Below are 72,089 nucleotides of genomic sequence, written 5' to 3'. Positions count from 1 at the left end.
TAAGCGATTTTCAGTAAAAAAAACGAGTGAAACGCATAATTGGTAAAAATTATTATTGTTCATAAGTGTACTTTAGAGCAAGAATTTGATGTTACTATAGAAAGGAAAAATATTCAGCATGTCATAAAATATAAGAAAAAGGAATAAAATTTAATTTTCGAGCCTAGGGGTAAAATCATAATTTTGTGAAACTTTAGGGGCAAAAATGTAATTTTGCCAAAATATGATTTTTGGACTGGATTGAATAATATGAGTGTTAAATATGTTAAATGTGTTATTATAAGTCAAGAAAGACAAGGAATTGACTTTGATTAGTGAAAAAGAAAAAAATAAGAAAAAGTGAGAAATTTCTCAATTGAACATTCGAAATAAAAAGGGATACGAATGAAGTGACAGAAATGATCACATGTGTGGCATGGACTGTGTGTAGGCCACTATGTGAAAGAGAAAGTGATGGTCACGTGTGTAGTACTCCGTGCAGGCTACTACGTGTACCAAAAAGATAGGTCCCATGTGTAGTACTATGTGCAGGCTATTATGCGTACTGGATAGCTTCGATCACGTGTGTAGTTCTATGTGCAGGCTACTATGTGTATCAGATAGTGATGGTTACATGTGTAGTACTCTGTGCAGGCTACTATGTGAACCGGTATCATTAATTATAAGGTGGTTGCTACGTGCTGATCCCACCGGATATCATTGATTACAAAGGGTGGTTGTTGTGTGCTGAATCCATCATGTATCTGTTATTATTCCGAAGTGTTCATCGGAAAAATTGACTAAGTGAAATTATATGAGATCATGTAACGATTAAGTGTGATTGAATGATGAATATATGTGTGGAATTGAATTGAAGAATGATTGAAAGTGAAAAAGTGAAATTATGATAAAGTAAAATTTGAAACAGAACAGATTTGGACAGTGATAGTGATTTTAGTTTGAAAAATCACCAAAAATGGTGGAAATTTAATTATAGTATGAATGAGATATTAAATGAAATCTTAATGAGTCTATTTTTACATAAAAGGAACAGAGCAAGCAAAAGAGTTATATATTTTGAGATATTTGAATTTTAGTGAGGCAGGGTCGGATTGATTTCGGAATCCCCTGTTCTGAATTTGAAATATAACTAAAAATTGTACAAAAATAATTATGAGTTGTAATTTATATTCTTAGAATCCTTAATAAGTCTATTTTCAAAGGAAACAAATGGAAATATCATCCGAATTCTTTACATTAAGATAATTCATTTTTAGTGAAGAGAGGTTAGAGATGTTGAGCAGTGAAATAGGGGTGAATTTAGTGAATAAACTGTACTAATTGGACAAGAAAAAAATTCTGAAAATTTTATGGTAAGAAGATATGTGAGTCTAGTTTCGGGGAAAATTAACAGAACTTAATTTGGAGCTCTGTAACTCTAGATAAAAATAATTTAGTGACTGTAACTCGACTAGACAGCTTTGAATTTAAATATAAGTGAATAGTGAAATTATGTATAATGCTATTTAAGCATGTTATATACATAAAGGATGTGGGATGGAGATGAGGAGGAGGACAATAAAATATCTGAATGAATTGTGTATAAATGGTCATATGCCCGATTATATTCGGTAAATGTTAAATTGAATGGTAAATACGTATTGGTACTTAAGGAACTATTGCAGTATTGAAAAGCAATTAATCAAATGTTTAAGAAATTTAGTCATGATATATATATGTGTGATAATTTTGATATATGGATGATTATATCATTGTGGTTGCATTAATTAATTCGGTTTATGTGATGGAAATGTCAAGAACATTTGTCTTTGATATGTGATGATTATGTAATGTCATGAGAATTTGTTTATTTGTGTGGTTTAAAATGTATCTTTATTTTGTTATATAACTTATTTTATAATCTATTTGAAAAATGATAAAAATTAATTCGGTTACTATATGAGGTGAATTATGATTTGTGAAGCATGTCTATATTCGGCAATAATAGATAAAATATATTTATGTCATGAGTGAATGGTTAAACACTTTGATAGCTGTATGGGAGATGAATGGATGATGTATATATGTGACAATTAGCTTACGAGATAGTGAGCAATTGATATATTACAATAGTTAAAAAGGAAAAGTTGACGATATGAGAATATGTAATGATACGGATCAATTCAGGTACTCAGGATGAATTCAACAAGTAAGTGAAAATTTTTAAATTCATACGACGAGGAAGTGAAAGATTGTGAGTATATTTAGCCACGTAAACTCTAATTAACGACTCAAGAATAACAATTTGAAAGTTTTAATTTAGATGAAATTTTACAACTCGGTTTACTACGGTTAAAAGTGTATATGTTCTAGTAATACCTCGTACCCTATTCCGGCATTGAATACGGGTAAGGGGTGTTACACTCAATCACATATACAACCAGAATTGTTCACATTTTCATTTCAAATAAACTAATACCTTATATTCAACTCATAAGTATAACTTACCCAATAATCAATGGCATAAAATCATCACAATATTACTCGATGAAATTTCATAAAAGTACTCCATATACAGGTGAAAGTAATAGTGTCTGGTCACCCAATAGGCTTGAACCTACACGAATCAATTGCCTGGCCACTACCTATTACTGTATTCTCCAATCCACAACATATGCAGGAGTTGGGAACCTAAACTTGTATTCTCCAGTTCGCAACATATGTAGGAGCTGGGAACCTAAACCTGTATTCTCTAGTCTGTAACATATGTAGGAGTTGGGAACCTGAATCTGTATTCTCCAGTTTCTAATGTATACAGGATTTGGGAACCTAAATCTGTATCCTTTAGTCCGCAACATATGCAAGAGTTGAGAACCTAGGCAAGAACTCATAACCTCATATACGAGACTTTTACTAGTTTCACCGAGATTTAATCTCAAATCATACCATTTCGCAACAATTCATTTCAATTAGATTCAATTCTCAATTTGTGTACTAATTTATATACAATTCAAACTTTCAATAAAACATGAATACATATTTAAACATATTTCAACAACAATTTATACTTATTTATACTGTATGAGCTTACCTTGATCAATTAATAAATATACAAATCATTATGCAAAATAATTCTCTATCATGGTACAATACATCAGTATAAATAGGTGAGATATTGGTTTATAACCATAATTGTAATCTCAAATAAAAACATATCAAACTTAAGTTAATATACATCATATACACATCATTCAATCATATCACAACTTCAATCTGTCAATATTACTCATTTATTCACATTTGTCATTTAAATTTCTTATTTTACAATTTAGCCCGATAGATGTCGTATTAATAAAAACTACACTTGTATATATATAATTAATAGGTATAGACAAAAATTTCAATCATAATAATAGAATACAACAGGTTCTATATGAACTTACCTGACGAAACGATAGCGCTTTAGATACTAGTGACTACTCGACAGTTTTTCTTTTTTCGCCTAAGACAACAACTTGATCTAAATAAAATTTAAGATTCAACATATCAATACCAATCATATAGTACTACTCAAATTCATGCTTATAATCTTTAAAATTCATTTTATATAATTTTCCTAAACTTTTACATTTTATTCAATTTAGTCTCTAAAATTGAAAGAAACATAATTTTCACAATTGAGCTTCTTTTTCCATTCTAATTTCAATTATGTCCTTCTACATCCCTCAAAAATCCAATTTTATAGAAATTTAATGTCACTTTTGACATATTCACAATTTAGTCCCTAAATACAAAATTAACAAAATTTACTTTATAAAATAGTTTTTAAACATTTCATAACTTCCAAATCTACTATTTTCTATCAAGAATATCTAAGATTCATCAATGACAAGTTTTAAAATCTTTAACAATTTTGAAATCGGAGATACGGGGTTAACTGGACCTAGTTGCAACAATCTCAAAAACATAAAAATTATAAGAAATGAGTTAAAATCGACTTACCAAATTTGAAGAACAAGCTTGGCCGAAAGCTTGGTTTATTCATCCATGGAGAATCGATGGTGAAGGGGAAAAATAAATATGATAATGTCTCTTTCTCTTTTTTATGTTTTATAATGTTTTATAATATTTACTTAACTATTTAATTTAATTTAACAATAAAATAACATATAATTTAACAAATAATAAGCATTGACCGTCCACATTCGCAAGGTGGTAAATTTTCACTTTAGACCTTAAACAAACATTAATTATATATTTTAGCTAATAAAAATCAATAGCGATTAACTTTTACATATTTTACAAGTTAGTCCTTTTTCCTTAATTAACTATCCAAATATTCAAATTTCCGAACTGATACCTCATTTTTCAAAATTTAATAAAAATATTTACTCGGTTTATAGAAACAAGGTCTTGATACCTCATTTTTCAAAATTCCTTGACTTTAGGGACAACCTACTTATGCTTAACTAATTATCTAGTTAAATAAAATTATCAAATAAAAATTCACTACATCATAGTACTTGACTCATAAGTATTAAATAATAATATTTACAAACTCACTCATCGAAATTGTAATTTCGAAATCGCTGTTTCTGACACCACTAAAAACAGACTATTACAAGTGCTTAAAATAAAAGTGATGGAATGATGAGACTAACCCTTTCTTACCTCCCTTAAGCTTTCACCAACCTTAAATTTTTAACTCTAGATCATGAAACCCTAGGCTTAAGAAAAATGAAGATGTGATGGGAACCAAGTAAAAAAATGATTTATTCAAGTCAAATTTGCAAGAATTTGAAGAAAAGAGATGTAAAAATGAAAGGAATAAACTTTTCCTCTTCAACAATGATGGTCGACAAGCATGGGAAAGAATTTTTCTCATCTTTCCTCTTTGACATTTTAAAAACGGGGTTGGTCAAAAGTTAAGAAAAAGGGTGGCTCCTAAAAGTCTCTTGTTTTAAAGTTTTATCCAATGACTTAAAACACTTCCCATCCTCACACATAATAAATTCTAATTTCCTAATTAAAAACCTAATGAAATGTTATCTTCATAATGATTCTGACATGCACTTTACCACTAGTTCCTCTAATTACTAAAATTGCACTCTTTATTCATTTATCACAATATTACTTCTAGTAATTAAATCCTCCAATATCATACATTCATTGCAAACACTAATTAAGTCCAAATTTATTATTTGGAAATTCCTATACACATCTTGGAACAATACCACATAATAACATAGAAAATTTTGGAACGTTACATATCGTCTCAAATCATTATTATATATATATGATGAAAAATAAAAAATATGAGTTTATAAATGAATTTGCGTAAAAAGTAAAAAGTACCTGAAACATCTCAATGTTTTATAATTTCTAAAATTTAAAATTCAATTTCTACCATCTTTAACGTTCAAAATTGTATGGAAATGTAATACTAGTTTTTATTAGAAAAATAACAAAAGAATATGTTGAGTCATGTTAATTAATTACTTTGGAATGCATATAGGTTGATGGTTTTCAAATGTTGTTTTTATTTTAGATTTTAAGTAATTTCTTTAAAAATCTATTACAAAAAATTAAGTAAAACGGGTTTTTAAATTATTGAAAAGAAAAAAAATCCATATAACTAGAAGATATCGACAATACACACTAATGTAGAAATCAAATTAACTAAGATCAAATTCATTAAGTTAAAGTCATATCATCATGTCCCAAACGATGAGAATCAAATTTCATTGTGAATCTTTACAGAAAAAGCTTGAGCTCAATGCCTATAGGACTCAAGTTCAGGTGAAAAATATTCACATAAACTTTGACACGCTATAGGAAATTAAGCTTTTAGCGGCGTTTGGACCGAAAATGCCGCAAAGATTATACATTAGTGGCGCTAACCGAAAAACACCTCAAAAGGTAAGGCATTAGCGGCGTTTTTGAATAAAACCCGCAAATATGTATTGAAATTTTATGAAACAACGTTGTTTTGTTAGCCCTAAAACTCCAAATTCTTTTTCCCAAATCAATTCCCCCTCTCCCCGAAATCCTTAAGTTTTTTTTCCCAAACCCCTTTCTTTTTTTCCCAATTTTTTTCCCACAATCAATTCCCCTTCTGCCCAAAATCTCTAAGTTTCTTTCCCAGACCCCTTTCTTTTTTCCCCAATTTCTTTTCCCCAAATTAATTCCCCCTCTGCGAAATCCCTAATTTTTTCCGAAATCCCTTTCTTTTTTTTTTCGAATTTCTTTTCCCCAAATTAGTTCACCCTCCCCGATATATGTGCAAAATTGATATTTTGTTGAAGAAGATAAAGATTGGTGATTGCTTTTGGTACTGAGATATATATCATCTCATTTGTACCTTGTTCTCTATTTGAGGTAATTGCTAATTCTTGTTTGTTTCTTTTTTTTTCTGGCGTTCAGGATTTTCATCAACTTACTTCTCTTCTGTAATCAATATGTTTTTCTAGATCGGCGAGGTTTTCAAGGTTTTCATTGCTTTCTCCAACCTGCATTGCTTCCATTCCTAGCTGGTAACCAATTATTCTCTCCCTCATGCACACCTTTTTTATTTGATTAATTTCGCTTTATGTTTTGATTTTTCATTTTTTGTTTGTTAATTGGTGCTGTGCTTGGTTGCTGGTAAACAAGAAGGAAATAAAGAAAAATAAACGAATGGTTCTATTTAAGTTATTTTGTTGTTTTATTAATTTTGTTTTAGTTGAACTTTGTGACCGATGTTAGCTTTTTATCTCTACATTGGAAAGAATGTGAACTCTATTGTTGCATTTGTTGGCCATTGATGATTAAAACAAAGTTTTGTTTCAATAGGTTTTGCTGCATAAATGGCAGGCAGAAATTTTATTAGGAAATTTTATTAGAAAATAATTAAAATATTTTGTTTGTTATTTTGTTTGTTAAGGCAGAGAGTTTTGTTTATGAAATTTTGTTGTTTGTTCTCGGCTTGAATTAATCGAAGTAATGATTTTGAGATTTTGGGTGATATATTGATGGTCACCATTGATTGTTTTATATATTTCAAAACTTAGAGATTGACTTAACAAGAAACATGATGATGATGAGTATTAGTGAAGAAGGTAATAACAATAAACACAATCTAAAGATAAGTAAAAAATATAAGTTAGTATTCGTGAGAAAACAATCTAAAATTGTTTTCAGCCATTAGTTCAATATAAGAGGAACAGAGTAGATGACTTCTCTATCTAATTACAAAAAAAAAGACAAAGTGCATGGGTTCTATCATAAAGCTATTTTGACAAATTTTATTATATATTTTAGGTGAAAGTCTTTCGGCTATTAACAATTTGACTACTCTCGAGATCATAAATCTTTCTAATAACAACATAACAAGTATAATATCATTTCTTATAACAATTGATATTATATGACAATGATTTAGAATGGCAAATTCCTATAATAGTTGGGAACTTTTCAAGCTTTCATTTGCTTTTATTTTCATAAGAATTCTTATTCAGGTTCCTTACATGTTTAAATCTTAAATATATTTTCACCAATAAAAAAATAGTTTCAAAACTAGTCATCTCGTTACAGGCCATCTACTATCAAGATGTTTGATAACATTTCTAAATTGCAATTATTAAGCTTGACACATAATCAAATTTCACTAGAATTTCAAATAGCTTATTCAAGTGTAAAGAGTAGATGTATTTATCATTGCATGACAACTCTTTGGAGGGAATTATGCCTATAGAAATTGGAAACTTGACTATGCCCCAATCTTTGTATTTTGGTTACAACAAGCTCATTATCATGTGAGTTCTTACTAGTTTCTTTACTATTCAACGCCTCGGTCCCTTTTCACCTAGACTATATCTGGGGTTTAGCGACATTTTTGGGTTCCTAGTAGTCTATATGTGCATATTTTACAGTTGTATTCATTGAAGAATTGTTCATATTTTAGAGCCGTGAATTGAGCATGAAATCATTGTTTGTAGGTTAAAATTTTGTTATTATTTCTGTATAAGTTGTGAATTTAGTTCTTATATGTTCATAGCTAATTGGATTTTTTTTATCTTAAAATTTTTTATTATATGTGAAATTGAATTAGGTCAGATTTCTTTTCAAGTTCTTTCAACACTGTTTTATAAGGTTGAAAGTTGAAATGATGCTTAAGAAATCTAATCAACTATTTTACAATATTAATTAGTTTATTGAATGCATGTGAATTTGGTCATTTTCATGTAGTTTTAATCTCATTTTTTTCTTTGTTTATATTGAAACAAGAGTAAGATATTTGTAGTTCTTAGTTTATACTGAAACTTGTAAGGAAGTCGATTACTGAAACACAGGTAGACAGTTCTTGCAGTAGTTTTTTTTTTGGTGCTGTTAGTTTCTTTATGACTAGGGGTGAGCAAAACTCGATTCGACTCGAAAAAATCGGAAAAAAAATTGAATTTCGAGTTAAACGAATCGAGTTATTCGAATCAACTCGAATTTTTTTTCGAATTTCGAGTTCAAATCGAGTTCGAATCGAGTTGAGTTTTCAAATTCGAATAACTCGAATAATTCGAATAATTTGAATATCAAACTATAATATTTTACATTTTTACCCCAAACTCCTAAACCTTTTTACTTTTCCCTCAAAACTTTTACTCCTTCCCACTTTCCCCCCAAAACTTTTACTCCCCTCCCAACCCCCCCCCAATCTACCCAAAATCCATTTCCCACCAAAATTTTACTCTCCCATTTATTTTTTCCTCCAATTTTTTTTTAATATTTTTCCTCCAAAATTTTACTTCTCCTATTTACTTTCCCTCAAACTTTTATTCTCCAAAACTTTTTATTTTCCTCCTAAACTTTTACTTCTCACCCTTTACCCTCAAATAAAAAATCAAAATTATCCAAAACAATTCACTAAACATAAATAGTAATAATTTTATTTATATCTACAATTTATATTATTAAATTAAATTTCACATTTTATATTATTTATATTATTTATATTATTGAATTGTTTAGTCATATTGGATATTTATATTAAAATTGAATTATTAATTATGCCATAAAATATTCGTGTTAAAATTTTATATTGGTATCAATTTCACATTTTATTTTTAAAATAACTTTTATTAAAAAAATCATATTTTTACATTTAATATATTTTTTAATTCCAAAATACATAGTGACAAGAATCTGAAGATAATTGAAACAACTAAGCAAGCAAAGAAGCTAACCAATATATAAAAAATTAATAAATAAATTATGAGGTGATGAAAGTTAATAAAAATTTTGATTAAGGTGGGTGACAGTGGTTACAAGGACCCAAAAATATTTTTTAAAATTTAACTCGAACAAATATATTCGATTCGAATTTCATCTCACTCGACTCGATTCGAGAAAACTTCAAATAAAGTTAGGATGATAAAATGAGATTCGAAAACTCGATTAACTCAAAAATTTTCGATTCGATTCTATTCGATCGAATGCTCACCCCTATTTATGACTACTTACTTTCTTTTCGTTTTTTACTAGCGACTATGTTACCTTCGCCTCTCTGTCTCTTTAATTTTTTATGCTTTCAACTTGTTCTACCCTCTTAATTAATATCGCTACCAGTAGTAGAATATTAGTATAGTTGACAATATTATTGTATGTACATAAATAGCTTCTCCTTGACCAAGATTTCCTGTTGGACACTTCCATCCAAAGTTAGGCATCACTTGGTTTGGTTAGTTATTAACCACTCCTACATTTTCCTTTTAACTTACCAAAATGTATATATTATTTTCCCCATCTCAATCCAAGCATTCCCAAATTCTAGTTTTTCTCTCTACTAACTAAATACATGTTTTATATTTAAATAATTTTATGAATAATTAATTAATTTCTGATTAAATAAATAAATAATCATATTTCATAATAATTTTATGATATATAAAATTAATTAATTAAACAATCATATATCATATATCACATTTCATAATAATCATATAGTTTTTAACTTTTAAAAAATTAACGAAACTGTTCCCCACGATTAATTTTTGGTTTAATTATTTTTCACAGACCCTTTTCCAATGAAAAGCTATTGAAAAGATAAGTACATAATGATGGGTGACTTATCACTTAATGAAAAATGAGTTCATTTAGTCAATCTATACTTTTTTTAATAATTGAATTTTATATTTTTTCAATTTGGTACTTAATTTTTTTTCTAATTTGATATTTAAATTTATCAAACATTATACAAATTACATCAATATACTATAAGGTTTATTTTTTATAAGATGATAAAAATAATCAATGTATGATCCACATGTGGAAGATGACATGAAATTTCTTTTTTGTATTTTAAATGTTCAATTACTTTTTATTTATTTTATTTTAATTTTTTTAATTTAACATAATAAATTTATTTTATGAATAATTAATTAATTTACACTACTCTATTCAGTTAACCATATCATGTTAGTTACATGAACAGTAACTGCATGTATTTTTTTCAGAGTTGAATTTAAGTTTTATTTATTAATATCATGTATTGGCAATGATGAAAACGAAGCAAAAGTTGAGGCCAATTTTTAAAGCCATAAACATAAGAAATGGTTGCAATATTTAATCCATTTTTTAAAAATTTAAAACTAAATAAATAAAACAGACAACAAGTTTTTAACTTCAAAAGAAATTATTATCAATATATTGATTGATGGAAGCTCAAATAGTGTTGTTATGATAAAATAATAGTTTGTGCAAGATTTTACATAACTTGGTTCCATTTATACCATCTCCAAACCAGATTTAAAAAATTTAGTAAATGAATAAAAGGAAAAATAAGAATAAAAGTTAATGATTATCATAACTTACATAAACATTTAAAGAATATAAAAAAAATGTAATTTCTAACATTTAGAGAATATAAAAAATGTTGTCACTAATATATATTTTTTAAATAATTAGATACTTGATATTATATTATTTATTTTAGTACAATGACATGATTTAAACCTATTTAGAACACTTAAGTAACCATAATTTATTGTCAACTTTAGACTTCAAGAACTACGAAATGGATAAGAGTTGAATGGATTTGTCAAGGGTAAGCAACGACTATCGAAATAGAGTACAAACTTTTCTAAATTTTGCATTTCAAAATGCAAGCCAAGAGAATATGATTCTTTGCCCATGTAAGAAGTATGGCAACATTAATTGACATTTTCGTGAAGTTGTCTACGAACATCTAATTGTTGATGGCTTTATTCGAGGGTATAAAAATGGATTTTCCATAGAGAGTGTACACCTAGTAGAACCTCTTAAACGATTAATCTGGTTTATCCTCATAATGCTTACCATCAGTCTATTAGAGAATATGACATAGAAGGTATGTTGCAGGATGTATTTAATATGCACAGTCATGGTTTGCAATCGTTTCCACCTGAAATTATTGCATCCAATTATTGTGATATTGATGGAAATGCTTTTACCAAAACAGGAAGAAGTGCACCTGATGAAGAGCCAAATGGAGAAGCGGTGAAGTTCTATAAGTTACTTAATGAAATGAATGAAGAACTTTATGAGGGATTGAAATTTTCAAAACTATCCTTCTGCATTCGTCTTTTTCACTTAAAATGTTTGGGAGGGTGGACCAAAAACTCTTTTATGCAGCTGTTAGAGTTTTTGAGAGATATGTTTCTGTTTGCAAAAATCCTTCATTCATGCAAAGATATGAAGAAACTGATAAAGGATTTAGGCATTGGGTATGACAAATTTCATATTTGCCCAAATGACTGTATATTGTGTTGGGGTGATTGGAAAAACCAACAGTCTTTTTATGTTTGCGGTATATCTCATTGGATGAATAGGAATGCAGAAGATGTGAATGAGGATGAAGGTGAGGCATAATCAAGAAAGAAGGCAGTAAAGATTTTGCGATATTTTCCACTAATACCAAGACTTCAAAGGCTTTTCATGTCGTCAAAAATAACCGAGTCTATGAGGTGGCATCATGATCAACGAATCGGTGATGAATTATTAAGGCATCCTGCGGATTCTTTAGCTTGGAAATCATTTGACAGTAAATTTCAAAGTTTTGCAAGTGATCCTCGGAATGTGAGGCTTGGGCTAGCATATAATGAATTTAATCATTTTAAAATCATGAGTACTTCGTACAGTACTTAGCCTGTAGTACTTGTCCCTTACAATTTGCCTCCATGGATTTGTATGAAGCAATATTCTTTTATCTTAGGTATGATTATTGTAACGCCTCAAAGTTTGTATATTTGTTTACGTGTATTTATGACATAACTGTGTATCTGTTTTAGTGGTTAAGTGTTTTGGTGTGTGTGTGAGGTCTTAAGTTCAAGCCCTGCCTTGGGAAAATTTTTGTATTTTTTTGAACAAAGCCTTATCACTAGTCAGTAGGCTTATAATTAAATGTTGGTAAAATATGTCAGAATGGGCATGCTGGTCTGGTGGTTAAGTGGAGAGCAAACGAGCAGGAGGTCTGAAGTTCGAACTCTTATTTGTGCAAATGGGATTTATTTTACTGCTTGTGCCGTGTGGGTGTTTTGGTTTAGCCGAAATGTTAAAGTGTTTGAGTGGAATTTAAATTTGGTAGTTGAGAGGAAGTGGTGGACGATTTTGGGAGCTGTTGGAGTGATTTGGGGAGAAAAATCAGGGATGGAGGAGTTTCAAATTATCCCAATTGGGTAGTGAAAGTTTGATGGAGAAAATTTAGGGATGAATTAAGGGATTTTGGGGTTATCAGGGTTCTTATCGAATAATTTTGTTCATATCTTTTTTCCCTTTTATTTTCCCTAAAAATAAAATTTTTGGTTTTCTCTTCTCCTCTTCTCCATTTTGCTGCCGTTTTCCTTGTCCATTATTTTTCCTTACTGCCAAAATTACTCTGCACTCTCATTCTATTTCTCCTCAACTTCTTTCTACTTGGTCTCGTATCATTCCACGATTAACTGCGATCGGTAAGTACTCATCTTTGTGACGTTTGTTTCTCTCCAAAAACTCTACCGATTTTTCCATCAGGATTTTCATCTCTCTTTTGTCGAAATCTACCCTTCTCTTCCTATTTTTTTCTTTCGATTTTGCTTCCATCTCGACTGCATTCGCACTTTTGTTCCCTATTTTGGTGTTTCGTGGACAACTTCAGTACGTGATTTTATGTGATTTGTAGTTGAGAATGTTAAGTTTCTGACTAGGAGTTATTCTGATGTTTGGGTAGAATTATGTCACTAGGATCGAAACTCTTCTGGTACTACTACATAAGCAAATCAATTTGAAGCGTTGGGGGTAAGTTTCAATCGGTCAATAGTTGAGTAACCCGTTCAGGTTGGTTTTAATTCATCGGTTAAGTGATTAACTGAGTGGTATTTTGGTCAATTATAGGTTCGGGATTGCTTGGAGTTACTTTTGTGTAAAAAATGTTACAGGTGTGTAACCTCAACACCATAAATGGAAATCAATGAAAAGCCATAAAGTGAGGCTATCGATGCCACACCGGTGTGCGATCGACGAGGCTAGCTATGTGCGATACATGAGCCGAATCGAATTGGGCCATGTGGGTCACACAAGCGTGTGGGCCTACACGGGTGAATCATACAAGGGTGTGGGATTTTTGGGCCAGGCCATGTGAGCTACCCGATCAAGGCCAATTTGGGCCATGTTGGCCATACAAGCGAACATCATGGGCTTGTAGGCCCATTTTTACTGTTGAATTGTTAAGATTGCACGGGTATCCCAAGACAACTATTGACCTATTATAGGGTCGGTAAGCTTACCTAGACCCCTAATTGACTGAAATGACTGTATGACTTATATGATTAAGCATGATGATGTCCCAATAATTTGATACTGTATGCTGGTTTACATACATGATATTATGTATAGCATGTCATATTTGTATATTGAATTGCATTGGGTTGGGGGTTGGTATTGTTCGGAGGAAGTAAACTGAAAGGCCTTGGGCCTAATTTACTGACAGCTCAGCTTCAAACCACTGTTTAGTGCCACATTCAATACTTTTTAGAGTGTAGTGATGGGTGGGTTGATTATATCCTCACATGGAGTGTAGGGTTGGACGGAGATGGTGTGTAGAGGCTGTCTGGGTAGGATTTTGTGACAGTATTTCTATTACTGTACTAATTATTGTTATGTAATGGCCCAATGCCCTAATGCATAACTGCTTTTGTACTAAATTGGGCTAAGGCCCTAACTGAAACTGAATCTTGTACTGAAAGGGCTTAAGCCCAAACTGTGACTGCATTTTGTCTGCTTGCTTTATATGGGGATTACACACTAAGTTTTCGTAAACTCACCCTTTTGATTTATTTGTATAGGTAATCCCTAGGCTTGGGCGGATCGGTGCGACGGAGGACTCACTGGTGGCCACACAACTTTATTTGTCTCTGTTTCGTATTTAATTATGATTTTAAATTTTATTTGGGAATTTTATTGTAAATATGGGCTCTAAGAATTTTTCTTAAATTTTGGATTTTCAATTTATAACTACTAGTTTTAAGAAAACTTGAGTTTTCAAAAGAACCAAACGTTTTAAAAAAATACCCACGATTACGCAATCTGCTTAAAAGCTTCCGCATAGATTATACGTTTTGAAAGATTTCAAATAATTAATTAAGACGATATTAGAATTTATAAGTAATAATGAAAAGATTCTAAACAGAAAATGTTTTAAGCTAAGTTACGGTTTCCTAACACAAGTTACGATTTTCAAACTCACTACCTTTGACATCACTAGATTCGGTCATAACGTCCAAGTCAGGTTTAGGGTGTTACATTTAGTGGTATCAGAGCTAGTTACAAAACTCGGCTATGGATGTGGGTTTTTAAGACGTGATTTCTGAGAACTGATTCCTAAATGTTTTTACTGAAAGTGTGATACATCGAGTTTCCAGCACCGATCCAGTAAGTTTTCTAAAACTATGAATTGTTTAAACAGAAACTGAAACTGTTTTTGATAGTACATCCTGAAACTGCTATAGGTGGTATATACTGAGACTACTATAGATATATTGTACTGCAAACACTTAAAATAGTGTAGACTGGGACTGTAGTAAAACTGATAGATATTGATTGACACTGAGATGTACGAAATAAACCTTACACTTCTGATATTGTTTTCATAAAAAAGTTGTTAATAAACACTGGAACTGTAAACTGATGCATAAAACTGTTAATTCAGACAAAACGCAATTAGGCAATGAGCACCAGAGGTACTCGTGGACGGGGTACAAGAAGCCATGGTAAAGGCCGTAGAGGTGCTCGAGCTAGGTCTTCGTCATTTGGCAGTCTACCTAATTTGGATACTATTGAGACACCAGCTTCACCTGTGACTGAGACTGGGTCTCGTGATCGAGCGGCTGGGGACGACGCACTATCCCAGGCCATGTTGAGGATTTTAGAGAGGGTCGCTGGGCCCAGTACTAGAGTTGGAGGCCGCGGGTTGGTTACGGAACAACTTCGGTCTAACGGAGCTGAGCTTTTCAGGGGTATTGCTGGAGTTGCCCTTAATGTGGCTAAGTACTGGATAGAGGCCACAGAGAGGATTATGAACGATTTGGACTGCACTCCCGAACAGAAATTAAAGGGTGTTGTATCGCTGCTACGTGATGAGGCATGTCAGTGGTGGGTCACTACTAAGGAGGGCACTCAGCCCGATCAACTGACCTGGGAGTTCTTTAAGACCGCTTTTTAGGGGAAGTATGTGGGGGCTAGGTATGTGGATGCTAGTAGGAGGGAGTTCCTAAATCTGACTTAGGGAGATAAATCGGTGGCCAAGTATGAGGCCAAAATTTTGAGATTGAGCCGCTATGCACGGGGTATGGTGGCGACTGAGTACGAGCGATGTATTCGCTTCGAGGATGGCCTTAGGGATAATCTAAGTGTTTTGATAACTCTACAGAGGGAGTGAGACTTTGCTACATCAGTTGATAAGGCAAAGATCACCGAGGAAGTGAAGTGCGCAGAGAGCCAGAACCGAGAGAGAGGTAGGAGCAAGAAAGATTTAGAGCCCTCGAGTTCTGTTTAGAGGCCTAAGAAAAAAGCCAGAGTTGATGGGCCGAACTGAGTTGGGGCTCTATTGCTGCTACTAGACAGCTGCCGTATATTAACTATGTTAGACGCCATCAGGGCGAGTGTTGGAAAAGAACTGGGGCTTGTTTGAGGTGCGGTTCATTAGAGCATCGTATTAGAAAGTGTCCGCGGAGGTCCAGTCAGATGCAAGCTTCAGGTACTGGTACTATACCACCATTGAGAGTAGTTCAACAGCCACTGAGAGGTCATGGTCAGGCTAGAGGTGGTAATGAGTTGGGCCGTGATTAGAGAGCACCAGGTAGAGGTGCTAGTTATACTGAGGCGAGGCAGCCGGCTCTAGTTTATATTGTACGTCGCCGAGAGGATGGAGATGCTCCGGACTTTATCATGGGTACGTTCTTTATTTATAATGAACCTTATACTGCACTGATAGATATAGGATCCACTTACTCCTATATAGCTTGTATTGTGTCCGAGAACTTGGGTATCTTGGTTGAGAGCACTGTTAGTAAGGTGACTATACTGAGTCTGCTGGGACAATCAGTAAAGGTAAATAACTCGTTTAGAGGTGTTTCTTTAGAGGTTTAAGGGGTTATTTTTCTGGCTGATCTGATGAAACTGCCTTTTGGAGAGTTTGATCTGATACTGGGAATGAACTGGTTGGTTAAACACCGAGTGAGCTTGGATTGTGCCACAAAAAGGGTTGTACTAAGAACTGAGGAGGATAGCGAGGTAGTCATAATTGGGGAACGTCAAAATTACTTGTCGAATGTGATTTCTCCATTGAGGGGCAGAAAAGTTAGTTCGTAAAGGATGTGAGGCGTAACTGGCCTACATCAGTGTTTCAGATTCTAGGGATTCTACAGTTAAGGATATCAGGATGGTTAAGGGCTTTCTAGATGTTTTTTCGGAAGAGCTACCTAGGTTATCTTCGAATCGTGTAGTAGAGTTTGAGATTGAGCTTCTTTCTGGTACAGCTCTGGTGTCTATCGTTCCCTATAGAATGGCACCGAAAAAGCTTATTGAGATTAAGGCTCAGATTCAAGAGTTACTGGATCGTGGGTTCATCTGCCCTAGTGTGTTTCTGTTGGGAGCACCAATTCTGTTCGTGAAAAAGAATGATGGAGCCATGTGTATGTGTATTGACTATCGACAATTAAACAAGTGGACAATCAAGAATAAGTATCCCTTACCAAGGATAGACAATCCGTTTGACCAGTTCCAAGCGGCTTTGCTTTTCTCCAAGATTGACCTCCGATCAAGATATCAGTAGTTGAAAGTTAATGAGGCTAACGTGCATAAGACGACATTTAAGAGTCGCTATGGTCATTACGAGTTCCTAGTGATGCCATTTAGACTGACAAATGCACCGATGACTTTCATGAATCTGATGAACCGAGTGTTCCAGCCCTATCTGGATCGGTTCGTGGTGGTATTTATTGATGACATTCTGGTGTACTCGAAGACTGAGGATGAGCACGATGAACACCTCAGAGTTGTTCTACAGATCTTACGAGAGAAACAACTATACATCAAGTTCAGTAAATGTGAATTCTGGTTACAGGAAGTAACGTTTCTAGGCCATGTAGTTTCTGATAAGGGGATTAGGGTCGATCCTCGAAAGATTGAGGCGGTGTTAGCCTAAGACTGTATCTGAAATTCGCAGTTTTCTGGGACTGGTAGGGTATTATCGACGATTTATAGAGGGTTTTTCACTGATTGTAGCACCCTTGACTAAGCTACTACGTAAGGGTGTGGCATTTAACTGTATTGATGAGCAGCTAGAGAGCTTTGAAAAGCTTAAAACTGTATTGACTGAGGCCCTTGTTTTGATATAGCCAGAATCTAGAAAAGAGTTTAATGTCTACAGCAATGCATCACATGTCAGTCTGGGATGTGTATTGATGCAAGAGGGTAAGGTGATAGCGTATGCATCTTGTCAGCTTAAGACTCATGAGGTAAATTATCTAACGCATGACCTAGAGTTGACCGCAGTGGTGTCCACATTAAAAATCTAGAGGCATTACCTATATGGTGAAAAGTGTATCATCTAAATGGATCACAAGAGCCTCAAGTATCTCCTCACTCAAAAGGAGCTAAATCTTAGGTAGCATAGATGGATTGAGCTACTTAAAGATTACGACTGTACGATTGAATACCACCCTAGTAAGGCTAATGTGGTGGCTGACGCACTGAGGCGTAGGGCTGTGACTGATCTGAGGGTGATGTTTTCTCGTCTCAGTTTATTTGATGATGGTAGTCTATTGGCCGAACTCTAAGTTAAACCAACGTGGATAGAGTAGATTAAGGGTAAACAGTTAGAGGACGAGTCTTTGGGTATTTACTTTCGACAAATTAAGAGTGGGAATACTGTGGATTTTAGACTGAATAGAGAAGAGGTACTCTGTTCCTATGGGAGAATCCGTGTACCGAATGATACTGAGCTGAGGCAGTCGATACTGAGGGAGGTACATAGTAGCCCTTATGGTATGCATCCCAGCGAAAATAAGTTGTACCGAGACCTTCGTGAGTTATATCGGTGGCCATGTCTTAAACGAGAGGTTACAAATTTTATGGGTAAATGTTTGACATGCCAATAGGTTAAGACTGAGCATCAGTTACTTTCGGGGTTGTAGCAGCCAGTTAAGATTCCACTTTGGAAGTGGGAGCGGATGACTATGGATTTCGTTAGTGGGTTGCCTCTAACACCCACTAAGAAAGATTTTGTATAGGTCATCGTGGATCCATTGACCAAATTTGCCCATTTCATTTCGGTTCGTAGTGACTATTCACTGTAGAAGCTGGTTAAACTGTATGTGTCTCAGATAGTGAGACTGCATGGGGTACCAGTTTCGATCATATCTAATAGGGATCTTCGCTTCACATCTCGATTCTGTAAGAAGCTACATGAAGCTCTGGGTATAAGTTTGAACTTCAGTACTGTGTTCCATCCTCAAATATATGGTCAATCTGAGAGCGTGATTCAAATATTGGAGGATATGTTGAGGAGCTGTCTCATTGACTTCTAAGGCAGTTGGGAGGTTTACTTGCCACTAGCAGAGTTTGCTTATAACAATAGCTATCAGTCTAGCATTTAGATGGCACCTTATGAGGCATTATTTGGTCGTAGGTGTCGCACACCTTCATGTTAGACTGAGTTGGGCGAGTAGCATGTTCTGGGCCCTGAGCTAGTTTCTGATACCGAGGATAAAGTTAGATTGATTCAAGACCGATTAAAAGCGGCGTCCGATAGATAGAAGTCTTACGCGGCTCTGAAGCGTCATGAGACGAGTTTTCTGTAGGAGACTTTGTTTTTCTTGAGGTCTCGCCATGGAAGAAGGTACTGAGATTTGATTGTAAGGGCAAGTTGAGCCCTAGGTTTATTGAACCCTATCGCGTATTGAAACGAGTGGGACCGGTTGCTTACAAGTTAGAGCTATCTCCAGAGTTGGACCAGATTTACGATGTTTTCCACGTATCAATGTTGAGGCTCTACTGCTCTGATCCCACGCATATTATTTCTGTTAAGGAGATCGAGGTTAGGCCAGATCTGACCTTCGAGGAGAAGCCGGTTCAGATATTGGATCGAGACGTAAAGATTCTGAGGAGAAAATCTATCCCACTGGTTAAGGTTCTATAGCGTAATCATAGCTCTGACGAGGCCACGTGGGAGCCTGAAGATGCGATGCGTCAGTAATATCCTCATATGTTCTGGTCAGGTAAAATTTTTAGATCAAAATTTTCTTTTAAGGGGTAGAATTGTAACGCCCCAAAGTTTGTATATTTGTTTACGTGTATTTATGACACAACTGTGTATCTGGTTCAGGGTTAAGTGCTCTGGGTGTGTGTGTGCGGTCTTAAGTTCAAGCCTTGCCTTGGGAAAATTTTTGTTTTTTTTCTGAACAAAGCCCTATCACTAGTCAGTGGGCTTATAATTAAATGTTGGTAAAATATGTCAGAACAGGCCTGCTGGTCTGGTGGTTAAATGGAGAGCAAATGATTAGGAGGTCTGAAGTTTGAACCCCTGTTTGTGCAAATGGGATTTATTTTTCTGCTTGTGCCGTGTGGGTGTTTTGGTTTAGCCGAAATGCTGAAGTGTTTGAGTGGAATTTAAATTTGGTAGTTGAGAGGAAGTGGTGCAAAGTTTATGGCTGACTGATATTTCACACCATCATTTAGCTATTGCAATTCTTTTCCTAATAGCGGGTCACATGTATAGAACTAACTTCGGAATTGGTCACAGTATAAAAGATCTTTTAGAAGCACATATTCCTCCGGGAGGACGATTGGGGCGGGGGCGTAAGGGTCTTTATGACACAATCAATAATTCGATTCATTTTCAATTAGGCCTTGCTCTAGCTTCTTTAGGGGTTATTACGTCCTTGGTAGCTCAACACATGTACTCTTTACCTGCTTATGCGTTCATAGCACAAGACTTTACTACTCAAGCTGCGTTATATACCCATCACCAATACATCGCAGGATTCATCATGACAGGAGCTTTTGCCCACGGAGCTATGTTTTTTATTAGAGATTACAATCCGGAATAGAATGAGGATAATGTATTGGCAAGAATGTTAGACCATAAAGAAGCTATCATATCCCATTTAAGTTGGGCCAGCCTCTTTTTGGGATTCCATACTTTGGGACTTTATGTGCATAATGATGTCATGCTTGCTTTTGGGACTCCGGAGAAACAAATCTTGATCGAACCCATATTTGCCCAATGGATCCAATCTGCTCAAATTTAAGAGTGAATTAAGGGATTTTGGGGTTATCGGGATTCTGATCGAATAATTTTGTTCATATCTTTTTTTCCTTTTTCTTTTCCTTAAATATAAAATTTCCAGTTTTTTCTTCTCCTCTTCTCCCTTTTGCTGTTATTTTTCTTGTCCATTATTTTTACTTACTGTCGAAATTTTTGTGCTCTCCCATTCTTTTTCTCCTCAACTTCTTTCCACTCAGTCTAGTGTTATTCCATGATTAACTGCGATCGTCAGTAAGTACTCATCTTTGTGACGTTTGTTTCTCTCCAAAAACTCTGTCGATTTTTCTATTAAGATATTCCTCTCTCTTTTGTCGAAATCTACCCTTCTCTTCCCATTTTTTTCTTTCGATTTTGCTCCCATCTCAACTGCAATCGCACTTTTGTTCCTAATTTTGGCATTTCGTGGACAATTTCTGTAAGTGATTTTATGTGGTTTGTAGTTGAGAATGTTAAGTTTCTAACTAGGAGTTATTTTGATGTTTGGGTAGCATTATTTCGCTAGGACCGAGACTCTTCTGGTACTACTACGTAAGCAAATCGATTTGAAGTGTTGAGGGAAAGTTTCATTCGCTCAATAGTTGAGTAACCCGTTCGGGTTGGTTTTAATTTATCGGTTAAGTGATTAACTGAGTGGTATTCTGGTCAATTATAGGTTCGGGATTGTTTGGAGTTACTTTTGCGTAAAAAATGTTACAGGTGTGTAACCGCAACACTATAAAAGGAAATTAATGAAAAGCCATAAAGTGAGGCTATCGACGCCACACAAGCGTGCGATCGACGAGGCTGGCCGTGTGCGATACACGAGCTGAACCGAATTGGGCCATGTAGGCCACACAGGCGTGTGGGCCCACACGAGTGAATCACATGGGCGTATGGAATTTTTGGGCCAGGCCATGTGAGCTGCCCGATCAAGGCTAATTTGGGCTTATGGGCCACACAGGCGAACATCATAGGCTTGTAGGCCCATTTTTATTTGCTAAGATTGCACGGGTATCCCAAGTCAACTGTTGACCTATTATAAGGTCGGTAAGCTTACCTAGACCCCTAATTGATTGAAATGACTATATGACTTATATGATTAAGCATGATGGTGTCCCAATGATTTGGTACTGTATGTCGGTTTACATGCATGATATTATGTATAGCATGTCATATTTGTATATTGCATTGCATTGGGTTGGGGGTTGGTATTGTTCGGAGGAAGTGTATTGAAAGGCCTCGGGCCTAATTTACTGGCAGCTCAACTAGAAACCACTGTTTAGTGCCACATTCGGTACTTTTTGGAGTGTACTGATGGGTGGGTTGATTATATGTCCACATAGAGTGTAGGGTTGGACGGAGATGGTGAGTAGAGCCTGCTGGGTAGGATTTTGTGACAGTATTTCTGTTACTATATTTATTACTGTTACTGTAATGAGCCAAGGCCCTAATGCATGACTGCTTTTGTACTGAATTGGGCTAAGGCCCTAACTGAAACTGAATCTGGTACTGAAAGGGCTTAAGCCGAGACTGTGACTGCATTTTGTCTGCTTGCTCTATATAGGGATTACACTGAGTTTTCGTAAACTCACCCTTTTGATTTATTTGTACAGGTAATCTCTAGGCTTGGGTAGATTGGTGCGACGGAGGACTCAGCGGTGGCCACACAACCTTATTTGTCTCTGTTTCATATTTAATTATAATTTTAAATTTTATTTGGGAATTTTATTGTAAATATGGCCTCTACGGATTTTTCTTAAATTTGGGGTTTTCAATTTATTTCTACTAATTTTAGGAAAACTCGAGTTTTCAAAAGAACCAAATGTTTTAACAAAATACTCACGATTACGCAATCTACTTATAAGCTTCCGCATAGATTAAACGTTTTGAAAGCTTTCAAATAATTAATTAACACGATATTAGAGTTAATAAGTAATAATGAAAAGATTCTAAAATGAAAGTGTTTTAACCTAAGTTACGGTTCCCAACATAAGTTACGATTTTGAAACTCACTACCATGTGACATCACTAGATTCGGCCATAACGTCTAGGTCGGGTTTAGGGTGTTACAATTATCCCTAAAGAGAAAGGTTCTGGGAATTGACATTTATATGTAGCCACTTATTGAAGAGTTGAAATAGTTATGGGCGGGTGTTGAAACATATGATGTCTTGAGAAATGAGAACTTTTATTTACGTGCAGCTTTGTTGTGGACTATTAATGATTTCCCGGCTTATGCCAATTTATCTGGTTGGAGTACCAAAGTACGTAATACTTGTCCTTGTTGTGTGGCGCAAACATGTTCAAAGTTGTTATATAATGGGAAGAAGTTATCTTATATGGGGCATCGTCGGTGGTTAGATGGAAATCATAGATTTAGATTTTAGAGGATTCTATTTGATAGTACTAAAGAGTACAAAGAAGCTCTTGAGTAGACCATTGGATCTGAAATCTTGTTCATGTTAAAAGATATCAATTTCAGTTATGGGAAGATGAATCAACCACCTAACACATGAACAAATAGAAGACCAAGGGAGGCGTATGTTGGCGATGTTCACCGGTAGAGTGATGATGAATCCGATGAAGATGATGATCCTAATGAGGAAGACTTGTGGAAAAAAAGAAGTATTTTTTTGAGTATCACATTTTGCGATACAATCTTGATGTCATGCATATTAAAAAGAATGTTTAGGAGAACATAATCAGGAAAATTTTGAATGTCGATAGAAAATCGAAAGACAATCTTCAGAGTCAACTTGATCTAGTTGATATGAGAATTCAGAGTGATCTTCTTCCCCAATTACTTCCGAATGGAAAATCTCGGTTGCCACTTTCTATTTTTGCAATGTCGAAGAAAGAAAAGAAGTGTTCTGTACGGTGTTGAAGGATATAAAGGTCCCATATGCATATGCATCAAATATATCTTGATGTGTGTCTTAAAGATTAAAGACTCTATTCCCTAAAATCACATGATTATCACATCTTGATAAAAGATTACTGCCAGTTGTTTTACGGTGTTGTATGTCAAAAGAGGTAACGTCTTGTATAATTGAACTATCCAATATAATGAAAGCTATTTGTGGTAAAGTTTTGATTGTTGAAGAACTTGAAAAAGTATAAGATCGAGCCACCTTGACTTTATGCAACTTGGAAAAGATCTTTCCACCTTCGTTCTTCACTATTACGGTACACTTGCTAATCCATCTCCCTCGTGAAGTAAAACTTGGTGGACCGATTTTCTATCGGTGGATGTATCCTATAGAGAGGTGCTAATTTATTTGCAAAGTTTTCATTCATTCATGAATATACCTTTAATTACAAATTTTGATAATGTTGTATATCATGTTTAGGTTCCTATGCAAATTGAAGTATTATTGTTGTAATAAGCGTTATCCAAATTAAAGGTTACTTTGCAAAGGAGTGTATGACTTTCTGCTCTAGATATTTAGAAGTTGTTGAAACAAGATTGAATAGACCAAGAAATGCTGGGCTCACTAATCATAACTTAGTCGAAACTTATCTATTTCGAAGTTATGGACAACCAATTGGTAAAGTTGAAATTGCACACTTAGATGATAGATTTTGGGTACAAGCACATCGATATGTTCGTTTTCAAAACAATTCAATTGAACCATTACGCAAGTAAGTTCTAAAATTTGATAAATATTCATATTTTTAATTTGTTTATCTTTTAACCAAGTAATTCACTTTTTAACGTAGTGAGTACAAACAAGTCTTGAGATCTCATTTACACTCCCGAAGATTACAACATCGAGAGATTCATAAGTTATTCACAGAATCTTTTCATGAATGGTTAGGGCAGATGGTATGCAACTGAAGCTTTCATTGACAAATAATAATGTTTTCGTATAACATTATAATTAATCAATTTAATTTCAATTCAATAGGTTTGGAATGGAAATGACGTTAATGAAGAAGTTAAATGGCTTTCCCAATGTCCAAATAGAGTAGTAAAAAGATATACTTCCTTCCTCATTAATGGATTCAGGTTTCATACAAAATCTCACGAAAGATTGAGGAGGACTCAAAATTGTGGAATAGTTGTTAATTCTTCAATTACAAGTTATGCTAGTGCTAGGGACAGTAATCCTATTGAGGGAAATGTAGAGTATTACGGACTTCTTACGGACATTATTGAGTTGGATTACGATGGAAAACAGAATGTTGTCTTCTTTCGATGTGATTAGGTTGATGTTCATACTCCTCGTGTATTTAAAAAAGATCAATTTGGTTTTACAATGGTGAACTTCTCTCAATTAATTCACACTAGAGAACAATTGATAGATGAGCCGTATGTATTTCCTTCTCAAGTTAAACAAGTTTTTTACTCAAAAGATCCAACTGATAAGGGTTGGTACGTTGTACTCCATAACACCCCTAGAGTCTTGTTTGACATGGGCAATGAAAGTAGAGATGACATCGACGAAAGATCAGAAACTTAGCCTTTTCCAGAACAAAACTTAAATGAAACTATCCCTAGTACTAGTACACAATTTCAATGGGTTCGCCAAGATGTGGATGAAGATATTTACGAATCATGATGTAGTAAGATTTTACGATTTTTTTAATTATATGTAATATTATAATTTAAATCTTGATCTTGTTAAATATTTCAACTATTTTATATGTACTATTATTGTTGTAATTAGTTACTAATATTTCAACTATTTTATATGTATTGCAGATAATATGCCTAGAAGATGATTGCGAGATCTAAGTATTATTCAGAATCCTCCAAAGTCGGAAGAAACAAATAGTGAACAACAGACTGCTATTGGATCTTCGAATATTCTGAATACAGCTGACGAAACTGCAGAAATTCAAAGTGATGTTAACTTTAATTTACATGCATGTTGAATTTTATTATTGATTTTTGTTTCAAATTCTTATATTATCATATACCATTTTTTTTAGCTAGAAGTGGTAGGAGGCGTAAAACTTGAGGACGTACGCTATTGAAAGATTTATACGATCTAAATTCTATCAAGTGTGTCAAAGTATCTAGAAACAGTCATGATCAGCCTATTGGATCAGAAGTTCGACTTTTAGCAAGATACTTGGGCATTATAGCACGAAATGCCAATTTGTTGCCAATCAACTACTAGTTATGGCATCAAATGCCTGATAGTAACAAAACTCAAGCTCTCGATAATATTAAGGTAATAATGTGAATGTAATTTATAATATTTTGGTTTAAGTTTCATTTATATTTTACTTTCATAATATTTTGGTTTAAGTTTCATTTATATTTTACTTTCTAAACTTGTGTTATTTCCAGGAGAGATTTGCTTTAGATGTCTCGGATAATTATGTGAAAAAGGCATTAGGAAAGAAATGGAAAGACCATAAAAGTACTTTAAAGAAGGAATATTTTAAGAAAAATATCCCTCTCGAAGAGAAATTGCGAAATGTCTCACCGAGAATGATGAGGTACCAATGGGAAGATGCAATTTGATTTTGGAATTCAAAGAAAGGAGATGTATTACGTAATTCCAAACTCTTATAATTATTTTGGTTTATAGTATTTACTATATACGTAATAATAATTTCATAATGTAGGATCGTGAGCGAATTGGAATTACAAGTAGGCAAAAACAAAAATTCACGCACACAGTTGAGTCGAAAAGTTTTGCTTGTGTAGCTGATAACAAGGTATTTTGAATTTATTAATTGTGTCAAATATTAATTACTTTCTACTAAATAATATTTTTCCTACTATATTGTAAGAACTGTCGTCTGGTCAAAAAGTTGGACGCTTTTAGCTTTTTTACATTACACATAGAAAGAAAGATGGATCTCCTATGACTACTGAAGCTGCAGAAATTATGGTATATTTACTTAATAAAATTTGAATTATTTTAAATATTTATCATGTTTAATTATAATGGTTTAATTCGTTGTTTGTAATGCAAATAATGCCAAGTTATGTTGCATTTGTTTGATTATGTGTTTCGTTTCTAACTCCTTGATTGATTTATTAGGAGAAACTAAGGGATAAAAGGGCAGAGTATGAAGTGATAGTTCTGTTAATCTGGACGACATTGATAACAGAATTATTACTGAAGTTTTGGGTTTTGAAAGGTATGGTCGAGTTCGATTTTAAGGATCTTTTGTTAACCCAACCCAATTTTTTGAATCCAGCTCGTAGCAATACATGCCTTCGGCGAATCAGGCTCAAGCTAAAGTTCAAAGGTTAAGAGACCAAATGGCTCAGATGAAAGCGAGCATGGTTGAGCAAATTACTCAACTTAAAACAAAGGTAGCATCGAGAGAAGCAGAGGCTCAAAGAAAATATGAAGAGCTCTAGCTACAACTTAAAGCGGAGGCAACAGTGAGGGAAGCAGAAGCAACAAGAAAATATGATGAACTCCAGCAACAGCTTCAGAATATGATGAAGATGATTCAGCAGTCACAAAATCCGCCATCTTAGACTTTTGTTTTTTATTTTGAGAATATCTTAACAATATAACTTTTGAATAAAATGTATTTTGTTATTTCATTTATTAATTTAGATTATATACATATTTCTTTCGTGATAGTATCATTTAAACTTGAAATTTTTGGTTGGATTTGATGTTACAGGAAATTATGTTGAAAATTCGGGTTTTATATGAATTAAAATGGATTGGTAAAATTTGTTAAAATTAGTGGCATTTTCCCATAAACACCGCTAAAGAATCTTTAGTGGTGCTTTTCGCAAAAATGCCGCTAAAGATCATGTTCTTTAGCGGCGCTTTTACCACAAACGCAGCTAAAGATCATGATTTTTAGTGGCAATTTTAGGAAAAGCGCCACTATAGAACATGACTTTTAGCAGCGCATTTACTAAAAATGGCACTAAAGAACATGATCTTTAGTAGCGTTTGTGAGAAAAGTGCCGCTAAAGAGCATGACCTTTAGTGGCTTTTTACCAAAAAGCCACTAAAGGTCATGTTCTATGGCGGCATTTTCCCACATAAACGCTGTAAAATTTAGCGGTGTTATCTGTAGCAGTTTTTTTGCGACGCTTATAAAAACACAGCAAGTTGTTTTAGTGGCACTTATAAGCGTCACTATAGGGCCAAAAAAACGCAGCTAACCTATTTTGCTGTAGTGACACTAATAATTATTGAAGTTATTTGATTAAAAAAATACATTCTAGAAAGGAATCTTAAATGACACCTATTAAAAAAAAGGTTTATTGGTATAATAAGTTATCAAATTTTTTGCACTCAACTAAACCCTTAAACTAACAAAATTGACCAAATAGACCCTTTGATTAATGTTGACCATTAATATTTAACGGTGGAGCTGATGTGATCATTAATGGTGTTGGCTCAATCAACTATTACGTGGCACTGCTACATCAGCATGCCATGTTAGCAAAAAATGAAAAGATTAAAAAAATCTTTTTTGTTACAGATAAATGTGGATGTCCATATTCTAACCCCTCCTCATTTATAAGGTAAAACCTTCCATTCATTATGCAAGAAGGTACAAGAAAATTCTCTATTTACTTTAAATGTTTTTTTATTTCATTATTTTGTAACACTTTTTTTATTTTTCTTTCTTTCCTGTTTTTTCCTACCTTTTTTTTTCTATTATTTCTTTATTCTCCTTTTTATTCTTTCTATTTCTCTTCTTTTCTTTTTTTTTCTCCCATAAACCCTAAGCATTGCCATCGAGGTTCTCCACAGCTAGTCACCTCCACTCTTGGCTCCCAATTGTCACTCACCCTTCCCTACCGCTCACTATGCACGACTAAACCCCTCATTGCAAAAAAAAAAAAGCTAATATGAAAATTTAAAATTTTTTGCCTTTTTAATTTTCAACTTTTTCTCGTGATTTAGAAAATAGATAAACAAAACAGCATCGGTGACTAAAATTTTATAACTTTATATCACCATTGATTCTTCCTTTGGAAAAGGAATAGAACTTAAGTATTCAAATATCTAATTCCCTTACCTTTTAAATTAGGAACAAAAAAGGAGCACAAATAAAAGAATAAATATAAACTTTAAAGTGACTTTGAAGTTTAGCTAAAGCATTTATTTTCAGAAGATACTTTAGCTTTTGGCGACAATGCAGACGCTGATGAAAAGGAAGATGAAAGTGAAGATCATGAGAGTGAAAGGAAATAGAAGGGAGAGAAGCGAAGATTAGAAGGAAAGAAAGGACAGCTAAAACAAAAGGCAAAAGGAAGAAGATCAATGTAGTTTTGCTGCTTTGCTTCCTTGCCACTCTTCAGTTACTTCCTTGTTGCGATTTGGTTTAAGGTTGAGAAACATGAAAAGGGGAGAAGAAGAAAAAAAAGAAAAAAATGCAATATGAAAAAAAAAGGAAAAGAAAGAAAAAAAAGATTATTCATTTTAGAAAGAAAATGAAAAGGAAAAAGACTTTATTTTTTATTTTTTTTTTGCTAACGTGACACTACCAGATCAGCAATAGTTGACCGAGTCAGTATTATTAATGGCTACATACAAATGGTCAACATTAATAAAGTATTTGGTTGATTTTGTTAGTTCAGGGGCTCAATTGAGTGCAAAAAGTTTAAAAGAACTTAATTGAACTTTTTGAAAATGTTCAAGGGTTTATGGTACCATTAAGCCAAAAGGAAATAAAACAACAATAAATTTATAAACAATAATTGTGAAAGTCAATAAATAGAAAGGATGAGAATTATTATGGAACAATAAATTGAAAGAAAGAAGGAAAAGAATTAAAGTAAAATCGATAAAAAAAATTAAAAGAGCAGTAGAGTAGGAAAGAAACAACAACAAATACAATCTTTTTAATGTTACTAGCTAATTAATCCTTCTATACATTTTCTTAATTTTATTTACTGAATTACTGTTACTAGCTAAGTAATCATAAATATTTTTGAGTTTTGCGTGAAAAATTACATAGGTTATAAGTAATCATAAACATTTCATAAGAAGTCATTACCTTTTCAAAGCACCTACCATTCTCCATGCTGTCGCTTGATTTTAGTTTGAGGCTAAATTGAAAATTAGCAATGGTTTGTGCTATGAATCAAAGAAACATTGAAGCAAAATATGTGATAATCCGCAAACTTGGACTAGTTGATCATGGACGAGATAATAATATATAATGTGTATATATATACACGAGACTTCAAATTTTCTCATTACTAAATCTTCAATACGTGACAATGACTCTGAATCGTGAACAATATGTTACTGTTTATTAATGGGGAAAATGTCAATTTGCAGACAAGGGGAAGCCAATTCCATGTCGTGTTGTAGGAAAAACAACGAACAACATACTGCAGCAAACGCCGATCCCCGCCGGCAGTGCCGTGAGGATCTCCTGAACTCGAGCAGACGGTGTTGGGTAAAAGCAAGTCACCACATTCTGATCAAATAATGCCACTGCTGCAAACACTAGCATCGACATAAAAGCATGCATGAAATCTATGGACCGGAGTCGGTATTTTGCTGCGAATTCAGGCGGAACACTGACCGAACCATCGATGACCCACAATCCATTCAATGTAGCAAACCCGTAACAGACATTCCCATCCTTGTCTCTGAAACTGTCTGTGAAGCTCGACAATAAACATGACAATCTTTAGTAATATAATGAATGAGCTGACTTTATTTAGAGGCAACTGTATTTATAAGATGGAAATAGAGATAAGTGGAGGTAAAGGGAATGAAGAGACTCAAGTGATGCCTTGAAAGGAAAAGAAATCAAGAATGGGACTTTTGGTTCCATGTCGATTAGTTCAAAATTTTAGTCAGTATTATGATGAATGAGCTGATTCTGGTTTTTTTTTTCTTCATACCATACAATAAACTCACATCCACGTAAAACAGTTTGATCTGATTTCATTTTTCCTTTCATAAAATAAAATTTCAAATTCACAAGTTGATATATAAATTTTCCATTTAACCTACCACGCAAGACTTACAAATCGATTACAAAATTTTAAAGATACCTCAACGAATAAACCAAATGTTAGAAATTGATTAATATTTTCTATTTTATAATAAATGTTGCATAATTAATGTCATATACGTAATATTATAATATATTTTAAGTTATACTTTGTTAAAATTTATAAAAGAGTTCTTTTGAATTATTAGTGAAATTGGTAAATAATATTGTTAGACCTAAATTAATTGATCCAACCAATTGAATAAAAAATTGATATGTAATCAAAAATTAAAGATAAGAATAAAAACCATTATTCAAGAATTTTGAAATTTTTATTATGTTGTTTTTATCTTTAATTTTTTATAAAGCTTTTTATTTTTAACATGATTGAATTAGTCAATTTAATTTATTGAACTAGTTGAATGGAGAATAAGAGGTCAAACTAGTTTGGTCTCAAATTAGATTCTTACAACAAGATAATAAAAGAATTGTGTTTAAATTTTTAGTTAACATTAGTCTCAAGTTTGATCCTTGAATAACCCCTATCCCTTACAAGAAAAATAATAAAACATAAAATTGTTATAATGTATAATATTATATTAATAAATAGGCATAATGATTTTTTTTACCATCCAACTTTTAAAAAAAATTATTTTAGTTATCGATTTAATTTTTCAATTATTTTAGTCTTTGAATTTATAATTTTTTTTGTCAAATCATCTGAGAATGGATGTAAAAATTAACATTTATTAATTTTGTTGACATGATATACACGTAGATTCTCACATGGATGACATGTCAACATTTAATTACTTTTTAAAAATTTTAAAAATATTTTAAAAATATTTCTATACTTTTTAAATAATTTTAATGTTTTTTAATTTAAAAATATATTTTATAGTTTTTTGAATTTTTTAAAATTTTTAAAAAAAATTAATTAAATGCTAACATGTCATCCATGTTTATGTCACCACATCAGCAAAATTAAAAACGTTAAAATTTTTTTATCGATTTGGGGATGATTTAAAAAAACACAAATTTTTAAATTTTTTTAAAAAAAATAAATAAATAAATAAAATGCTAAATAATTTTAATGTTTTTTAATTTAAAAATATATTTTATAGTTTTTTGAATTTTTTAAAATTTTTTAAAAAAATTAATTAAATGCTAACATGTCATCCATGTTTATGTCACCACATCAGCAAAATTAAAAACGTTAAAATTTTTTTATCGATTTGGGGATGATTTAAAAAAACACAAATTTTTAAATTTTTTAAAAAATAAATAAACAAATAAATAAAATGCTAAAATAATTTTTTGAATACGATGAAAATAAATCATTGTAGACATAAATATTGTAACTCACAAGACGTACTAAGGAAATTAGAGATATTACTTTTTGTGGTTGAAAATGAGGAGAGAGAATTTGTGGGTCTGAATTAATCAGTTTGAACGACTAAAGTTACGAGGCAACGAGAAGTGTGTGGTGCTGACGGCAAATCGGCGTATCTCAAGCTCGCTTAAATCGTCTATTTGCAAAAAAAGGGAGGAAACGAAATAACAGCGAAATTGCTTGCACGTTATAACTTGAGATGAATGACTTTATGATGTGTTTTCTGGCTTAGTACAAGTCTACGTTAAAACTCAAATATTTCAGCATTATTTGGGATTAAAATATTGGATTTATCTAACTAACAAATTTTGGTGGGATTCATGTTGATGGAGTTTGGCAAAGGCCCTTAAAATAAGGGAATTAAAAAAAATCATCTAGAATTTAGCTCTTGATTCCGAGGACTCCTATAACATTAGCAAAGTTCACAATGAAGCCCGTAGAGATGGTATAATAATACCATTATCAATGTTTTATATTAAGCCACCATGGAAACTAAACCTTTTCTCGAAAGTGAAAGGATAATGGAAAAATGAAAAATTCAAGGATAATTTATTTTTTTATAAGCGTGTTTGGTAAGAAAGATGGAAAAATTATAAATAATAATAATTTATTACTTAGAAGACTTCAAAAATGAGAGGAAAGATATGAAATTTTTAAAAATGTATAATTTTGAACTAATATATATCCTTTTTTTTCTATCTTCTCTCTTCTTATCATTCCATTTGGATAGATAGGTTTTTATGCATTAGAAAAGAAAATGATTATCTATTCTATTTCTTTCTTCTTACTTTTCTTTCTCATCAAACATGCTCTTAATTTATTTTCTTTCCACTTCTCAACTTAACCAAGCACACCCTAAGTTCTGACATCAAGTAGTTTTGGGCACAAAGTTTAACCTAACAATCTTTATTATTCATATTTTTTCATATTTTTCTTTGAAACTATCATTATTCATATCTTAATTAGCTTGAACTTGATAAGATATTAAAAAAATAATTAGTCTGTAGATATGATAAATTAGCTTTACTTAACATTCGTTGTAACAACAATAAAAACGAAAATAGGCAGCGCAAAAATAAAAGCAAAAAAGAATCGACACAACTAATATTTTTTAACGCAGTTCAGACACAATGACCCTATGTTTGCGAAGCCTCATCCAATGAATGATTTTATTCAAAAATCATTCAGATCACCTATTGGCTTAAGCCCAATCTGCCCTTGCACAAAGAAGTAATTGTAGCCTCAATACCAACTAAATACCTCACAATACAATCAATACCAAAGAATACTTAAAAGAGTGTAAAAAATAACCATAAGAAAATAACAAAGTTGTCGGCAAAGAAACTCCAAAACTGTTCTTGATGTGTAGCACAAAACATCCTATTTATAGGCCTCTTCAAGTGTTCAATCAACAGTGTTTTGATAGGCTTTAAACTCTTATTTAAAAGTTGAAATTATTCCATTAATTATCTTAAGTATTTATCACATAAAAGTCTTCATAAATTAGTCTTCCAACTGCCCCAAAAATCTCTTGAATAAATATGATATTTTATCTCTTAAAAATAATATTAATAATAAGATTATAATGCTTATCCAATAACCTCAAGCAATCCATTGGGAGTCTTAGCACCTTAGTCAGTCCATGCTTCTAGTTTTGTCAAATATGCTAGATTCAAGTAGACCGAGCTCAGCACAAACGAAATGTATTCAAGGAATAAGTCGATGGCTCAAGTAGATAAACAGTTTCGTTATAGCAAGACATGGAAGTAGCAGTTGCAGCTTTCTCAACAATCTCCCCCTTGACATTTTTTACAAAACCCTGCAACCAATGGTTAGCCCACAATCCAAACAAGCCACAAAAAAGATCCTCTAATTCCAATTAAGAATTTATTGGGTCCTTTAGGAATAGCCCCAAAAATTGCAAATTTTTATTCATTATTTTACCTTTTAATAACTCATAATCAAACCTTAATAGCAAAAAATTTGTAGCTTGACAATTTAAAACAAGCTTTTCAAGTACTTAACTATTATTTAATAGCTGAAAATGAGAGAATTTATAATTTTGATCCATGTCATAACATATTTTTGAATAACAAGAGATTTAGAATATGTCTGCCCCTAAGCGGTAGAACCATGCTTGATCACACCCCAAATCAATATGCTTGTTCATCACATAACAATTAAGCATGCACCAAGGTCATAAATATGCAGTAAAAACTATCACCATATCTCTTTTTAATGAAGCAAAATGTAGCAATCATAACCAAGAACAAAACTTTTCATTTGGTACTACCACATTCTCCCCCCTTTTTGATAAAGATGCGAAAAGTGCAACCATAAAAAAACCATAAGTAGAATCAAAGTAGATAGAATTACCAAATCAACAAAATTACTCACCCTTACTCTATTCATCCCTTATGGGCTTCCATCATATTGTTTAAAGGGGATGAGATTGAATGTTACCTTATCAACAAAAGGAGTTGTAGCTCATGGAACAACAATAGTCTTTTCCACGAAACCTAGATGATGTTTCTCCAATGCTTGATAAATCTTTAACATTGTCATCATAAGTTGCAACCTCATGTTTCACACAAGCATCAATCAAATGTTGATCTTCATTACTAAAATGTGCTTGATCCTTCCTTACACAAATCTACCTATGTTGTGGTATTTTGTTCTATTCATCATTCTAACAAGTTTTGCAATTGAGTTGAACTTCTTCCAATCTCGTATCAGCCTATAATAGTGGGGTCTAATATGTCCATTTTTCCCACAATAATGACATATAATCTTTCTAAAGCTTTTATTCTCTGCCTTATGATGAAAAGAACCCAAATCTTTAACTTTAACAAAAATAAGATGAGCGATAGGTTCTTTACCTTTATTGATGTAACCAAGTCCTCTATGGCATGGTTCAATTCTCATTGAAGCCAAAATTTCATGAAACTTCTCACATTGGCCTCTAAACTTCTTCAAGATAGCCTTTGCACCATCTAGCTCACTCTTGGTTGTTTTCAAAACATCATCCGTTTCTTGGACCACAATTTTGAGCTTTTCATTTTCTATTTTGAGGATAATAGTTTATTCCCTCAAGGAACTATTCAACTGACTTAATATCTCAATTTTTTTTAACATATGACTATAAGTATCCTCCAAATATTTAAAAAGAATATCACCATTATCCGAATCTTCTTTAAAATCTGTTAGAACACGGTTTGGAATAGTGGTAGTAAAAGTAACATAGTTGCTCGCATCTTGATCTACATTAAACTTTCTTCATCACTCCAAGTGATTGTAAATGACTTCTATTTCTTCTTAGTATTAGCACATTCTAATTTTAAGTGAAACAATCCCTTACATTCATAACATTGAATATCCTTCTACCTTGTCTCACTATATCTACTTTAGTTCCCTTCTTAGGGAACCTTTTCATGTCCTTTGTGAACAAGGCTAATTGCTTTTTGATCTCATCAATGTCTTCTACTATCTATTTCTCTATTGGATTAGCATTTTAAGAATTGAATGCTACTTTCTTGGGCAAATGATTATGCCTCGACATATGTGTACCAAGACTATGAATTAACACAAATACAAATATAAATATAGTGGTGTACTACAAGTGTGACAAGTCAGTTGTAATATTTATAAGTGTTACAATGGAACAGTTCGAGTGTTCCAAGTATCAAACCTAAAGGATTGTCAAATTTATAAATATGTTTATCAAGTTAATTAGAAGTTAAATAATTGTTAATCTAATCGAGTCAGAAATTATTAGTGCAAATTCAAATATAAAGTGGTTGTAAACTAAATTTAAACTATCAATTAAAAAAACTAAGCTAAACTTTCTTCCTATTCTTTTAGATAATGTAAATTATTAAAATGATATTTGATTGATTCATCAATCTCGAACTAATCTAATAAACTCATACTGATTATATTATTTGCCACTCTTAGCTAGGAATCTCCTCTCAGTCTCATCCTAGACTAAAAGATAACACCTAAGCTCTCTTGTTGGCCTCATCTAGGCATATAGATGTCCTCTCAATCTCTTTATTTGGTACAATTATATCGAATATCTAATGATAAACTTTCCTTTTAGTATCATTTATCTAGATTTTCTACTAGAGGTGTTAATTCTAGTGTATTAAGCATTTCAATATAAAAGAACAACTAAAAATCAAGCATAAACATTAATTAATCTAACAATCAACTCATCAATTAACCAGTAAACAATATCAACACATAATAAACCTTAACATCCAAATAGAAATTTCATCGAAAGATTGATATGCATAATATAAAGGTAAGGGTAAGAAATGCTCATTTCGATGTGAAACCAATATAACCCAAAAGCTTGATCCATCTTCATTTACAAAAGTATTTAACAATAAAAAAGAAGAAACAATAATAAAAATAAAATATATTCTAAAAAGAAAAGGAAAAACCTAATCTAAAAACGAAAAGAAAGGAAAAGAAAAAGAAAGGAAACCTAGCCTAGAAAGGAAAAGAAAAAGAAAGGAAACCTAGCCTAAAATTGTGAAAAGTAAAGAATGATGATCAGCCTCTAACAATCTCTCTCAAAAACTTATAAGGTAGTATTTATAGTCTACTAACATTTAACCTAACATTGACAATTATGCCCTTAAATGAGAAGTGACTTAAGCTTGTTTGAACACAAAATTACCTCTATAATTTTTCACTCGTCAAGCGTTAGTAGGCACGATCTTGGCTTTGGGGGTTCTCATTGTCGTGACATCAAGTAGCTAGTGTTGCGGCATCCTCGATAGTGGTCATAATTTTTTCACTTCAAAAAAATCGGTGTTACGACATCCTCGGTAGTGGCTATGATTTCTTCACTTCAAAAACCATCACTGATATTGCGACCTGAGAGGCTTGGTGTTACGACTTTGGGCTCAATTTCATGACACAACATCCTTAGTGTTGCAACCCTCTCGACGGTCAACTCCAGGTTGATTTCTTGTTGAAGTCTTACACCCTCGAGGCAATAGAGGCTCGGTGTCGTGACATCCTTACACCAATGTCGCTGTACCCACGTCAAATGTAGTTTTCTTTAAGGTTTGGCAATCGTTGTCTCCTTACACAAGCTCAAATTAATCATTAGAATCCCAATGACATTTTACCAATTTAGGTCTTAGAAGGAGTAAAACTAAGAAAAAATGATTAATAATAAAAAAACTAAAAGTCAACAAAAGTATGGAAAAAGATTTCTAAATTTCTTGAGAATTAGGTCATCGAGTGTTTTCGAGAGCCTAATTGGATGTATTAAATTATGATTGATCAAACTCCCACACACTTTAGTCTTGTCTTGTCTTGTCTTGTCCTCAAGAAAACACACAAAACATGCATAGGACGACACTTGGAACATATTGAACAATAAGAAGCATGACAATCAAATATTGAATTTGTATAAGACATATCTTACATACAACTTAAGATTGATGTTTAGCTAACTTAAGTACTTCTAAAGCAAATATACCTAGTTTATTAAGTTAAAGAACTAGCAAACCTAGAGGTAATTCAAATGAATAAATATTTGATTATGTTATCCATAAACATAAACTATATAGATATGTAATAGACACAATATGTGAATAAAAAATATTTAATAAGTTAATTGTAAACAAGTCAAGAAGATCATGTAAAGAAAATGTTTAGATCGCATAGGTCTCTAGGCTTGTAACGTTTTGAGGTTTAAGACATTTTGGATTTTAAATGAAAAGATAGCTCAAAAGGGTTTCAAGCAATAGAAACACTAGACCATGTGACATTGTTCTCTATTCATCCCCAAAGTAATCATTAAGCTTACCACCTTATTTCTCATTATCTTACCTTCCTTATCACTCCAAAGAAATGAAAAATATTGTTCAATATTGGTACATACAAAATGTAACAGCCCAATTTCTCAGTGGTGTTAGAAATAGTAGTTTTGAGATCATAGATTCGACGAGTGATTTCGTCAATATTATTATTTAATATTTACGAATAAGATATATTATTATATTTGACTTTTGATTTGATAATTTTAGTTAATTTAACTAATAATTAAGTTCAAGTGGTATATTCCTAAAGTCAAGTGGTTTTAGAAAATGAAGTATCGAGACCTTATTTTCATAAACTGAGCCCGTAAATATGTGTTATTAGGGTTATATTAAAATTTGGTTACGAAATTTTAGCGTTTAAATAGCTAATTAAGTAAAAAGGTCTAAATCATAAAAATTTAAAAAAAGTTAATTTCTATTAGTTAATTGATTAACTAGACCTCGTTTTTATAAACTGAGCCCGTAAATATGTGTTATTAGGGTCATATTAAAATTTGGCTAAGAAATTTTAGCATTTAAATAGCTAATTAAGTAAAAAGGACTAAATCGTAAAAGTTAAAAACATTTAATTTCTATTACAGCACGTTTGGTTCGCTGTATTGGATTAGAGGTGTATTGGATTAGAGGTGTAATGGAATAGAGGTGTAATGGAAAAGCTGTGTAATAGCAAATCAACTGTTTGGTTGAATGTAATGGAATAGAGGCGTAATAGTAATCCTGTGTTTGGTTGAGTGTAATAGAGGTGTAATAGCATAATGAAAAAACTAAAATGACTAGAATACCCTTAGCAGAAATTTGTTTTGGTAAATGATTATTGTTATTGTTATTTAAATTTTAATAAGATTATTATTATCAATAATAAATAATTTAATCATATTTAAACATAATTATTATTAAATATATTTTAATTAAAATATATAATTTAATAAAATTCTTAATAATTAGCATAAATTTGTTTTGGTAAATTATTATTGTTATTGTTATTTAAATTTAATAAGATTAATATCAATAATAAATAATTTAATCATATTTAAACATAATTATTATTAAATATATTATAATTAAAATATATAATTTAATATGAATTTACTCAAATCATAATATATGATACTGTAAAATATAAATTAACATAATTATTATTAAATATATTATAATTAAAATATATAATTTAATAAAATTCTTAATAAATAAAATTCTTCTATAAATTTACTCAAATCATAATATATGATACTATAAAAGAAAATTTCAAATAATTAATATTAAATATGATTTAATTAAATATATGATTTAATAAAATTTAAAATTATTATAACTAATATGATTATAGTTTATGAATTTGTATAATTTAAAATAATAATTATTACATATAATTTAATAATAATATATAATTTCATAAAATTCTTGATAATAAAAATTTTCTTATATGAATTTATACAATTTAAAATAATTAATATTAAATATAATTATATAGTGATATATAATTTCATAAAATTCTTAATAATAAAATGTTCTTATATGAATTTACTAAAATCAATATATAACTTGAGAATTATATTATGCATAAACATAATTAACTTATATTAAGAAAAGGTTAGATGAAAATGAAATTGTACATTAAAATCCATATGTTATATAGTTTTACAACATCAAAAAGTTTGAACATTGATATTTAATGGTAAGAAAGAAATCTCCTAACCCATTCCAATCGGGCAACTGAAGGTAAACTAAAGAAAACGATCATTTGAGTTGGATGGTCGGGAATTTTACTTAAAAGAGATCATATGACAAATGAATTATACATATTGTTTTCACAGGTTTCTTCTCCAACTTCACGAGTTTTAGACATATCAACAAAGCGATGCTTAATTGCTTCTTTATTTGAAGGTGGGTGGTGCATATATAAATATAATGGGAGATCATTAACTTCTGGAATTACAGTTTGTTAGAAAAAGCCCCTACACTTGATAATGGAAACACAGCTTGTAATATATAAGAGCATTTTAACAAATGATTATACCTTAGGGACTTCACCTCCAAACTCTCAATCATCATTATTCTGTCTTGGAATGTAAGAGGGTTAAATTGCGTTTTGAAACATAGTAATTTGCAAATCAACTTTTTAAGCTTTATAAAGATGGATATTGCATGTATACTGGAAATGAGAGTAAAAATGGCATGATCCAAATGGTAGAAGCTGGTTATGCTTCATCCTTGGAACTGCAGACGCAAAGGTTAGTGGTTGTTCGCAAGAGATTTTATCCAGTGAAGCACCACCGGATATAAACAAACTAGTAACCAACAAAGAAATCAGAGCTGCTACGTTTTCATTGAATAGTGATAAGAGCCCCGGCACTAATGGATATATATGACTACTTCTTCAAAATTGGTTCAATGTTGCCTGCTTTTACTGTCACTTTGGTGCTTAAATGCCTTAACATACACGTGATTTTTCATCCCTAACATACACGTGAACAGCCATATGGAGGTAGGATCTTCCAAATATATAGGAAAAACTTAGGAAAAAATTTAGCATGCCTGTGCTGGAAATACAAGTGATGACAGAAATTAAGGGTAAGTTTTGATACTATCACTGAAGATCATGTCTGAGCATCATGGAATTCCCCATGCCCAACCTCTTCATCAATCCAAATAACTTGTACACACAAATAAACAAGTCACATATAAATGCTTTATTATATGTGATTCAGCTCAAATCACCAACTAATTGCAGGTAAATGATTCCCATGGATGCTAAAAACAGAGACTTCAATCTTTTCGTAAATTCTACAAGGAAACCTCTCAAAGTCTAAACCACCCGGCATGGACTTGGATGTTAATATGTCTGCTTTATGCCCAAAATAAGAGGCAAATATAAACTATCATTTCGTATATTATAAGATACCAGTAAAAAAACTAGTCATTTACAAGTCACACAATACAAAGAACAGACGAGCATGCAAATTCTGAAATTCAATCTCGATCTGCTTTGGGCAAAACCCAAATGTTAATCTCGATCTGCTTTGGGCAAAACCCAAATGTTCTACATTTAAAGACCTTAGAAAGTAGAGAGAACCAATCAAATAATCATGAAGAAAACACCAAATGCCAAGTATATAAATACTGAATGAATTGATTAATCCAGGACACAAAAACAAAGAAATCTGATCTTTTTTTATTAGTCAAGGGGTTAACAAGGAGTGAATTTGCAATTGTGATTCTAACTTAATTGGCTTAGCTTCCATTGATAAGGCAGCGACACTCGGGGTTAATGAGGACTGAATTCGCAATGGTGATTCTATCTTATTTGGCTTAGCTTCCTTTGGTAAGACAGCAACACTCGAAACTTGCATGAGTAGAAGGACAATAAACTATATTAACCCAACCGGTGTAATCAGCTAAACTTCAAGTGTGTCATTTTCCCTTATTTGGAAAACAGACAATCATAGCTGAATTGAAATTCTACATTACCTGAAACCTCAACCTACATTCTCTACCAATTTATTAACTCATTCAACCTATGTTATTCGGATTCGTGTGTGAGAGTCAGATTGGGTATATTCCGACAGGAGTATGCCCATTTTCCCCCTAAGTTTTTCCATGTATTTGAATAGTCATTGAAGGATTACATCCCCATACCCATATACCGATATTTGTCGGATAAAAATGCTTCTAACAAAATGAAGAATCTGAGCAACATAGAATCTAACAAAAACCATATTCATTCTACTCGAAGACCAACAGGCATCAGTCCTAAGAGTTAGCTCTTTCCTAGCTACCTTCTAAATAGCCTTAACTTAGCAACACAATCTTTGTGAAAAAGTTTAGTTGACAACAAAAGTATCAGTTTCATAAAAGAATAAAGGGAAACCAAAGTGGATGAGATCCATCTAAAGGAAGGACATAAACTTCACACCATTAAAATAAGAAAAATATCGGAAAAACAACAATATTTGAGAATGATTTTGCCTGATATACACTTTTTCATCTCTAGTCAATCCTAGTCCCATATCCAATAAAGAAGAAATCAATCATATCATATGCATAAATCACTTCATGTCAATTGTTCATTGTTTATCCTATGACATTTGGCATCTTCATTCATACTCAACTGTGATAAGAATTTTCAAACATTCCATTCCTATCCTCAACTCAAATCAAGTTTTGTTCAAAAAAATACGAAGGGAAAATTTAGTCCCATATCATCTAGTTCCAAAATATTTGAATAAATTATTAAAAAAAAAGACAGGAAATAAAACTTCTCCGTGAAATTCTCACCAGAGAGAAAGCCTATGTTTTTCTCCTGAGACGCTTCCTGAGTTTCTTGTATTTATGCTTGTTCATCTTCTTCTTCCTCTTCTTCTTCACACTATCTGCCCATGCTTTTCCGGCATTATCATCCTCAGTCTCTACTTCCTCCTCCTCGACCTCCATGATAGCCATTGTGTCAAACCCAATTGAGCTAATGGGGTTCAATAAATACCCAAACGGGAAACTTGGGTACAACTTCGAGGGTTCAGTAGATTTGTCATTTTCAAGGGAATTTTCAGGTTGGATTAATGAAAAATGGTGAGTTTGTTGAGGGATTAGTGAAGGGCTAACTTTTGAGAGTCGATGTTGGTGTTGTGGGGTTTTGAGAGATAGGATGAATCTTTGAGTTGATTTGTTTTTGAGGAGTTCGTGCATGAGATATGCCATTTTTGCATAGAAGAAAGGTCCAAAGAAGTGAGCCTGACTCTGGAAACTAGACGCCGAGACGAGAAGAAACGAGAAGAAACGATGACGACAGAATAATCAACGGAAGCAGTGGGAAATGGGAGGAGAAAATGATTAGGACGGAAGAGGAGAGGGTCGGGTAGGGAGGGAGGGTAAAACAGAGAGATTGGGAGGGAGGCCGGAAGTAATAGCTAATACAGCGATTTGGGAAGGGATTGGAAAACACGGGAATTTGGGGATTAGGGGCGTAACCGATTACGCGCGTAATACCTATTACAGCGAACCAAACGCCGGAATAGGGGCGTAATGTAATACGCACGTAATCGGGGCGTAATGGATTGGGTAATACGGTGAACCAAACACAGCGTTAGTTAATTGATTAACTTAAGATAGTTAAAGGGGTTTATGTTGCAATTATGCCATATTTAAATGGTAGGTACGGTTGATGTTTTTTTATTATGTTATTTTATATATTTATTTTATTAGTTAATTAAAAGAAAAATTAAATTAAATTATAATAAAATAAACAAAAAGGCATCATCTCTTTCTTTCCTCTTTAACCATCAAAAAATCCCCATTGAAATAGAAGAAGAAATCTTCAAGCTCCCTTGCCATTCGGTCAATTGCATGTAAGTGTTATTAAGTTCGTTTTTAATTATTTTTTATGTTTTATGATTAGTTTAGCTTAATCTAGCTAACCCAAGGGTCAATTCGTAAAATTGTTAAAAATTTAGGGGCTTACCATGAATGGTTTAAGTGTGTTTGTGAATTTCATTTGTAGATTATTAAGCTTAGTTGATAAATATAAGTATTTTGTTAAGTGATTTTGATGATTTTAAGGTTTAGGGGTTAAATTGTTGAAATAGTAAAATTCAATGTAAATTGTGTGAAATGAGGAAAAATATGGGCTGTTATAAGACTAAGGAAAAATTGGCTAGCATGGTTTTTAGTTTAAAATGGTGAATTTGCAAGTTACGGGTTTAAGGACTAAATTACACAAAAGTTAAAATGTTAAGGGTAATTTTATAAATTCACATTAAAATGAATTATAGGCTTGAATTAATTATTTTAAGTTATTTGGATTGTTTAATGGAGTCAATTAATACTTAGATCAATAAACGATGTAATTAGATTTAAATCGAGGAAAAGCTAAAGCTTTGGACTAGTTGTCGACTCTGGTTTTGTAACCGTTTCAATTGAGGTAAGTTCGTGATTATAATTATTGTGGTGATTATAATTATTGAATTTGGTTGTTGAAAATTAATAATGAAATTAAATTGTATTAGAGATAATATATCAAATATGTTTTAAATTGTTCGTGATTAAATATGTTTTACACCATGATTTGATTTGGATTTGTATATGAAGTGTTGCACCAAATGACCTTATGAGGTGATGTGTGTAGGAAAGGAAAATTGACTTATGATATAATGAAGTTATGCTTGGTTGTTTAACTTAAAATGTTCGGTAAGTTGAAGTTTCCTTTATACGAGCTTACTAAGCACTAGTTGCTTATGTTGTTTTCTCTATCTTACAAATCATTGAAAAGCTTGATCGGTTAGAATCTCGTCGGATCACCATCACACTATCCGTACGTTATTTTGTTAGTTTTGTTAGTTTTAGTTATTGGTTATAAATGGCATATAATAGGAGTTTATTTTATAATAATTACCAATGTGATATGGTTTATGTTTACTTGCCTATATGTCTTGATGTTGGCTTATAAATGTATATGTAAGCATGAGTTTTGGTCACTTGTGAATGCCTTGTGATTTAGATGGCTTTTAGTTAATTGAAGTGTAAATGAAGTGGTTATACGATAGATGTGTGGGGTAAGTTTAAAATATGAAATTATGACATTGAGTTTGAGTTGATTTGAATATTTACATGGGGTACTAATGATGGTACATTAGTTGCTTGATGGAATTAAGTTATGTATGTGTGATTTTGGCATGTTTTAGTCTTGTTTTAGTGATTACTGGATGGGTCTAAGAGTTGGCTAATGGTATACTTGTGGCCCAAGAAAACATTTTTGGTAAACTTTATTTTTAAGGTACATTTTGGTTCACAAGGTCTATTCGTACAGTCGTGTGTCTTTTTAAGTTTCAGGTTCAGGTTTCATACGGGTTGAGACATGGCCTACAACACGATTGTGTGACCCTAGTCAGTGAGTTAAAGGGTTTTAGAACACGGGTGTATGGATTAGTCACACAGGCGTCTGTGTTAGACACACGGCCATGTTTTTAGCTATACGGGCTGGTTTGTGTCACATGGCTTGGCCACATGGCCATATGACCCTTGTTTTCAAAATTTTTAACTTTTTCCTAACTTTTTCGGTTTGTTTTAGATTGACCCCAGAATATTTCCAATTTATTGTTAAGGCCTCATAAGCTCAGTTTAGGGCCTGTAAATTCATGTTTGGCTTAAATTGAATGTGATTTGTTTATTGATATTTACATTGGAATATAGATTTGTAGGTAAATTTAAATGTTGGAAAATTCTTTGTAATACTCTGTAACCCAAATTCGGCGATGGAAATAGGTTAGAAATATTACATTTAGTGGTATCCGAGCTATAGTTTAGTCGATTCTCAGACTGAACGCAGCTTGCATGGAGTCAAGAAATACAAGCCATTTTATAACTTGCGATAGTGTGATGCGTCCTGACTCAAGTGGATTTTATTTTTCACATAGATAAAAGATGACTTCCAACTGAGCCAATTCCGGTGAAGTTGAGACCAATGCTCAAATCTCTGATCATTGGGCTATTCATAATGTGTTAAAATTCGAGAAGTCTAAAGAAAAGGTTCACAGAACTTTTATTATTAATAAATAATATGTTTATTATGTAGATGAAAATCAATTTTCTGGCTCTACAACCTTCACCCTCTCTTCCTTAAGTCCCTCACAATAGTATATTCACAAGATTTCTATTGATAAAGTCTGAAAGTGTGGAGTCGAAGAGTTTAGTGGCAAAATGAGTGTTTATTTGGCCAGAGTTGAGTACTAATTAAAAAATACGTAGAGAGTTTTAGATGAAATATTTTGTCTTTCTGAAGATTTACTAAGATGTGGTGTCACTGTTAAAAGATGGTATTTCATTGGTAATTGACTTTAACTACTTTGGTATCGAAAGAATTGATTAACTGAGATTTCTTCTGAATTGATTTCTGAAAGAATTATGCCAGCAACCAACATTTAGACAAGAAGAAAAAGGAATTTCTTGAGTTGAAACTAGGAAAACAGATCATTTGTGGAGTGCAAGCGAGAGATTGTTTACCTCAATGAATATGTTTATGAAGAGATACTGACTAAAAAGGAATTATGTGCTTGTTCGAAGATGGATTCAATGATGTGATTAAAATGCTTGTAGATGCAATTGAATTTTGTGTCTTTGTAATTTTATCCGGAATGAGCTCAGAGAATGAAATAAGTTGTAGTCACAAGAAACAGAGCGAGACGAGAGTTTGAAACTCCAAAAAAAAGGGATTTTCTAGAAAAGATAAATCAAAATTAAGTAAGGTTGAAAGACATGTTTTGTTTCGTTTGTGGGTCTACAGATCATTTCAAGAAGGATTGTCTAATCTGAGCTGAGTTGAATAGAGATCTAAATGCAAAACCTGTTGTCGCTTCTATGAGAGGCAGATGACCAGAAATTTGAGGCACAACTAAAGTCAATAGAAGCGAAATAAAAGACATAGCAGTTCAATCTGAAGCTTGAATTCTCACTAGAGTTTATACGATCTGAGCGCATGTGGAAGCCTCAGCTTGTGATGTTATTACTGGTACCTTTCCTACATACGCTATTACAGTATATGCATTAATTGATTATTGGTTGAGACAATTGTATATATATATGCACAATGTTAATAACAGAAAAAGTTTATTGGTTGAGTCATTAAATATGCGATTAAAGTAATAAATCTTTTAGATCACAGATACAGATGATTTGGTTTGCTAACAATGTCCCTTGAAAATTTAGGGCTATAATTTTCCTTCTGAATTGATGTTACTGTCGTTTATCGAGTTTAATGTTGTACTGAGAATAGATTGCTTGATTATTTTTTATGTTGTAATAAATTATCGATAGAAACATAAATGACGAGATGTTAGAACAGTGATTTGATCTCTATTGGATCTACTAAGTCTAATTATAAACTATTACAAAAAGGTTGTGGTATGTTTAATTCATATCCTGGATTTTAGAGTATCTAAAATAAAAGTTGATCAGTTATCAACAGTTTGCAAGTTTACATATGTTCTTCCTGCGGATTTGCTAGATTTATTGCTAGAGCGAGTCATTGAGCTTGTCATGAAAATTAATACCAAGAACTATTCCAATCTCAATTGTTCTATACTGAATGTTGTCAACCAAATTAAAAATTCAGTTGCAAAGATTAATCGACAGAGGTTTTGTTCGACTGAGTGTATCACTTTGGGACACACTTGTACGGTATTGTGAAAAAGAAAGAAGGGTTGACGAGTTGTATATAGATTGCTAGTAGTTGAATAAATTGACAATAAATAATAAACATCCTTTTTTTATATTAAAGATCTATTAGGTTAGTTGAAAAGTGTTACAGTGTTCTCAAAAACAAATTGCCGACTTGGTTATTATCAGTTGTGAGTTAAAGTTAGGGATGTGCCGAAAACATCGTTTAGAACCTGTCATGGATATTGTGAGTTTTAGCAAAGTTTTAGGAATTTTCTAATACCTTGCAGTGTTTATGAATCTGATGATCCAGGTTTTCGGCAATATCTCGCCAGACGATTCATTAGGAATTTCTCGATAATTGTATTATCGTTGATGTAGCTATTACAGGAAAAATGTTGAATTTGTTTAGTCAAGTCAAGAAACTATTTTAGCCTAAGTTGAGAAAGGAATTCATTATTTACTGTAATGCTTCACTGAGATGACCTTAAATTATGTTGCTTTGATTATTATAGAGTTGGGGGGTAAACTGTTAATTCTCTAGAGAATTTATGAGATGCAAAGAAAAATAGTTGAATATGTGTGCTAAACAATTCTAGGATTTTATAGGACATCTTACTCGAGGATCATGACATCATCTATTTGCTCTAAGTCAAATGGCGATAAAATATATTATGACTTGAGACAGAGTTACTAGTGCTCAGGAATAAAACATGAAGCAATTGACCACATATACTCAAGCAATCTATGTATATCAACATATACCTAAATGGTCAAATACATACATACATCATCGTGCCTAAAACATAACATATATGTCACTTATCAATCTAACCCATTTGGTACCCAAAATACAAATTCACAACCAAGGCATTCACATGGCAACCATGCATCACATACAATAAGGCTATTTACATATTTGCATAACAAAATATACCAAATTCAAGCCAAATTAAATGGCTAAATACACAACAAAACATATAGGCTTTCATTAGCCAAGAAGACCTATACATGCCATTTAACCCAAAATATAAAGTCAAAAGTACCAAAATAACGTTTGATAGTGTGATGCAATCTTCGACAACTTCCAATCTGAACGAGCTTCTGAAACACTATAAAACACGAAAAAAATAAACGGAGTAAGCAATTAAGCTTAGTAAGTTCGTATAATATAGAATTAAACTTACCATTTGACCACAAATTTAGGTAAGTAACTCAACGTATAACACAATTCAATTTGGCCAAAGCCTATCACATAACCAATAACCAAGTTAGCCATGTATTCTTATATAAACCGAGAACTATGTATGAATTCAACAATTATTAAATTTCATGTACATGTAACATCTATACTGTGAATTTGTATATCATATATAGACCATTTCCATGTAAATACCTGTACTAGCTTGTATTCAAACTTGTAAATCTCGTAATAATACTATGCCTGTTGAACCACTTAGAATATCATTAGATACATGGGTGGTACACACGAGGTGTATTAAACTATAAATCTGTCAATTCTTGTACATGTATGCTCATACAAGCGATAAACGATAAGATCCTCCGAGCTGAATAACAGTAAGCTCATACGAGCTGAGTATCGGTAAGCTCATAAGAGCTGGAATCGGTAACCCTAATGACATGTCATTTGTATCCTACGAATTCCTAAGGTTCAAATGGGGCTCGGTATTCATTGTACGTCATCGATTATGCACTCGATAATTATACATAGTAATTACACAATCCACATACATATATTTCAATTAAAGAATATAAATACGCAATTCAATTACACGAAATTACCTCAAACTTGTACGGAGAAAAACGATCGTTTAATCGATAACTTTGTCCTTTCCCTGATCTAATTCCGCGCGTTGCTTTTCTTGATCTATATAATCAAATTTAACCAATTCAAACCTCACTCTATTCAATTCAATCCAAAATTCATGTTATGGAAAAATTACTATTTTACCCTTATACTTTTGACTTCTTTACAATTTAGTCCCTAGGCTCGTAAAATAAAATTCATGCAATTTCATTCACATTTAAGCCTATCCAAATTTAATACATGCTCATATTAGCCCATACATTTCACAATTTCACATATTTACCACACAATTTTCACATTTCTTAATTTAACCCCTAATTGACAATTTCATTAAAAATCACTTATAAAAGTTGTTTAATTAACAACAAAGATTTAGGTTCTTCCATAAATCTTCAATAAAAACTAAAATACTATCATGGGAAAACCCTATACTTTCAACCATATTGCAAATCAGTCCCCGGGTTAGCTAGGTTAAGCTACAACGATCCCGAAAACATAAAAATCAACATAAACAGGACAAAGTAATACTTACATGCAAGGACTTCACTTGGCTGAATTTTTAAGCTTCAAAAACCTATTTTCTTCTTTGTATTTTCAGTGGAGAAGATGAAGCAAATGGGTTGGTATTTTGTTTTATTTAATTTTTTTCATTTATTACCTAATTTTCATTTTAACCTTACCTAACTTTAAAAATAAAAAAAATTACCAAGCCATGCACATCCGCTAACACCTTTAATGGTCTAATTATCACATAAAGACCTCCACTTTAAATTTCTATAGCTATTTAATTCCTTTAACTATTAGAACACAACTTTTGCACTTTACGCGATTTAGTCATTTTCATCAAATTGAGCATACAAACGGTAAAATTTCTTAATGAAATTTTTATACTATAATAATACCATACTGTAGATCATAAAATAATATTAAAATAAATTTTTTAACTTCAGATTTGTGGTCCCGAAACCACTGTTCTGATTTAAGTAAAAACGAGTTGTTATATAATACAGTGTTATATTATCTAGTTCAAGGGAAACTGAGAAATGCTTACCGTGATTGGATTTGTTTATAATAATAACTATCTGTCTGGTATTAAATGATACAATTTGAAACTTTTATAGAAGGAAATGTAGAACCCCGTTATACTGGTCAAAATAGAGCGAGAAATAATCTACTTGGGATGTATTTGACAGGGAAAAATTGAAAAGTTTTTCAAGACACAGTAATCGAAACTATTTTCTGGTGAGAAATTTCGAGGATGAAATTTCCTAAGGGAGGGAGAGTTGTAAAGCTCATTTTCTCAGTGGTGTTAGAAATGGTGGTTTTGGGATCATAAATTCGACGAGTGATTTCGTAAATATTCTTATTTAATATTTACGAATAAGCAGGTATTTCTAAAGAGTAGATCCTCGGGACAGTCTTCCTCCATAAACGTCTTTGTGAAAAGATATATTTGTTTGGAAAATATTGTGAAGATTTTTGTGTCGAAGTTTGTGAAGACACTACTATCTCTTTTGGAAAAACATCTTGGAGAGAAGCCTCTTTTAAAACATTTTTGAGAGATTTTGGTTTGTGTAAAATAATCTCTTTATTTTTTGAAATCTTTGCTGCTTCAGCAACAATTTGTTTGAGAGGAGTTTCCTGTTTCATTTGTGAAAAGGCCAATGCTACTTCTGGGGATTGAGAAAGGGACTCAATCCATTTTTTTATTTGAGAACCAATTTTATTTGGATCTTGTGCATCTTGAATTATTGTATTTATGGAGGATTTTGATGATGATGATGATTTCTCATTTTCTTCTTCATGGCAAATTTCATACCATGACTTAATTGGTTTTGAGAAAATTTGGGTTTTGGATGACTCTCCTATTTTCCCTTTTCCTTTGTCTCAGAGTTTAGGTGGCATTTTTGAAGAAACACTCTGGTGAGAAAATCAGGCAAAGAATTAGTTTCTCCTTTGATGTATTCAATAACAAAATCAAATATGCTCAAAATTGCCTTCCATCTTGCAAAAATCTATTTTGAACATCTTTTTGTAAAACTTCTTTTGCTGATTTGCAATCGATTCGTAAAAGAAATTTTTTATTTAATAAATCACATTAGAATTTTGTAATGCACAAAACAATTGATAAAATTTCTTTTTTAATAGTACTATAATTTTGCTGAGTAGGATTCCAATGTCTGGAAGTAAATTGGACTATTTGCTATTTTCCTCCTTTAACTTGTTTTAGGATCCCACCGTATCCTATTTCAGAAGCATCTGTTTCTACAATCTTGGGGGCATTTGGATCGGCTAAATATAAACAAGGAAGCTTAGTGATTTTTTTTTTGATTTGGGTGATAATATTGGTGTGGTTATTTGTCCAAGGTTGTGGATTCTTTTTGAGCCTATCATATAACAGTTTACATAATTTGCTAAGACCTAGATAAAAGTCTATGACATAATTGAGGCATCCTAAGAATCTTTGTAATTGGACTTTATCAAGGATTTGGTCTGGGAATTTGCTAGCAAACTCTATAGACCGTTCTATTGGGGTAATGGTTCCTAGGGTAATGTAATGACCTAAAAACCTTACTTTAGTTTGAAATAAATTTATCTTGGATTTAGAAACTACTAAACCATTTTTTATGACTTTTATAAAGATCGATAAATGTTTGAAGTGTGTTTCTAAATTTTTTGAAAACACTAATACATCATCGACGTATACTAATGTGAATTGAGAATAATGGTAAAAAAATATCATTCATTATTCTTTGAAACTCATATGGAGCATTTTTTAACCCAAAAGGCATTACATTTCATTCATATTGTCCAAATGGTACAATAAATGTCATTTTATATCTTTCTTCTTCTTTTATTTGGATTTGCCAAAATCCAGATTTCATGTCAAATTTTGAGAAAATATTTGCATTACAAAGTTTCTGTAGCAAATCTTTCTTATTTGGTATTGGGTATCTAATCCATTTTAAGGCTTGATTGAGAGGTTTGTAATTAATTACTAATCTTGACATTCCTCTTTCGAGTTCTGCATTTTTTATTACATAGAATGCTGAACAACTTCAAGGAGAACCACTTTTCTTAATTAAATTTTTATTAAGAATGTCTTGCATTTCTTTTTTAAAAAATTCTTCCATTTCTTTGTTCATTTGTATGGGTCTTGCTTTTGTGGGTATTTGTCTTTCATCAAAATTGTTTTCATATGGCAATGTTACTTCGTGTTTTTTCCTATTCCAAAAGGCATTAGGAATGTCAGAACAAACTGTTGATTCTATTTCTTCTTTGATTTGATTTATCCTTTTTTATACTTCTCATTTTCCTAATTGTTCAGTCAATTTTTTAAAACATATTTCTTCTTTTAGCAAAGAGATTTGCTTCTGTTTATGATTAATTAAATTATTAATTTGCCCATTATGGATGGATAAATATTTTAATAAGTTGAGATTTCTTATTTTTGGCTTTTCTACAAAAGAAAGTTCTACTTTAGTGTTTAAAACTTTGGTGGAGATATAATTATTTGTTACTTTATAAGGTTTGAGTAAGGATATGAATGGGGTTCCTAATATGACATCTTGGGTAATATCTTTTACCATTAAAAAACATGTTTGATATTTTATACCTTTATTAGATATTTCTGCATTGGGAATTTTGTAAGTAATTTTTAGTTTTTTACCATTTGCAACTTTAAGAGATTATGATGTTTTGTTATAATATTTTGTTGGAATTATCCCTTCTCTAATGCAGTTTTGGTCCGCTCCTGTATCAAAAAGGGTTATTGTTTCTAATTGTAATTCATTGTTTATGACAATATTTATTTTTACTAAATATCTTTGAATACATACTTCAATTAGAACCATCATATATTCTTGTGTATTTTCTTTAGGTTCAGGTTTAGTTTCTAATGAACTTATTTCTGAGGCTTTGTGTTTTAAGGTCTGCATTTGTTCTTTAATTTCTTGTTGTTCCATTTTAAGTTGAGAAAGTTCTAATTTAATTTGTTTTATTTCCAACTGTAATTTAGAATTTGTAATTTGTCTTGGTTTTATTTTTTCATATTTATTAAATATTATATCTTGTATATTATACATTTGTGATTGACTAGAAATAATTTCTTTTTCTTTTTCTGGTTTATCTTTTAATAAGGATTTTAATTTCAAAAGGTATTCTCTTTTAAGTTCTAGGTCTTGAATTTTATCAATAACTTAAATCATAAATTCTTAATCTTTGGTTAACATATTAATTGAGGGTTCATTTTCATCACCAGAAGACTGGGATGTTGTATGTAATTCGTCTATTTGTAATTCATCTATTTCGGTAGATGTATCATTTTCAGAAGAAGTTGTTTCTAATAGAATCTCATTTAATTTTTGTTCTATTTCTTCATCTAGATTTAAATTATTGATTTTTCTTTTAATTTTATAATATTTTGAGATATGTCATGGTTTTCCACATCTATAACATTTTATTGTTTTATCAATTTTGTTTTCTATTTTTTGTTGTTTCTTTCATTTTCTATATTTTTTATATTTGGGTTTTTTATAATATTCTGAAATATTCTTTTTCCTATTTTTCGGTTTTATAGGGCAACATGTTTTTGAAGAAGAAGGTTCATTCCTAATGTCAATTTGGTGGCAGAATGATCCTAATTCCTTTCTACATTGATACCTTTCTTTCTTAAGTTGTTTTTCTAATTTTAAATCTTGACAAATTTTTAATCCTTCTTTTTGGGTGAAACTAATTAGTTCACCATATGTAAGATTTTCATATGGAATAATACCTTTGTAATTTTCTCTTATTTGATTTCTAACTTTTTCTCCTAATAAAGTCGGAAGTCCTGCTAGAAACTTTTCTTTCCAGAATGGTTGTTGGTTATCAGATCTTTGCATAACTCTAGTCATAAAGACATCTTTATACCATTTAAAATTGGTTAATTTTTTGCATTTTAAATTTGATAATAGTTCTGAATTTCTATCTTTAAGATGAGAAGGATTTCCTATAAAGTGTTTAGAGATTAAGAAAATTAAAGTTGCTATTGCATTTTGGATTTCTCTTCCTTGTTTATCTAAAATAATTCTTCCTTGGTCATCCTTTTTTATTGCTTTTAAAATTTCTTCCTGCTGGGTTTTAGTGAGTGCATGATCCCACCATCCTTTTAATTGACCAGTAAATCCAGCAACTAAAATATTAGCTATAGCATGATCACTGATTAATCCATTTTGATTTTAAGTTTTATAAACATTTGAAACCATTTTCATTTGTTGTAATAAACTAAGAATATTGTATTCAGGCATTCCATCTATATTCCATTCATAAATTGTATTAGCATTGTATTTATTCTGAAAAATAGGTTTTTCTTCTATGTTAAGATCAGGTGCAGTGGTTTTTGGATAATATAATCTTTTTGGTTCTTTCCAAGCCATCTTGTTAATTTGTTGTTCATTTGACTGGTCAGATTCAGATTGGGAGGATTGGTGTAATGTATTTATTGAATGTTGGGCTTGTATTGGGGTATCAGGGGCAATTAATTCAGACTCGTAACTTTCCAAAACATCAAGTCTATTTTGGATTTCTGTTAAGAAATCATTTTGGGATTTTTGGAAATGTTTTGGAATCTCATAAGGTGTGAATATGGGTTCTTTAGAACTTTTTTCGGTTATCTCTTTTATTGGTTCTTTCCTGATCGGTTGACTTTCCACCAAATTCTCAATATAATCTAATTGTTTTCCTATTGTATGAAGATTGATATTTGTATAATTGTTTGTTCTACTATCATTTTAATATCTTTTGATGAGATTTGTTCTTCTGCACCAAGAGCTCTCATTCTTAAAGGATTTACTTTTATTCTAGTATTTTTATGAAGATATTGAACCTCCATTAAAGGGGGATGTCGAGATTCAACTTCTCCTTTATTAGTCTTCCATCTAGTAATATGTTTTATTGTATTAACAAATTCTGAATAATATTCTTCAAACCATTCAAAGAATTTTATATGGATTTTATGGGTATTCATAAATTCATAATATTCTTGAAGAATGCTTTCTTTTTTATCATTATAATTTTTAAAGTAATCTTCTCTTTTTTGCTTATTTTTGTTGGAATAAAAGTGCTTTCTACACCATTCTTTGTTTATCTCAAAAGTTTTTTCTAAAACAAATATTTCTGAATTTTCTCCTTGTCTTGCATTATTAGCCATTGATGAATATGTTAGTGACATATTAGGTGAATTTTGGGGACTCTCTTCTTATTTGGCATAGATAAGTTGAACTATATTTGAGAAATTATCTATTCCTTTTAAATTGGTTCTAAATGTTGTTGGGATAAAAGATATCGAGGCTCTAGCTGTCTTAAAATCTACTATTTGTGCTTCTGGATTTGACTCTTCTTCTAAATTTAACCTCCTAAAAGTTGTGCTGGTAGTTCCTATTTCGAAAGAATATCTTGAAGGCATTTTTTGTGGCCTATTGAATTTTAATTCAACTGTGCCATCTTGGTGCTGAGAGATTTCACTTAACAAAGTGTTTCTTATGGGAGTTGGTGCCACAAGGTCTGTAGCACCCTCAAGTTTCCACTTATCAGGAAGGTTTATCTCATGCCATTGTATTGTTCTTGGGATTGTGATATGGGATCTTGTGGCATCTGTCTCTATTAAGAGGCTTTCTCCTTTTGGGCTTTGGAGTAAAGCCTTGTTATTAACAACATAATACATAGCTTTGAAATGGAATCTATAGACTAATGTTAATACTTCCGTACCAAGGAGCATTTTGTAGTTATGGGTATGTATTTGAAGGGTCAAAGATTGTAAAAATTTTTGTTAGTCAAAGAAACCATAAAATTTGGATAACAATTAAAATGTATCGGGCCAGTACATAGGCTTGTTTCTATAGTTCCTAAAAATGAGTCATTAAACATGATGTGTTTTTGGTCTCTTAAGACAACTAAAATTGAGGTATTTTTAGTGGCTTCAACACTAAGAGGTTTGACACCAACCTAGACTAGTCCAAAATGGACATATTTGTATATTTGTTCTTTGAGTTTATTAATGATGACTCTATCTAATAATTGGATTGTTTCATATTCTTTTTGAATAGGTAAACTCCTTTATTTTGTTTTTATAACGTAACTGCAAAAAGCATTTAAATTTTCAAAAGTTATTTTCTTGTAGACTTGGTTTGTTGGAACTCTTGGAAGAGTCCAATTATCAAATCTTTGGGGAATATTTTCATAGTGTTCTTCTTATTCATTAACCGTGTTGTTTGAGGTTTGGTCGGATTCTTGGGGTTGATTGGAAACAAAGCTTGCAGAAGAATTGGTTCTTCTAAAGAAAGGAAACATTCTTTGTTCTCTTAGTTCCTATAAGGGGGTTCTACTATCTGGATTTTCGGATTATTAAAGTTGCCTACAGGGATACTTTGTCATTGACACGCCTAACCCATGGCTAACTGGACAATGTATCAATTCTCAGCAAAATAATAATACATTAATGAAGACAGTTAAACTAGAACTCGAAAATATTGAAAATAAATTGAATATTTTCAAAACTTAGAAATATCTGCTCCTCCTTGGCTCTGATACCAGACTGTCCCGAGGATCTGAGGATCGGTTTGGAATTTGATAACCGTAATTTGAAATTTGTAATAAAAATTTTAAAACTTAAATTTTGAAAACTTGAAAATTTAGATAAACTTTAAAACTTTGGAGAAACGAGTTTTGATTTCTGAAATGGGTATTTCGAGTCTTGTCTTTCATTCTGAATCTGATAGGCTTTTATAGAGGGTTATCATCTCTTTACATCATTTTAACCGGAAAATTTTCCCTTTTAATAATAATATTTACAAATAAGATATATTATTATATTTTACTTTTTATTTGATAATTTTAGTTAATTGAACTAATAATTAAGTTTAAGTGGTATATTCCTAAAGTCAAATGGTTTTAGAAAATGAGGTATCGGGACCTCATTTTCATAAACCGAGCCCGTAAATATTTTAAAAAATATTTACGGAGTGTTATTAGGGTCATATTAAAATTTGATTAAGAAAATTTAGTGTTTCAATAGCTAATTAAGTAAAAAGGACTAAATCGTAAAATTTAAACAAAAGTTAATTTCTATTAGTTAATTGATTAATTTAAGATAGGTAAAGGGGTTTATGTTGTCATCATGCCATATTTAAATTGTAGGTACAGTTGATGTTGTTTTATTATGTTATTATATATATTTATTTTATTAGTTAATTAAAAGAAAAGATAAATTAAATTGTAATAAAATAAACAAAAAGGCATCATCTCTTTCTTTACTCTTTATCCTTCGAAAAACCACCACTGAAATAGAAGAAGAAAGCTTCACACTCCCTTGCCATTCGGTCAATTGCATGTAAGTTGTAACAGGCCCAATTTGCCCGGGCCTAGACGAAAACCAAACAAAAATAAATAACAATTGTTTCAATCCATTTACAGCAAATTTAAACCCAAAATTACAATGGCCCAAACGACCTAATAAGATTAAAACCCTAGGTGGTCCAGTGGCCCACAACCTAAACATTTTCAGCAAAAAGAAGAGGTAGAAACCCTAGGACTAGTGTCGCATCTGCCGCAACCTCTCCGCGTGCGATCTGACACGGCTGTCGTCGTCGCACACGCCTCCTCCTCGCCTCTGACACCTGAAAAATGAGCAACACGCAATAGAAAGAAAAAGCCAAATAGAAAAACAAAAAAATAAACACTAAGAGTTATCTAAATCGGCTATAAAAGCCCGAATCTCACCCTTGTATTTTTTTACGAACACACAATAAAAAATCAAAAAAAGAAACAGAATTGAAGTTAAAAAGTGTTTGGTCTCTTGTCTTTTCTCGGATTTTTTCGTTTTCTGTTTATTCGTTTTATTCTTTTTTTACAAATCTATTTTAATGAAAGAAACATGGAGTAAAAAAGAAAAAAAACTTACCTATTGTTCATTTTCTGCCTTCGGGAGCCGAAAGGTCCCTTTGATTTATCTCATAATTTTGTGGGTTTTTAGGCATTTCAACCCCAAATCGGGGTTCTACTCGAAAATAGAACAAAAAAGGTGTTTTTTGAACTTTCTGGCCATCGTGCAGGGCGGCACCGTCGTCGATGACCGGCGGTTGTCATAGTGGTCCGACGGCCAGAACTTGACTAGGTTTGGGGGCTGCTGTAGAGAAAAAAGAGAAAGGGTTTCGTTTTTTCTATTAAGGGGCTGATATGATTTTTTTTAAAAAAATTTAACTTTTACAAGCCCTGTAAAATGACATCGTTTTAGGTCTCATTCCAATAGCCTAAAACGGCGTCATTTCGTCCCTGACCCGCGCCCTGACCCAACCCGCTCCAGAGGATCTACATGTTTTCAATTTTTGGGATATTTACAACCCTGGCCCTTCCGCATTTTTGATTTGTTTTGATTTAGTCCTTTTGTGTACTCTTTTTTATTTTAAATCAGACCACAGAATTTGTTTAGTTTTTCAAATAAGTCCCTAGTTCGCTAATCCCCTAGGGAAGGGACGCGTGTCCAGGGATTGGATTTATTGTCCATTCGTCCATCGTATCTTTCTGCGCATTTCATTTAGGCCCTAATCTTTTTTTCCTTTCCTCTTAAATTCTGCCCTTTAATTTTATTTTAATTTCAAATGGTCCTGGGTCCATTTAACTTCAATTTTTTTATTTTTTTAATTTTTTTTACAAACTATTTTGTTTGTTATTTTTACTATTTTTTATTTGTTTAGTCCTTTTTAATCAAATGCCTTATTTATTTTATTTACTTAATATTTCCCTTATTTCATTTTCACATTTATTTATTTATTATTTTCTTTTATTGTATTTTTTATTTTAATTTTACTACTCCCAATGTATATTTCAATTATTATCATTATTGTGGATGTTACTTATATTATTATTGTTGTTGTTGTTGTTGATCCATATATTATCATTTGCATCATTATTCTTGTCTTTATTTATGCTTGTTAACATTATGATTCGTTAATGCCAATGCCATGTGTTAATTTTTTTACTATGCAATATTATGTCATTGTTACTTCGAATGTATGTTGCACTACCATTATTAGCCACGTATGACTCCTTTTTACGTATTAAACAATTTCTTTTCAAACATAATCAATTAAACGTATATCTTTTTAACTATTTCATTTCTTTTTTAACCCAAATTTGTAAAAAAGGAAAATCTTGAAAACATAAACAATATTTCGTGTTTTGAAATTTGAAAAGTCGTTCCCTAATTTACGGGGTTTCGATGTTCTCGATAAATCCAAATATACGAACCCCTTTTTTAAACATAAGTTTTTTAACAATCTCGGGAATAAATAAAAGATCGTGTTCTAACTTACGGAATATGATATTTTTCTAAAATCGAGATAATCGAATATCTTCCAAATAAATAAATTTTTGGCATTCATTCTTGTATCGGGGTTTAAGACATAGTGACCTAACTTACGGGACATAATTCTCTTTCTCGATTAACGTGAAATATGCCCCTTTTCTGAAAATTTTTGATATTTTAGCAAATGATCGTATTTTAAATCTCTTCAAAGCTTTCAATTTTTGAGACATTGTGACCTAACTTATGGGACATAATTCTCTTTCTCGATTAACGTCAAATATGCCCCTTTTCTGAAAATTTTTGATATTTTAACAAATGATCGTATTTTAAATCTCTTCAAAGCTTTCAATTTTTGACACTAAGATACTAATTAATCAATTAGGTACCAATTTTGGACATTACGCGGGTGTTAACTCTTCCTCGTGCGTAACCGACTCCCCAACCCGTTTTTCTAAATTTCGTGGACCAAAATCATTGTTTTAATAAATCAAGTCATTTATTAAAAATAACCACATTTCGATGTGACCCGATCACACCTTATCAAAAAAGATTGGTGGCGACTCCCGTGTTCGTTTTCGTTTTCAAAATTAAAGTCGACCCCTTTTTACAAAAAAATGGTTTTGACATAAATGTTATTAAGTTCGTTTTTAATAGAATTAAATTGTAATAAAATAAACAAAAAGGCATCATCTCTTTCTTTTCTCTTTAACCACCGAAAAACCACCATTAAAATAGAAGAAGAAAGCTTCACGCTCCCTTACCATTCGGTCAATTGCATGTAAGTGTTATTAATTTTGTTTTTAATTATTTTTATGCTTTTGTGATCGGTTTAGCTTAATCTAGCTAACCCGAGGGTCAATTCGTAAAATTGTTAAAAATTTAAGGGCTTACCATGAATGGTTTAAGTGTGTTTGTGAATTTAATTGGTAGATTATTAAGCTTAGTTGTTGAATATAAATATTTTGTTAAGTGATTTTAATGATTTTAATGTTTAGGGGTTAAATTGTTTAAATAGTAAAATTCAATGTAAATTGTGTGAAATAAGGAAAAGTATGGGTTGTTATAAGACCAAGGAAAAATAGGCTAACAGGGTTTTTAGTTAAAAATGGTGAATTTGCAAGTTACGAGTTTAAGGACTAAATTGTAAAAAAGTTAAAATATTAGGGGTAATTTTGTAAATTTACATTAAAATGAATTATAGGCTTGAATTAATTATTTTAAGTTATTTGGATTGTTTAATGGAGTTAATTATTACTTAGATCAAGAAACACTGTCATCGGGTTTAAATCGAGGAAAAGCTAAAGTTTTGGACTAGTTGTTGACTTTATTTTAGTAACCGTTTCAGTCGAGGTAAGTTCGTGTTAAATGTAATATGTTATATTAAATTATTTATATTTATTTTATTCAAATAATCGTGGTGATTACAATTATTAAATGTTGGTTGTTGAAAATTAATAAAGAAATTGAATTGTATTGGAAATAATATATCTAACCTTGAGTCTAGTAGGGTCCGTGCCGGTGTGTTGTATCAAGCTCTATGCCTAGTAGGCTTCGTGCCGGTGATTTATATTAGGCTTTGTGTTGGTGTATTTGTATCATGACTTGAGCCTAGAAGGTTTTGTGTCGATGTAATTGTATTAGGCCTTGAACCTAGCAGGCTTTATTTCTGTATGTTATATCAGGTAACTGGTACGGTAAATATTGTTTCAATTATTTGATGTTTTTCTATTTGGTTCAATGAACAAGGTATTGGTTAAAAATGAAAAACTATGTAAATGAAATGAATGATGATTTTTGAGTAATGATATAGTTTATGATGAAATGTGCAATTGAAAGGAAATGCTGGTTTAATGTATGAGTATGAGCGATGAATTACAAAAGTGAAATGTTAAATATGTTATGAAATGTTGCACCAAATGACCTTATGAGATGATATGTATAGGAAAGGAAAACTGGCTTATGATATAATAAAGTTATGCTTGGTTGTTTAACTTAAAATGTTCAGTAAGTTGAAGTTTCCTTTATACGAGCTTATTAAGCACTAGTTGCTTATGTTGTTCTTTCTCTGTCATACATATCATCAGAAAGCTTGATTTGTTGGAATCTCATCGGAACACCATCAGACTATCCATACTTTATTTTGGTAGTTTTGTTTGCTTTAGGTATTGGTTATAAATGACGTGTAAGTATGAGTTTTGGTCACTTGTGAATGCCTTGTGATTTAGATGGCTTTTGGTTAGTTGAAGTGTAAATGAAGTGGTTATACGATAGATAAGTGAGGTAAGTTTAAAATATGAAATTATGACATTGAGTTTGAGTTGATTTGAATATTTACATAGGGTACTAGTGAGGGTACATTGGTTGGTTGATGGAAATAGGTTGGGTATGTGTGATTTTGGCATGTTTTGGTCTTGTTTTAGTGAATATTGAATGGGTCTAAGAGTTGGCTAATGGTATACTTGTGGCCTAAGAATAAATTTTTAGTAAACTTGATTTTTAAGGTACATTTTCATTCACATGGTTATATGTCACACACGGTTTGTTCGTACGACCATGTGTCATTTTATGTTTCAGGTGCAGGTTTCACACGGGTTGAGAGACGGCCTACGACACGACCGTGTGGCCCTAGTCAGTGAGTTACATGGTTTTGGAACACGGGCGTGTAGATTAGCCACATTTGCGTGTGTGTTAGACACATAGCCATGTTTTTAGCCACACGGGTTAGCCCTTGTCACATGGCTTAGCCACATGGCTATATGACCCTTGTTTTCAAAATTTTTAACTTTTTCCTAACTTTTTCGGTTTGTTTTAGATTGACCCCAAAATGTTTCCAATTTATTGTTAGGGCCTCGTAAGCTCGATTTAAGGCCCGTGAATTCATGTTTGGCTTAAATTGAATGTGATTTGTTTATTGATATTTACATTGGAATATAGCTTTGTAGGTAAAGTTAAATGTTGGAAAATTCTTCGTAATAGTCTGCAACCCAAATCCAGGGGTAGAAATGGGTTAGGGTGTCACACAAAAAGCGAACAAGTACTTGTGCATTACGAAATGAAAGATTTCTTTTAAGCTCAAAAATAATTTTCATTTGAGTGCTTTCTAAAACTTTTCACTGTTTCACTCACAATGCTTTTATCACTAACCATGCTTTTATTCCACTGAATTTGTAATTTGTATTTTTTTCTTTTTAGTATATTTAGAAAAAGCCTATATACACCATATCAAACAATCTCTTCTATTTTCTCTCAATAATAATTTGAAACCAATAAAATGTCTCCACCTAAAACTTAATATCCATAACCCAACATCCATTTCTTAATGAATTTTAAGATAAATGACAAAAAAAGGGTTGAGTTTTTAACTTAGTTTAGGCTCAAAGTTTCAAAAATATAGGTTCATCAAGAAGGAATAATTTGGGGCTCAAATAATGGGAACTAGGGATAACATAGCATCAATGTTAGTTATTTAGATTCTTTGCTAATCAAACAATACCTTAGGTCATCCTTGAACATTTCACAAAACACAATTTCGATCATGCCTACATTTACTCAAATGAATGACAATTGATTCAAGCACTATTTATCTAAAAGCATCTATACAATATATCTGTCAGTTGGCATAAATCATACATATTTACGTAAAGAATGATTACCTCTAGTCTATTATGTAATTTAGCTTATTGAAATAACTAATATACTATTAAAAGAACCAAATTTTCTAACATCAATCGAAATTTACATGCTAAAAAGTCAATATTGCATCATTCAATATCAACAACCAATAACCCTAATGCCAACATATTTCAAGCATCATACAAGAAAAAAAAACAAAAGAAAGAAATTTAAAATTTTTATAGATTTTTGAAAAAAATTAAATAAAACATAAAATATGCAAACAAAACACATAAATTAAATTTTATATGTACACTCACACTTAAGTTACACATTGTCCTCAATGTGTCCCCTACTAAAGATTAGTTTGAGAAAACTCCCTTGATTTAAGATTATGTGCAGTAAAATGTTAGAGTAGTCCTCAAACTTCATTAAAGCTCTCAAAATCGTGTAGCTCTCAGTGGGTAGACCTATATAGAAAAACAAATCAAACACACCAAAAGCAAAATATTTCAATAAGAAAATAAAAACAAAATAAGAACTAGTAAAAGAAAACTTATCAACTTCATGTGTTGGTATGTGAGATATGAATACAACAACCATGTAAAAAGATAAAATTCACAAGTCAAACATAAACAAGAATGAGTCACCATGAATTCGAGAAAACACATGCCACTACCAACTCGAGGGGATTTACTACTCTAAAAAAGAATCATTTAAATTGAAAAATGACTGAATTGGGTAAAGGAGAAGGAATAAGTGGTAAAAAGGTTTCTGACCATCAACCGGTTGAGTAGCCATCGGGGATGGTGAATAAAAAAGAAAGGACTTCAAAACACCTACTTGTTATATCCTTCCACCACTTGGACACGTGTCAACAGGACAGAAGGTGTTGACCTCCCTTTGACTCCACCTAAGACAATGTTTTGGTTGACCACTTGTCTCCGACCAGGAGTGACACCCTTCTATTATCAAGTACAGTTCTTAGATATGCAAGCCCTCCCGCTCCTCGATAATAAGATGAGCTCCTACTTTTGAGGCACCCGTTTTTAAGTGTGAACACTCCTTAAGCATTAACGCATCCTCAATGCAATAACGGGTCCAATTGGGTGTAGCAACCTCATATTGATTGAATACATAACAAAATAGGTCACACGGTACACATCTTTCATGCTCTGCATGATGGCAGCTTTTCTTATGCCAACTTGTCATGTCACACTAATGGAAAATAGGGCCTCTCCTTTAAATACCCTCCCAACAATAAAGAAGGGATCGACTTTCCAACCCTAAAGTTACTTTGAGCAAATCACTCCTCTCTCTCTCTCTCTCACACTCAATCAACATCTCTTGTTCCTTTTCGGCTCTCCTCCTCTTTAGGTGAATCAGTTTCCACAGAATCACCACTTACTCCTCCGTACCTCCCATTTACTCTCATCCTTGTTAATTTAGGAATAATATTTGATGTACCCTTGGTGCATAAGTCTCATGCATCATCAGTGAGTAATAATATGACACATCATTATTAAATTAAACAAAAAATAAAGAGAACTTGTAAATAAATACTAATAATTTTCTTTAAACATAATTAAATATTAATAATAACTATTATAAATAAATATTAATAACTCTTGGATTTAGATCTACGATCTCGAATTTAGCATTCAAGGTTTTAGTATTTTTTATAATTAATTATTATTTAATTATATTTAAATAAAATTTATCTGTATTTATTTATAAGTGCTCCGTTTTTTCTGTTTTATTTAATGATGAGGTGTCATGTTATTATGGTTAATTGATGAATCATTTGAGAAAGAAATTGGTTGGACTTTGTATTTTAGTGATGAGTAAGAACTAAGTTTTATAGATGTTGGTTGATTGAAATGTTGCATGATTAATTTTAGGGTCAGGGACTAAATTGTATAAATTAGACTAAATCAAATAAACTTTAAAACCTAGAATTGACAACTCTAATGAACATTTAGATAGGTGAGACCGGGAGGAGATCCTATTGTGAACTAATTTGATTGTCCCAATTTAGTTTAGTGAGGTCGAGAGATAAATTGGACTAAATCGTATAATTGGGTAAAATGGTGACCGAGAGGTAACATTGGATTAATTAGGAATTTGATCAATTTAGATTCCTAATACAAGAATTAATTAGCAATATGGATATCAATCGACTGCTCTATTTCATTGATTTAATACTTTTGTACTTTTGTACTTATGACTTTTGTTCAATTTAGTCCTCCTAGGTATAGTTTAGTTTAATTAACCTTGAATCATGGATTGTTGTAATATAGCACTTATTCATTAGCTAGGTAGACTTCTTAATTGCATGCTTGATCATTGTCCATTCATCTTATCGCCTGATCTCTCTTGTGTTCGATCCTTGGAACGTTCTGAGTGTTCTAGTATAACACTTGCAAATATTACAATTGACTTGTAACACTTGTAGTATAAGTCGCTTTTCATTTCTCGATATTTTTTGCTAATTCTCTACTTCGTGTACATAATTTGTGGTACGATTTGTATGGCTTTGAAAAAAAATTTAAATTGACAAAAACAATCTTTATTATTTATTATATTACTAAATTTACATTTGAATAATTTTTATTTTCATTATTAAATTTTGAATACTGAAAAATATTTCATTGTATTTAGGCTTAAGGGTCAAAAAAGTCTTTAATAAAAAGTTAAAAAAGTCAAATAAGCTCTTAAAAAATACACCCAATTGAGCTCTCAGTGAAGAACAAATCAACTAGGCTCTTCCACTAATGAAAATTGTTATTGACTGATTTGACTGTTAATGGTTACTAATTACGTGGTTGACGAAATGAATGAGAAGCTGACATGAGGCATCTCACATGGATAAGTATGCTAACATGGCATGCCAGGTCTAGAAAGAATTATTTATATTTTTTGAAATTTTTAATAATTTATATTTTTTAATAACTTTTATAATTTTGAAAATAATTATGATTTTTAAATAATATTTTAGGATTCTTTAATAGATAGCCCAAAATGAATTTGGACAAATAGATGTCCAAATTTAAATGCACTTGGACATCCATTTGTCCAAATTCATTTTTTGATGTACATTTTAGATTTTTTTTTATTTTTAGGATTTTTCAATTTTATAAATATATATTATCATGGGATGTCACGTATGGCATGCCATATGGTTTTTCGTTACTTCCATCAATCACATTAGCATCTACTAACAGTCAAATCGATCAATAATTATTTTTGTTAATGAAAGTGCCTAATTATTTTTCTTTTATCATGAATAGCTCAATTGGGTGTATTTTTTTTAATTGATTTTTCTAATTTTTTTAATTAAAGGCATTCTTTTTACCAATTAGCTCATGTAAATTTGATTTTTCATTAATGGGAAGTTTAACAAATTCGATTGGAGGGTTATTGTTTTAAGCTTAATTTGATAATATTATTAAATTATTAAACTAATATATTATATTATTATAGATTTTATATAATCATCAAATTTAAATTTTGTAAATTTGAATAATTATTAGCATTTAATATTTATTATACACATGCAATGACATTGTATCTAAAATTATTTTATATTTATAATTAAAGTTTTTAAAATTTATTTTAATTCACAAATTATTTTTTATTATCAATTATAAAATTATAATATAATTATATAATATTTAAAATGCATTTTAATAAATTAAATAATTATAAATTTTATTTATATTTTAAATATTATTAATATGATCATATTAATTATTAATGCTTGTTTAGTTATCGATTTGGATTTTTAAGTTTTTGATCAGATCTATTTTGGTCTCATGCTTAAATTAGTTTTGGATTTGGATTAATTTAGACTCGAGCTTTATCAGACTTGGGTCAGCTCGAACTTTCTTTGACTTGAATTTTTCGAGCTCAAACCATTATGAGCTTAAATTTTTTGGACTCAAATCATTACAAATTCGGATAAAAACGGGCATGCTTCCGGGCTCAGGCTTCTTCTGCTGGTTATAATTTAATTCGGTAAATCCTAATTTTGATACAATTTTTCTGATTAGTTTACTGCATTTGGACTTGCAGGAAATTAAGAAACATATTTAAAGTTTTTAATTTGTGAGATGCTAATCGGATTTTGTAAATAATTTTCTCCATATATACAAGGAAACTATGGTGAGTAAATAAATTAAAAAACATCTGCATAATTGGTATGAAAATAATTTCTTAATACACTTTCCTGCAATAAGTTAGTAAATGACTAAATATAAGGCTGGCAATTAACCTATATAATTACTAACCAAAAAATGAGCCTATATAATTGGACCACACCTACAGGTTAAAGTGCTCGCACAGCACTAACAACCTAAAAAACCAAAGCTAATTAAGCAATGGAGAAGACTACTTTGATTTTTGTTGGTATCATTGCCAGCCTTGTCTCCTTTGCTTCAGCAACACCAGGGATTGCCACCTTCTACACAAATTATGTTCGTGAGTATTGGTTTTTTCTCTTTTTTATTTTCTCCTGAATGAATTGATAATCAAGTTTTGAATTATTATTTATTCAATTACTTTGATTTGAAACAATATCTAAGTATGCTATATATTGTGGTTATTGCTAGCTTCTGCATGCTTTGGAAGCCAGGATTGTTGGAAACGTGATGGGCCGAAAATTTACTTTTTATTACACACTCAATATATTACAATACGAAGATTACAAATATTTTCTCAATGACTAGATAGTCTAGCTGCTGCTAGATTTTAACTCACTCAAGGTTTGCTAACCTTCTCACTTTCACTCACGTTGCTTCTCTTATTTCTTTTTTCTTCTCATTTTTCTTCATTACAACACAAGTTCAAGCCTCTATTTATAGGCTGATAAAGTGACAACAAATGTGGCTATTAATCCACTTAATTTCCAGCCACAAAACATCTCAATAATGGAGCACTTTGTATGGCTAAAATTTCAGCACTTTGCATGGCACAAAATTGCTCCACGTCTCATGCTTCTAGATTATGCTTGGAGTGGGTTTGATTTCTAACACTCCCCCTCAAACCCAACTTTCATACCGAGCTTCTCTTTGAATTTGTTGAATGTCTCCATTTTCAACGGCTTTGTGAAAATATCTGCCAGTTGATCTTCTGTCCTGCAATGGACCAACTCCACGTTTTTGTTTTTCACTTGCTCTCGGATAAAATGATACTTCGTATCGATGTGCTTGCTTCGGCTGTGCGACACCGGATTCTTGGCAAGTGATATAGCGGATTTGTTGTCAACGTAGATGGTAATTGGACCTTCATTTGAAACACCTATTTCTCCCAAAATATTCTTCAACCACATTGCTTGGCATGTACAAGTTGCTGCGGCCATATACTCTGCTTCACATGTTGAGAGAGCAATTGTTTGTTGCTTCTTTGACGACCATGAAAAAACTGCGGAACTGATGTGGAATGCATATCCGGAAGTGCTTTTCCGATCATCCAAGTCTCCCCCATAATCGCTATCTGAGTAGCCAACTAATTTTGAATCTTGTGAGTGGGTATAGAATAAACCATGGTTCATCGTACCTTTGATATATCTCAAAATTCTTTTTGCGGCAATTAAGTGGTCTTGCTTCGGCTTCTCCATGAATCTGCTCACCAATCCTACTGCATATGTAATATCTGGTCGTGTGATTGTCAAATACCTTAAACTTCCAACGAGACTTTTAAACAACGTCGGATTTATCGACTCCCTTGTCGAATCAACACTTAGCTTCATCCCTGGATCAGCTGGCGTGACTACTGGCTTGCAATCCTTCATTTTGAACTTGTTCAAAATCTGCTCCGCATACTTCTTTTGAGAGACAAAAATTCCATCTTGCATTTGTTTCACCTCGACTCCAAGAAAGTATGACATCTCACCGATATCTGTCATTTCAAATTCTTTAGTCATAGCTTTCTTGAAATCATCAGACATACCTGGATTGTTTCCGGTGAAGATCATGTCATCCACATATAGGCATACGATCATGATATCTCCATATCCATTCTTCTTTGTGTACAGGGTGTGCTCGTGCGGGCTTTTGATGAATCCATTTCTTCGGAAGTACTCGTCGATCCTTGTGTTCCATGCTCTTGGGGCTTGCTTCAATCCATACAAAGCTTTCTTCAATCGGTAGACTTTGTCCTCCTTTCCTTGTATGCTATATCCAGGTGGTTGTTCTATGTAGACTTCCTCCTCCAAGTAGCCATTCAGGAATGCAGACTTGACGTCCATCTGATAGATTTTCCATTTGTATTGTGCTGCGACCGCTATGAGAAGCCTAATTGTGTCTATTCTTGCGACTGGAGCAAATATTTCATCATAGTCCACTCCTTGTCTTTGCTTGTAGCCTTTGGCGACTAGTCTTGCCTTGTATTTCTCTACTTTTCCTTCTTTGTTGGTCTTCGTCTTGTACACCCACTTGACACCAATCGGGCTATGTCCTTCTGGCAGACTTGTTAGCTCCCACGTGTCATTCCTTCTTATTGCAGCAATCTCCTCGTCCATGGCCTTCTTCCATTTATTGTTTTCAATTGCTTCTTCGTATGTCACTGGATCACATTCTGTCATTAGACAGAATAGTGAATAATCGAACTGCGTCTCTACAGGTTCCGTAGAATTGTAGATGTCGTTGAGACTCCGTGTTCTTGTGGGTGCTTCATCTGAGCTGCTGCTTCCGCTGCTGCTGGTTGGTGACGAAATGGCTGTTGTACCAGGACTTTGATCATCGCCTTGTTCTTCTTGGTTGATGACATCATTGTCGTCTTCGTTGAAAAATAATCCTTCCACTTTCTTTTCTTCTTCACTCCATCTCCAGTAATCCGCTTCATCGAACTCGACATCTCTTGAGATAATCAATTTCTTAGTAAGAGGATTATAAAGTCTGTAGGCCTTACTTCTTTTGTCATAGCCTATAAAGATACACTTCTCTCCTCTATCGTCAAGCTTTTTCCTCTGTTGCTCAGGAACGTGTGCATATGCAATGCATCCAAAATTTTGAGGTGTCCAACTCTTGGCTTGTGATCGCTCCATGCTTCTTCTGGTGTCTTGTGTCTTACACTTTTTGTTGGACATTGATTCAACAGATAAACTGCGCATTCAACGGCTTCAGCCCAGAAAGTTCTCGGAAGGTGTTTACCTTTTATCATGCTTCTTGCCATATCCAGAATTGTCCGATTCTTCCTTTCTGCAACTCCGTTTTGTTGTGGAGTGCGTCTGGCTGTTAACTGATGAATGATTCCATGATCCTTGCAGAAACTTTCATAAAGCTTTGCAGTATACTCGCCTCCTCTATCGGATCTGAGTATCTTCAAATATCGACCACTCTGTTTTTCCACCATTGCTTTGAACTCCTTGAATTTTTCTAGGGCTTCCGATTTTGCTTTGAGAAAATAAACCCAACATTTTCTGCTATAATCATCAATAAAAGTTAGGTAGTACCTGTTTCCACCGAGTGATTCAATGTCGTACGGACCAGATATGTCGGTGTGTAAATTTCCAATGGTCTTCTAGCTCTTCGAGATTTTCCTACTTCAAATTTCTGCCTATGCTGCTTTCCTTTGACACAGGCTTCACACAGTTGATCTGGATGATTAATACTTGGTAATCCATTCACCATATTTGTCTTCGACAACAGCTTCAAGCCAGAAAATCCGAGATGTCCGTACCTTAAGTGCCACAACCATGATTCATTCTTCAGATCCGTCTTCATGCATTTTACTTCTCCAGACTCGATGTCGAGGGTGAAAAGACAATTTCGCGTCATATCAGCTCGAACAACTAATTCTCCACTTTTGTTCCTGATGGCGAGTGAGCGGTCTTTCATATGAACTTCATATCCTTTTTCTAGGAGTTGACCAAGACTGATCAGATTGCTCTTCAAAGCTGGTACGTAGTAAACGTCTGAGATGTACTTCTTCTCTCCATTCCTTTGTGTTATAACAACCTTGCCCTTTCCTTTGATTTCTGCATGTGAGTTGTCTCCAAAAGTTATTTGTCCATGAACTGTTTCATCTAATTCTGTGAACAGCTCCTTTCTTCCACACATGTGGTTGCTTGCACCGTTGTCGAGATACCACACACTTCTCTTGCGATCTTCATTTTCTCCGTAAGTGAGAAAGACACTTGATTCCACTTTTTCGTTGCCTTCTGCTGCGACTGCTACATGGTTTCTTTCATCCACTTTGCGTGTTGATCTGCACTCGTAACTGAAATGTCCATACTTGTTACAGTTGTAGCATTGTACCTGAGATTTATTTTCTTGAAATCTGCCTCGGCCACGACCTCTAGATCCACGTCCACGGTTGGATGTTTGATAATCTTTATTTTCTTGATATCTCCCATATGATTGATTTCCACGTCCTCGTGATCCTCTTCCTCCTCTGTTTCCACCACGGTAGCCTCCACGGTATCCTCTGCGGTTTCCTCTTCCTTGGCTAAAGTTATTACTTGTTTCTCCGTCGTCGACGGACAACTTGCTATGCAAGGCTTGATCAAGATTTTCACTATCTTCATTTAGCTTCATCTTTTGCTCATGGGCTTGCAGAGAACCCACAAGTTCTTCGAGCGACATCTTTGACAAATCTTTTGATTCTTCGATGGCAACGACTACGTACTCGAATTTGCGTGTGAGTGACCGTAGAATTTTCTCCATCACTCTTACCTCGTCAAGAGTTTCTCCATTTCGTTTCATTTCATTTACCACCGATTTTACACGATTGTCATAGTCATCGATATTCTCGGAGCTCTTCATTTTTAACATTTCAAATTCAGCTCTAAGTGACTGAAGGCGTACCTTTTTAGCTTTTTCTACACCTTGAAATGATTTTTGCAAAATCTCCCATGCATTCTTCGCGTTCTTCACATCTGATATTTTCTCGAAGGTTGATTCATCCATACCTTGAAAGATACTATTCAAGGCCTTTTGATCCTTCTTTCGTGCTTCTCGTAACGCCTTCTTAGCGTCATTTGATAAAGCTACTTCTGTAGCGGCATCTCCGGGCTCGATGTATCCTTTTTCAACGATCTCCCAACAGTCTTGCGAACCGAGCAAAGCCTTCATTCGAATGCTCCAATTTCCATAATTTGTCTTCGTCAATTGTGGAACTTGTAGCTGAATTACGTCGCCCATATCGACTTGTTAGATGAACACCAAAGGTACTCCGAACTGGACACGAACCGGACACGAACCGAACTCCGAACCAAGCTCCGAACCGTAGCTCTGATGCCACTTGTTGGAAACGTGATGGGC

At 32.4% G+C, this 72,089-nt stretch overlaps 2 protein-coding genes across 2 annotated transcripts in view; one reads left to right on the top strand and one right to left on the bottom strand.

The window, feature by feature from the left end:
• Nucleotides 1-29,826: 29,826 nt before the first annotated feature.
• LOC107900107 (protein DMP6-like) lies at nt 29,827-42,340 on the bottom strand. Its single transcript, XM_016825814.2, has 2 exons — nt 42,234-42,340; nt 29,827-30,356 (listed from the first exon to the last, which is right to left on the bottom strand). Exons 1-2 carry the CDS (start codon nt 42,338-42,340, stop codon nt 29,990-29,992), a joined length of 474 nt encoding a protein of 157 aa, XP_016681303.1. The 3' UTR covers nt 29,827-29,989.
• Nucleotides 42,341-67,205: 24,865 nt separating this feature from the next.
• LOC107900405 (putative EG45-like domain containing protein 1) overlaps nt 67,206-72,089 on the top strand; it is a 5,557-nt gene continuing 673 nt past the window's right edge. The window contains exons 1-2 of the mRNA XM_041095595.1: nt 67,206-67,305; nt 67,437-67,463. Of these exons, the coding sequence (XP_040951529.1) occupies nt 67,206-67,305; nt 67,437-67,463 (127 nt within the window). The remainder of the gene's footprint in view (nt 67,306-67,436; nt 67,464-72,089) is intronic.

The sequence above is a fragment of the Gossypium hirsutum genome, chromosome D06 (genome assembly GCF_007990345.1).
Source record: "Gossypium hirsutum isolate 1008001.06 chromosome D06, Gossypium_hirsutum_v2.1, whole genome shotgun sequence".
Taxonomy (NCBI): Eukaryota; Viridiplantae; Streptophyta; class Magnoliopsida; order Malvales; family Malvaceae; genus Gossypium; species Gossypium hirsutum.
Note: the sequence above shows the minus strand (reverse complement) of the source record. Positions and strands in the feature narration are given on the sequence as shown.

Bases quoted from the DNA above. Each gene is read 5' to 3' on its own strand.
- LOC107900107 (XM_016825814.2), bottom strand. From the start codon at position 42,340: ATGGCTATCATGGAGGTCGAGGAGGAGGAAGTAGAGACTGAGGATGAT. The intron at 30,357-42,233 runs GCATAAATACAA...ATATTACTAAAG, and splicing joins AGGAAGAAGAAGATGAACAA to ATTGTCATGTTTATTGTCGA.